At 45.6% G+C, this 72,089-nt stretch overlaps 1 protein-coding gene across 1 annotated transcript; it reads left to right on the top strand.

The window, feature by feature from the left end:
* Positions 1-17,850: 17,850 nt before the first annotated feature.
* Positions 17,851-67,483, top strand: LOC146177488 (uncharacterized). The gene is made up of 2 exons (XM_084581576.1): positions 17,851-18,029; positions 66,070-67,483. Exons 1-2 carry the CDS (start codon positions 17,851-17,853, stop codon positions 67,259-67,261), a joined length of 1,371 nt encoding a protein of 456 aa, XP_084437702.1. The 3' UTR covers positions 67,262-67,483.
* Positions 67,484-72,089: the final 4,606 nt, after the last annotated feature.

The raw sequence follows: 72,089 nt of genomic DNA, 5'->3' as shown, positions 1-72,089 counted from the left end.
GTCTGAAGTGTGACATTCTTCTCTGAACCCTGGCATTGCAGTGATGAGTTAAATTACGTGTTCCCAACAAATGTTGCATTGACAGGATTGCCCAAACTTTGACTTATCTGAATAATAATCACATTGTATGTTATTACAGTCGCAGCCATCTGCAAGGAGAAAAGAAGAAGAAAAGGTAGGATTACATTCCAGCCTGCTAGGAGTCATTTCATATGTGATACTAAGAATAATCCCCAAACATATCGGTATGTAATAAATCAGAATGCTTATATTTTTATATTTTCTGTGATTCTTTATAGCGACAGTGTTAAAGGGGGAGGAGGAGAGAACATTTATTTACAATGAAATGATTTGGGAAGGGAGGTGCGTATGATTGTGGAGCTGAGAAACACAACCGTAAGCTTAGAAGTAGAATTACCCTGACAACCAAGCAGGCGGAAACAAAGGCGTGGTCTCTAGTAAAAACCAACTGGATATCCAGATGCGATTCTCTCCCAGCCGTCCTCAGCACAGTCTTAAAGGTTCCAACAAACGATCCAGTGTTGGCCATGTTCGCTTTTGGGCCAAAGTTGTGAGTGAAAACAAAACATGGCATGGCACTTGGTGTTGGTATCTCGCAGCTAACATGGTCGGGGCTGTATGGCCATAGAGTTGTGTGAGGTCATACGACCACTATGCCTGGCCGATTTGGCGGGAGCTTCCGACGTGGGGATTCCCATTTCATATCCTATGGTGAGGGGACTCGAAACTTCCAGGACCGCTGCATTCTTAGTCAGGCATGCGAAACCTAGACCACGCAGGCATGATCGTGCGGTTTGGTTTAGACGGAGCTTTCTAATAATGCCGGATGGCCTTTGACAGCATTGCAAAGAGTATTTGCAGATAAGCAATCCAGTACGTAAGCGGTTATAAGTAAAGTGAGGTGAAAAGTGCATGTACGCGAGCAAGGATCCGCGAGGGAAGCCGAAAATAAAGAGCCGTTAAACCTAGCTCGTTATACCCTTAAAGTCGTTACTCAAGTGTACCTTTCCCCCTCCCCTCTAACTTTTGATGTACTATAACAATGAAAAAATTACCGTTGCATTTAAGACGGGAGAAAATGACATTTAAATCGCGATTCTTTCCTTGACGTTAGTTATTCTGTAAATTACTAAAATATGCCTGATGTACTAATGCCGTTCAATTGCTGTGCGATGTCAGTGCACTTTGAAGAAACCCAGGTGGTCGAAACTTCCGGCGTCCTCTACTACGGCGTCTTTCATAGCCTGAGTCGCTTTGGGGCGTTAAACGTGACGAAACAAAACCAAACTAAGTCCGATCACTGAATAAAGTGATCTGGGAAATAAAACGCAATTGCAGCAGTAGCTGCAATAGGAAAGGACCAATACGTAGACAAGTGTCAATGTAGAGCAAAAGAAATAAAGCAAAAAGAGCCACAAGACAGAAACACAATATTATTGTGGTTCGTACCGAAAGCAGAAGAGGCTTGCTGATGCTGAAGAAATTCCCTCCGTTGAGACTCATATCTTCTTGATCGAGGGAAGCATGAAGGAGCCGTACCTGTTTTCAGAAGAAAAAAAAAGTCAAACGGCTTTCAACCTGTATCAGATATTACTGTCTGTGAATATAAGCGCACAAGGAGAGTCAAAACACGCAACGCTTCTATTTCACGATTTCTCATACGTTTCGCACTAGAGATTTTACCAGTTTTGAGGGTCTCATGGTGGATGCTAGAATGGAGCTTCGCTGCCACATGCACCTTGAAATGCTTAGCCTGAAGTTTCAATGGTCGCTTGCCGTCAGTTTTTCCTAAGGCCCTCACCGAAGCCAAAAGCTATGGATGAACTGCGTAATGAATACTTAACATGGAAAAACCATTTCCAGATTCTTGAAAAAGCTGTAACACGTGTTCCCGACAATCTTCACCAATTTTTCCAATGAGTTCGGAGAGTGGGCTAACATTACTAGATGTTGATAGTCGATGCGGAAGTCTTAAGGGAAGCACACACTGCTTTTTTTCTCCGTTCTAGCGGATGTACAGGTTGCACGTCGGTTTGTGTGGTAGATACATTTACTATCGCAGGAATTGAAAGATGTCAGACTTTTCAGCGATCCCGGTCTTTGTAACTCCACAAATCTTGACACGAATCACATCTAGGCTTTACAGCCAGACATAACCCACAAAAAGCTATGGTAATGCGCAAAGGTGATCAATTATTTTTGATGTACGCAATAAATTGAAAGCGCAAGCTGTTTTTATTGTTAAAAATGCTGACACTTCAGACGAGACTCCTGGGCAACTACTGCTGCTGTGGCAGCTTTAAGACTTTTATAAAAATTTGGTACCTTCGGAAATTTCATAATTACACCCATAGGTGCATATAATGCTGTGCCTACTACTATCACCAGCTGTTCTCGTATAGTGAATGGAATGAAGCAAAAACACGGATGTTCCCCAGGATGTCAAGTACGAATGTCAGAAACACATTATGAGAATTCGGCGGCACGACATATTTTCTGCATCACTACGCTTTATGTTTCATACGACAAAATAAAGTCACTTTTCGGTTTCCGACTGGGGGAAAACTCCCACTTGTTTGAAGCTAATGAAGGCACTAAGTCAAGAAGCGGCATAACGATTGCACAGAAAAATTGCAACCTGAATGCACTCACGTGAGTCCACGAGGATATGTCATGTATGCCTTCAATTGTGGCGCATAACCGCTTCAGCTTCTTTGTCTGGAAAAATACGGTGAACTGTTTTGAGTGGCGTAAAAGGCGGTTGCTTTTCTCTCATGATGAGCCGTATGTGACGTTCGCTGAGTACAGGCAGTGACTATATTTCATTGTTCGTATGGTCCCGTAGTTGTGACGAGAGTACAGAGCTGAGGAAGGCGACGCATGGTCTCCTAACGAGACTAAGGGGTGTCTTTTAGCCGCGTAAAAAAAAGAACTGTTCACAGCGGTCGTAGTACAACAGAATGTGTTCTGCTCTCTGCAGGACAACAACTGGCAAACAAAAAAAAAACATCGAGATAAAGCCGCTGAAGGCAACAAGAACAATCTGTAAAAATCTGCAATCAGTCGTGCGTGTCTGCAAACATTCGAGGTAAGTCTCAGCGCACAGTGCACTGAAAGCTGTTGCCGATCGACAGGAGAAAACATAACTTGCTAAAGATTGCAGCATAACTTCAACCGAATATCATTCGGAAAGGATCAGACATCTGTCAGTACCGCCCTAGGCTGTCTCTTTGTCTTTGTCCTTCCTTTTCTGCATTTTTATTTTCACACAGTGGTCTACCGCCATGCTTTTTTAAGAAGTAGACTATCTGCTGATATGTAGCCGGCTCATGCCACGCACTGCCACATATTAAACATTTGTAGAGAAATTAGCATATTTACTCCGAGCGCGAAAATTCTCGAAGATTCGTACTATGCTCAGAAGCATAACATTCAGATCAGAATAGAATACCTGCTTCCACATGATCCTGCGGAAGTAAGACATCGAGAAAAAATCCTTCAAAGGTCATCAATAAAAATTTACGTTCGACACTTTTCTGTCAATTTCAATTTTAGGGGTCCGAGAATTTACAACAGTTAACATTTAGACGCTTCCTATTCGGCGCGGCGAACTAAGCTATGGAATACGACAGAAAACTATTTTTCGGCTTTCGAACATTGTCTGAATGACTGCTGTGAAGAAGCGTAGTAGTTATTCACAACTGGTTCGAAAACAACGCCCACTTTGATACTGCCCAGCTTGCTGGAAGAATGAATCCGCGCAGGAACAAATTCCGGCTTCTTAGCGATCTCATATCATGTCAACCGTTTAAGTGCTCATATCTGGCCTTGAATAAAACATATTTCGGCACAGCTGGGTTAAAAACGTTCACAGAACGACGACGAAATTACGCACCTCGCAGGCACTGCGGTAGGTTCGCGTCACTGTTGTTTACTGAGATGTGGGCCTAGTTTAATCAGTCGAGGAAAAAACCGATGTGTGTAAGCCCATAGGACAGCGTACGCGTGAAAATGCAGAGGTATTGCAATGACTATCAGTCATTACTATTTTTGTACGTATGCTACACTTTACAGTAGAATAATAATGTTCTGAATAGTATTAAAGTGCGACATAACTCAATTTAGAGGATTACAGGATGAGTGGCGTGCAAAATATATCTACGCGACAGTATAGTGCCTAGAATATACTGGCTAGTGTGCCGAGGGCGCGCGCTGGCGTGTCCGCCGCGGTGATGCCTTCCCGCCGCCACCGCGGGGCGGCGCTACCAATAGCTAAGGTGCTATCGCTCCGCGTTCGCGGCCTCGGCAGCATAGGCGGCATATAGGTCCGGATAGCGCGCTGCGCTTTTCACTGCGAAACCTGTCTCTTGACGGTTTAAGCGCACTTTGTGTCTAAAAACAGTCTTGGTGGAAGACATTCATACCGTCCTAGTACTGTGCGGAGAAAATCATACGCTCAAATAGCGCTCGAGGAAGCGTTTAACAAATACTGTCTGGTCCATGTCTGTTATATATCTGTTTTATTTATTCAGCTGAACCGGATAAGGTCTTAAGCAGAACACATATTGACTTCCTGATATCCAGCGAGAGATGAAATTTGAGAAAACCACCTAAAGTTGTCACGTTGGTTGCAATAGTTTGTTAATCTTTGATTAAACGATCGAGTCCGGGCCGGATTCAATATATTGCTATGAAATATTCCGATGACGATTTTATTTGATCTAGAGCCACTCGATTGCGATCCACGCATCGCGATTGCGGATGTAAGGTATCGTATGCATCTTCCTTCTGAGTGAGCGCTCAGTCAGCCCAGGTGGTTGTCCCGAATTATGGGAACTATATTCTCAATCGCGATCTAACCCGGAACGGATCGACGACGACTGTTATTGTCCGTGTGACACAGCTAGTATCAGAAAATACCCTTAATATTTTACACTGTTCATTAATCCAACTTTGAATTTTATTTACTCTTCGGTCTTTTCTTATGGTCCATGGTATATCGAGATGCCGCAGTCAAGTGCTACGAACGTCAATACGTGGCCTCATGCTTTCGGATAGGTTACGTCGACGTTTCTGCAATTCAGTCATGCTTATTGCTAAGGTGATATATATCAGGTTAGTGACGTTTTATAGCGTCACATTTATGCTACAGAAAAGAAGGGCGATCTTGCTTTTTCGTAACATATATTGCACGCGCGCATGTTTTCAAAGATCGCATATGCGACAATAAACACAAGCAGTCTGAATCTGACTTCAGTTTTTGTTCTTACTCTTTATTCATTTGTTTTATTAGGAAGTCACTTAATTGTAGCTTCATACATAAATAATTATTATGCGGTGTGCTTTCTTTTGTAACAGAAGGAAAGGCAAGAAACAAAAGTGGTGATTGTATCACTGATTCTTTTTTTTTACAAAGTCTACAATATAGTAAAATTTGAGCAAAAAGGCCCAGCAACAATAAACAAGTAAAAATATAGAAATGTACCGCTAAAGGGTTTGGAGAAAGGCCGCACATATGACACCGCAATAATTTTAAAGTAGTCTGATACCAATTTTTGGTGGTATTTTTTTTTCACTTGCTAATGATGCGCTAGATATTCCTGTATAATTCTCCACGTGGTTTCTCGCTTACCACCGCTAAGTAATTTATAATTAATTTTACTTTCTTCACCAGTTTCGGCTACGCGGTTCCAGCAGCCGAGCGGTTGTTGTACGGTCACAATTGTATAGGTCACGCGCGGGATTTAAAAAAAAAAAAGAGCTTCAACCGCAGACTCACTTATTAGCTCCTCATTTTGCGCATTCAATAGAGCCACTTGTTCTGCGCTCCATGCCAGTTTTCTCTTAGCTCTTCTCAGAGCGCGAGCGACACTTTTTCTGCAAAATATATTCCCATGAATGATATGTGCTTCCTGAATCAGCTGGTTGCAGGCCACATTCGGAACAAAGACCCTCCAGTGCACTCTACCTATATAGCTCAGTCTTCAGCTTTAGATATTGTTGTATTGTACGCGCTTGTTTTTTTCTTTTCCGAGAATATACACTATTGTGTCCACAGAACTGCGTTCAGGCTTCCAAAAGTTATCACTTTTTCTATGTACAAAGTGACAAAGTTTTTTTTCTTTTTTTTAGGCTCGATAACGCGCGTAGGCTACAGATCCAGCAGGTGCTTCGGTTAATTTGGTCCAAGTTGCAGGTATGTAAATTGAGTCAAACGGATCCCGAGGCTCAAAGCTGCACGTCTGCTGCTGCGGGCATGAGTTCTCGCTCGGCTCTTCTGCTGCCAGCTCCTTGGAAGCATTGTCAAACATCCTTGACGGTGCGTGCATGGCTGTCGTCTGCACCACTGGCATTACGGCACTGCGTTTTTGTCTTCTTCTTCTTCTTCTTCTCCCTCGTTGTAATGGCACATACCCACAGTGGGGGATTGGCCAGAATTCGTTGTAGGTGACATAATATTTTTGATAATGAAGATTTGACTATATGATATAAATAACCTAATAATTAGGAGCTAGTGTTGCTGAAATAACTTGAAATTTTGAGGCGATGTAATAGAAAGCAATGAAAAAAAGGAATAAAATTGTAAATTACTAAAAATAATAAGGATAAAAAATACAATTCAGACAGCTCAGCGCTAACACACAAATCTTCCAGTAGCAATATTATAATTATGAAGTACTTCACACACCGGTTTTAGGGCATACCCTTTGACGGTTGCACCAAAGGAGAGGAGGACAGGAACTGTAAATGGCAGTCCTAGGCGAGCAAGAGGTATTTCTAGATAATGTCTTCTCTGAGTAGCATACCTGTGGCAGGAGAGGATGTAATGTTCAATTGTTTCCACGTCATTACATGACGCACAAAGATTGGACGGCGTGAATCCAGAGCGACATAAATAAAGATTGAGGGAAGGAATTCTACAACGCATGAGCGTCATGGAAACCTCACATTGCCTCGAGGTACAACATCGGACATTCCAATGGAAATTTAAATGATTAAAATCCGTAGTCGCAAGGAGTGGCTCATGGCTCAAGGAGTTTAACGTTTGAAATTGTTCAAAACGGGATATATTTAGCAAGATAATATTGGGTACAACATCGGCAACAGGCCCACTGAGAGCTGAATTTGCTAAATAATCCGCCATTGTATTAGAAGCGATGCCGCACTGTCCCGGAACCCACTGAAAACGTACTTCCTGTAAGTGTATCGGAAGGAAAAACATCAGGGTTTGTTTCAAAAGACGCATTTTCGGACTTTCTAATGCTGCTAAGACTGACAGGCAGTCAGAGAGTATGATTACGTGAGTAACATTACCGGGAACTTTTTGAAGGGCCAAACCAATTGCAAGCAATTCAGCAGTAAATATTGGTGTGTAATCAGGGATCCGTACAGAAAAACTCCAATCAAGTGCTTTGGAGTAAATCCCTATTGCTGCTTTTTCATTTCGTTGTGAGGCATCTGTGAAAATAGGTACGTGTCGTGGATATTGTAATAGATAATCTTCAAGGTGTCCCTTTATTACCGTGGTAGTCAAGTGTTTTGCATTAGATGGCAACGACTGGTCAAAGCGCAGTGTGGAAGTAGCTTGAACATTGCCAACATGTCTTACTGACCTAAGCGAAACTGCAATTTTGGACAGCAAGGACTGAGTAAATACAAATTGTGGTTGCTTATATTGCGGCCAATGATAATCTAGAAACTGAGATTGGTGTGTAATAAAAATGGGAGAAGCCACTCCAGACAGAGATTCCAGTGCTCTTAAAAAGGTTCGCACAGTTAGCAGCTCAAATCGAGATTTCAAGTCACGTACACGGGCCTCTAAATAGAGGACTGCATTTGAAACTGTTCTTGGCAACCCCAAACATAGTCGTAAAGCACGCCTCTCCAGTAGCAACAAAGGTCGTAGTTTGTAATTAGGACTGCCCGAGAAAAGAACACAGCCGAACTCCAGAATTGGTCTCAAATAAGTTTTATAGAGAAACAAAAGAGTATCTCTACGCATACCGAATTTCTTATGGCTAATTCGAATCAGGCGACCAAGGGCTCGCTCACCTTTCAGGCAATTACTTTTGATATGAGGCCGCCAGTCTAATTGGGAGTGGTATAATACACCCAAGTATTTTAATGATTCAACCTGTGAGATTTGTGAACCGCAATACATAAGGGAGATATAAAGAGGGTGTGCCGGTGGGAAAACGAGTACTGAGGATTTCTTCACGTTGAGAGTTAATTTTACTTTACCGAGCCAAACTTCAAGGGCATTCAAGTAGGCTTGCAATAGCTGATATAAGGAATGAACATCTCGTGCAGAAGAGAAAAAGGCAATATCATCCGCATACACGTACAATTTTATATTTGGATGAACAGGAATATCTCTCATTAATATATTAAATAGCAATGGAGACAGCACCGATCCCTGAGGCACGCCTCTAGTTTGGTAATAAGTTTCAGAAGTTATAGAACCTCTCGTGCAGAAAAATTTTCTATTGCTTAAGAATTCTTTTAACCATGCAAACATGTAGGAAGGCAACCTAATTTCGTTTATCTTATTCAACAGAATTGAATGTTCTACACTGTCATATGCTTTGGCGATATCCAAAGTGACCAATGCCGACACTTCTTTCTTCTTCATTGCTAACCTAATTCTACTTTCCAAATCTGTATGAGCCGTCCAAATGGAGCACCCTTGACGAAAACCAATTTGTGCATCATTAAATACATTCAGGGTCATCACATGGTTTGTGAGGCGGCGGTGAACTATGCGTTCAATAAGTTTCACTAGATTTGAAGTCAGAGAAATTGGCCGAATATTATCCAAATCAAAGCCTTTTTTCGGATCTTTGAGGCTTAGTATAATTTTTGCAACTTTCCAGTCTTGAGGTAACCAAGCATTTTCCAGAGAAAAATTAACAATATTCAACACCTCCGAGCTGTGGTCTTGCACTAAAGCTTTCAGCATAGCCACTGTAATACCGTCACACCCCGGGGCTGCAGGTTTCAGAGCAGCCGCTATACAATGCAATTCCGGTAACTCAACTGCAACGAAATCAGCACGTGGTGTAGGTCGAAGTAAGGGAGCCACCGTTTGCGCTTGAAAGCGAATAGCAAGACCGTTCGCAATTTGTTCAAGTTTCGCTTTTGCTTCATTGGGTGCTAACACCTCTGACTCGGTTACATGTGGTGGAGAAGAATTTTGGTTGCGTTCCATGAACCTATACAATGCCTTCCGATTAATTGGATTAGAGAGATAGATATTCATATTAGCATTATACTCATCCTTTGCTATACGAATAGTTTGTTTAAATGAAGCCGCATAAAATTTATAATTTATCCAATTTTGGGGACACTGGTTATGGGAAAGGCTCTTCCACGCAGCTTTTCTACGACGGAATGCTTTCTCACATTCTTCGTTCCACCATCCGCATGACATTTTGTTAGGGACAGACGATTTCACAGTGAACACTGAACGCTCAGTGGCATCTAGCAGTGAAGAGAGTGCTTGTTGAGCACGTTCAGAATGCTGAGATGATGCTATTGAGGAAAAAGAGGAGTTCACAAACTTTTTAAATAGTTTATGGTTGACAAATTTTTGTTCACAAGTAGTTACTCTAAGGGGAGTAGATTCTATATTAAACGTAACTGGAAAGTGGTCGCTAGATGTACCACAATCCACCGTAGCCCATGATGAGACCCTTACTCCATTTGCTGCTAACGTTAAATCAATTACTGACCTAGCAGCTGCTCGCATGAAGGTTATGCCTGGACTATTACAGCAATGCACATCATTTATAGACATCCAGTTCCAAAGTCGCTGCCCACATATATCTGAACGGTAACCCCAAATAACATGGTGTGAATTAAAATCGCCAGCAATAATCAGTCCGTTGGTTGAACTCAAAAGATCACTCAAATCATCTGTTGTACGGACACCTGTTGGGAAGTAGACATTTGCAATAGTGAGAGGAGCAGACTGTGTAATTGCGATATCAACTGCAAGCAGTTCGCAGTCTTGTCGTAGAATTTTTTGTGACACCTTCGCCCGATGAATTGTTTTTGACGAAATTAATGTTAGCAAGCCGCCACCCCGGCCGCTAGTGCGATCTGATCTAAAAGTTCTAAAATACTTTAGAGAAAATGGCCGATTTGGCAAAAGCCAAGTTTCTTGTAATAAAACTATGTCTGGGTTGAAATTTGAGATAAGATTCTGTAAATCGTGAAACGAAGATGCAATTGAACGACAATTCCACTGTAGTACTTTTAACCCCGCAATGATTATTGTAGAATCCGGGAGGCTGTAACAGCCTCCTTTAAGACATCAATGTTATTCTGAGGATTAGGGGAACCTTTTTTACTTTTGGTGTTGGAATGGGCGGATTTTGAGGAAGAGGAAGAAGCGCGACGCTTCTGGGACGAACATGGCATCTCTACATTCAATGGGTAAACGGTGGACACGTGTGTATCCACAGGACCCTGTCCCTGTACTTTCATTGACAAAAAAGGAGCAGGCGTCGTCTGGGTAGAATCTCCCTCAACTGAGGCCCTAGCAACCATAGGAGCATGGCATTCAGCTATACCAGGGTTGCCAACTTGCAAAGCTGCAATTTCGGTCGAACCAATCTTTGTAGCTATGACCTGTGACACAGCCTCTGTAAATGTGCTTAACATACGCTCGAAGAAACCCTCAAGAGATTTCTCAACAGCTGAGATAACCGACTTTGTTATGCCTGTTTCCACATCTGAAGCTATTGTTTTTGCACAAGCTGCATACGAATTCCTCTTATGGTTTAGCTGGGCATAGGCATCTGCTCTAGAACACCTTTTATGCTGAATGATGTTAAGAACAGTTTGTTCATCTGTGCGTTTTGGGCATGTACCATCATCAGCAGGGTGATCTGCGTGACATAGTGCGCAAATTACCACAGCAGAAGTGCACATGTCAGATGAATGGTTGTCTCCGCACAGTCTGCAGCGTGATGCGGACTTGCACGCCTTGCTGCTGTGTCCGAATCGCCAGCAGTTTTTGCACTGCAAAGGGCGAGGCTGCAGGGGATCTACACGGTACACAATGGGCCATACTTTAATCTCTGTTGGACAGTTAGCCCCGGCAAACGTCGCTATCATTGATTCTGTCGGCACCCTAGAGCCACCAGCATCCCTGCTGCAACGGAATAGTGACAAGATGCCAATGCCAGCCTCATTAAATTCTTCAATCATTTCTTGCGGAGAAGCCGACGAATCCACGCCGCGTATAATACCTTTTGCACATGCCAGCTGTTCAGGTATAAAAGGTTTAACAGGCAATGATGCAAACGATGTGCATCGAAGCAAGTCCGACACACACTGTATATTCGAGGACTTACATGGGATACCTCTCCTGCCAAACGGACGCACCTCAGAGATTTCTAGGTAGTGGGGAGTGACAGCCTTTAGCTGCTCCTGGATTATTTTTGGATTTTTCAACTTCAGGAATCCATCCCCAATTGGTACAAATGCCACCGGTATTATACTTATTCCATTTCGTCCGAAAGATTCCAAGTCCAAGCTTTGGGCCGGCAAACTGGCAAACCAGGATGCCGAACCACCACCTGGGGAAGCTAGAGACATAGGCCTAATTGTACATGAATCGGTTCGGTTTAAAACAAATACTGGCCAATCCCCCGACGTGAAATGGCCTCACCAGAGAGAACGGTCAGGCAGAGAGAACGGTCAGGCTTGCAGACAAGACAGGATCAACAGTCAGGAGAAGAATGCAGAACAGCACACCAGCACAGCCAACTAAAGCAGCAGCTAAGTATGGACGTCTTGTTCAGCTTTCATTGACCGGTTGGTCACAGAGGTTCCTCAACTTTCTTTTCTATGTCTTCTTAGGCAGAAGATGGTTCGGATAATGGGCGAATAGCGTTGGCACGGTTTCGGGCCTAATTCGTGGTCTATCTATAGCGAGCTCGTTGACGATGCCGTTTACTGTCACTTTGAACGTTCTCTCGATGTAGCTCTCCTCAAAACATTTTTCGCAGACAACACACGTTGAAGTCAACTTGCGGTCCTGTCTTTTAATCAGCCGCTTCCACTACGCAAGCTGCGCAGGGTCCGATGGCACACCGAACATAGAAACCTAGTCCTGAGCGGTAGCCACTCCGACAGAGCGACACGAAACATGTCTTTTCCCTGCCCTGATGCTTTATTTTTAGCATCATTAGTCGTTGCAAATTTAATTATCTCATATGAATGCAAGAAACAGAACGACTAAAACAAAAGAACAGCGTAGACGCGTCCAAAGCGCTCGAACCCACTGATGGCTCGGCCAGCGCAGCTGCGGCAAATCAAGGGCGCGCCGGCGGCCGACGGCGTCGACGGCACCTTTACGATGAGCAGCGCCCCTGGCGGCCAAAGTTGGAAGGCATTGCCGGCGCGGACACCTCCTCCCATTGAGAGAGCCCTCCGCACGGCACACTAGCCAGTATATTCTAGGCACTATAGCGACAGCATACGGTGCCGCTGAGGCCCCCCGGTACGGTATAGCGTCATACCCTTAAAGGAGTAGTTTAAGGACCTCCTTCATTTTTTCTACCCATTGCTTCTACCCGTCTTACAGCATCCAATACATCGTACTGGAAGATCATGACATCATTAAATCTGCCGTGTGCGTTGTCCTGGCTCTTTATCTTCCGCGTTATATTTTTCAGGTATGAAACCCTCTTCAGACAATGATAGAAACCCCGTTGCTCAAAAAAACTTTATTTGTGCACCGGGAGAGCGCAGCAACATCCATTTGCGACACGACCACCAGAAGGAAAGATAGCTGGCGTTGGTAGGACATAAAACGCCTTCCATTAGCAAAACGTTTGCTAACGAGGATCCTCTATCGATTAGACCTTCCTTGAATTTGACAAAAAACACGGCAAAGTGCAATTTTGCACGGTTGGTAACATCTATAGCGCGTTGCGCAATCACAGGCGCGCTGTAGAATGCTTCTACCAGCTAAACCGCGGAATACCTGCAGCTCACATTTTACACAGAAATGGTATTTTGTAGTTAGTACTTTTTTAATAAATTTATTTGCGGCACTTGCCTGATTCGATCAGAAGTTGGATGTTCCCATCGCATTCGGCAGCGGCGATGCAAGACGAACCGCTGCTCCAGCGATGGCATGGGCATCGTCTCCATCGGATACGATGGGAACATCCGACTTCTTCTGATCGAATTAGGTAGGTACCCCAACAAATTTGGCAAAAAAAATTGACAAAATGTCATTTCTGTGCTAAATTTCAGTTGCGAGTATTTTGCGGTTTAGTTGTGACAAGCGTGCTAGAGCGAGCCTGTAATTGTGCAACGCGCTGTATATTGGAGACAGCCTGTCCCTTGTCACATTGCAATCTTCCTGCGAGCATGCCCCCTCGCAAACCCAGGTCCTAAACTAAATTCTAAATCTTTGGAGGTCTTCACATTGTGTTTCCGGCTTTATAATTTGCAGGACGGGTCTATCAACGCCATATTTTCATATGCCATATCAGTTCTTTCCAGGCGTAGTATTTTTTCTACTTTGTGGGCTTTAATACATATCTGGTATAGATAGAAGATTACTTCATTGTTGGTCAGTTTTAGAGCGAAGCTCCTATGCGCCCGTTATGTGCTTGAACCGCCTAGCCGTTGTTCTCAGTGCAACAGAGGGAACGTCACGAGCCAAACAGAGCTCAAATATGTACGAACATCTGAAGTTATTTCCTTCAATATGATTTCTGTTTCGAGAATGTAAACTGTACAGAGAAGTCTGAAAGTCTAAGAGACTAATAAATCGGGTTCGAAAGGCTGGGACACTCCTACATTGTCAGGAAACTGTGCACTATAGTAAGATACTGCAATACGCATCCCGATCAAAATTGCCAAATCTTAGGGAAAATTCAAAACCCTTCTTTTTTTATTTTTTGGCTGTGCTTCCACCAAATAGCCAAATTGGCACGGAAAACCAGTGCGCTCAGGTCTGGGAAAATTGCGAGGCACCTCAATAATGTTGTACGAACTATTATGAACTTATTAATAGGAATGATCGAAGAAATCAATGGGTCGCATTATTTATCGCCTATAGTCGGCTCACATAAGCATGCCAGGAAGGATCTGCAGGTATATGTACTGTTTTCTTGACTTTGAAATCTGTTAAAAATTAGGTTAAACATCTTTCATATGTCTTAAATATATTGATATGTATAAACGTCAGGCATATTGTTATACACTACGAAATCAATATATAACATTGGATAGGTGCTCCCACAGCGCTGTGTTGAGTAAAATAAAATATAGTTGCACTACTACTCTATTATTTCCACTTTAAATACCAATAACATCTAGATATTTGCATGCTTCTAACTCCTGCTAGCATTTGTTTCCCAATCCTGTATAAAAAGGGAAGCCTTTAAATTTCGTCTGAGTATTTTTATTGCACTACACAGTGTGGAGAACAACAGGTATGCAGGCATCGCTTCCTTCGCACGAAGTAACGTAATCATCAGTGAAAATACCATGGCACAGGCTGTAACCCATTGAACCAAAAGATAGGCCATGTGTTCATACTCGTGTGACATACTAAATGTTACTTGCGGTAATGGTTCGTTGACTTCGGCTGTCCCCTGCGCACCAATATGACCTTACACGTAATAAAATTCATTACACATTACATCGTCATTTTGGCAATGTTGCTAAAACCCATCTCATACTGCATTAACACTGAATTTTATTTTGCTTATTTAACTCTAGACCTTACCGTGAAGATGAAAGATTGACTCGAAGTGGCGAGCGTATAATATTCCTCTGCCAGGTACATTGCATTGAAGACAACACGCAGTCTTCCCACCAATTCAACGTTCTCAAAAAATGAGTACAGGAACCAGCAGGTTACAAGCAGAACTGTAGCCGTAGATATTAGAAGCGGCCAACGCCACACTTGGTTTACTTCTTCTTTCAGCTCGCGTATAGGGAGCCCAAGCTCAAGTTTCGCCGCGCGACGGCAGCGCCGCATTCCTGGCATGGTGGCGAAATGTGAAACGATGGGGCTTCGCCGGAGCAGACGCTCCGCTAGATTCCTGTGCACGCGCGGCGATCGCGTTGCATCTGGCGGTTATTTGGCGATACAAAAACGCTTCCGCTGATGCGGAACGGATGTACTAACTAGCATTGTGTCATGGGAAGCCACAATAGTAGGCGAAGCACCAAAATTCGGGGCTCACGTGTGAAACTTTGCAGATTCCTGTGGAAGCGTGTCCGCAAGACCTGTTTTCCAACACCATGACAGCGTTCTGAGAAGTCTCGCGTTCTTTGTGGAAACGAAAAGAGCCAATTTCCTCTTTCTTCGTAAACTCAAAAATGTTGACAGTTGACAAAGACGGCTTGGAGAGCCAAAAAAGTACAGTGGTTAAACACCATGCATAAAAAGTGAAGAGGATGGAAGATTATCCTGCTCGTCGCTCCCCGCGTGTCTGGTTTTGCCGATTTTTTGTGCTCTCTCCCTGCTTTGTGAGTGCTCTGAGAGCAACCAAATCAACAGATGTGACGTCCACAACCGAGACTGATGTGTGAATGTGCCCTAAGTGTCCACAGCTGCCTTTTCATTTTTAGATTGACCAAGAAAATATCCAGGAACGAGGCCTTTTTTTTTTTCGGGGGTGGGAGCGGCGTTGGAAAACATGCCTTGCTGAGACGCTTTTACAGATTTTCGCAAATTGGCCAATAAGTGAACCAGTTATTATTGTTATTATTATTATTATTAACGAAGATATGTCGGAAGTGCAGTACAAAAGTGATCCTATAGCTATGGCTCGACTAACACTACTCGCACGGAGCACCCCATTCGCGTCACAAAGTTCGTGAGTGCAAACCAAATAATATCATAAATGAACCGCAACCATTTAATAAGAACCGAAATAAAACACTGTGTAGTACAAGCTTGGATTTCACCTGCCTTCCGAGCCAGCAAGCCGGTTATATTGCGTGTAGCGCACGGAGCACGCATGTGCTTATGAGATTGCTAGCGTTCTTGTCTTTGATGAAACACCTCCTTCGAACTATATAGTTATTCTTCTACTGCGAAATTTCCTTTGCTAACGTCGTAATAATAAAAAAACAAATCCGTATATAGATCGCATGCTACAGGCCAAAACGATGGTCAACGAGCGGGCCATTTTATTCCACAGTACTGATGATACTTTAGCAGTTTTTAAAGATACTATGTACGACAATATATTTACATAGCGGACCTACCTCGAGGTGCATTCCTACCCTTTTGCTAACGTGGGACGCATTCACAATCAATACTTACTCATCCCCGTCTGTCGTCTGCTCTACAGTGCAGACGTGAATAAAAAGTTTCCCGCTTATATTAAAGTATCCTGCATGGAAGTACGCGTCAGGTTGCCCAATCAAGACGGAATGCGGTTTGCATGTCGCGGTGCGCCTGCGGGGGCGCGTCAATGCGCGTGCTCGTGCGAGAGAAAGCGCACGGCGCACGCCGTGAAGGCAGCGAGCGAGCCGGCGGCGTCCAGTAGCATATTCTAGTACACTGTACCAGTAGTGTTGGTCCAGTGAGTGCCCGCCCGACAAAGCAGCGCAAGACGTCGGCACGTGCGCAGAAGCGACCGAGCGAAAGGAGAAAACTTGCACGGGATGCCTAGGTGGTGCCGCCGCGTTTATCCCCAGTTTCTATTTTTCTGTCAGAGATGGCGCTCCCTGTCAGGAGCAGCAGCGCCGCTCAACGGTGCTTTGGAAGCCTGGCTCTTTGCACGCATCCAGTGACATCATGGCTGCCCACAGCGGTCATTTCGAGAGAGCGGATGCATTGTTCCAGGACTCGAAGTTCACTTTCCAGGTATACATTGAGAACTTGGGACGATGCATGTAGGGATGCGAGACACACACTCCCGTAAGCGTAATTGAATAGTAATATGAAGATTTCCACGAATGATGAGATCACCGTCGCAAGGATTCCTTTCGTGGGTGCAGCGGACATATCGTGCGGTTGCCGGTTGGGAGAGACATATAGGAATGCGCCGCAGTATAAAACGCAGACACACGCTGTTCGGACATCTGACCAGAAGAATCGCCTCGTGATGCTAACGTCAGAGCACTTCACACCGGTGAACTTCTCGTAGGCAAATGCATGCTTGTAGAAATCGACAACTTTTGAAGCGTGCAATGTGATCCAGAGAGCAATTGACAGAACCCTGGAAAAGGCGATAGAAGAAATAAAAGACTTATAATGAAAAACTCTGACTTTTAAAGCAAAGCGCTGTTTGTATGAACTGTCAAATGGCATGGTATTTTTTTAGAGTTACAGCCACAGCTTGCAAATTTTGGTAAGGTGCTGCAACAGCAGTGAGGCATAACATTCTGGGGCGATGAAATGTACAGATATATATAAAGAAGAATTCTTTTCTGGGAAAAAAGCAAATGGTTGATTATTACTAAACAAGGGTTAGGGGTGGCCTCTGGATAATGTACCTCACGAGAAAACCTAATTAGAAAACGGGAAGTGTTCCGCTAGATAATTTTAAAAATGACATTAATTGACCAGTCGTATTTTTCTCCTTTCATAATGGAAACACTTGTACTATGAGGAGCTTGTATGCACAAAGAATAAATCAGTCATCTCTCTCTCTCTTCAACTTTTGAAGAGTGCAGTCTTTAAGAACATATATTGAAAAACTTCATTACCTCACGATGGTGAGTGTTGTTGTGAGAATCCGAAGAATAATGGAGAGAAACCGGACATCTTTGTTCGTCTCCAGGCTGCTTTCGATCATCCACGGGGCTTTCCGCAAGGTGCTTATGTACATCCATAACATGATCGCCAAGCAGCCGCAGCTCTACACTGTGTACCAGCTCTTCCACACGACCCTCGGCACTCTTTGGCCTTCGCCACCGCTGAAAAAATCAATGAAGAAACACCCGCACATGCGGCACAGACGAGCATGCATCCTGAAGCTCCGTTCCATCAGAGAACTGCAACTCGAAGGGACATGGTGAGTACCATGGTTTTTATCCTCCTTGATCCGCCGCATATGGGACTCAGGACCTGCTCCAAGGGTTACCTAATTTTCTTCAGTTCCTCTTCATTGCTGGTTGCGAACCTTGTGGGGCTGTTGTGATAAAGCAATAAAGGAAAACTATAATTTCATCAAGTGATGCATGGAAACAACGCGCTCTGCATGCTTACAAGGGACGGTAATGTAAAGTCATGCAATATCGGGTGCTTAAAGAGTGATTACAATAGCTAGAGGAAACTTTGAGCACAGAAGCGCTACACTTTGCCGGGGGGTATAATGGCGATGGACGAGCCCCCACTTTCAGAGGTGGTTTTAAGGGCAAGATAGGACGTCTTTCGCAAGTTTTTACAAGTCTGACGACTAATATTTCTGCCTGAAATCATGCTGCAAATAACGCTGCCAAGCGGTCATGACACTGCTGTAAAGTTATCCTATCCTATCTGTATCCTATAGTAAAGAGGATAACTTTGGTGCCATATAGACGGCCGTTAGTGATTCATTAAGAGCGAATAACACACTACATGCGATAGGTGAAAACGCTCTGGCACAGGTGTCTGTCGTGCACCTTCGACGCAATGGGGCCACCAGTAGCATTCGTCATCTTCCGGCTGCTTCCTACGACAAGGTCCGCGGCATCCAGCACGTGACCTTAAGATCCAACCCACAAAGATTCACTGGTACGAGGATGGTGTGGTTCAAAATGCGGAACCCGGTACCCAACTTCATTTCCATTCAAAGCCACAAGGTCATGATAGAGTACCGGCAGCTGCAGCGAGTTGCACTCGATGCAACCAGACGCGAAGTGCATGCTTACGGCATAAAAAAACACCGCATGCCAGCGATGTGCGGTCTTCGACCATGCAACCCAGGCCTGCAATGCGGTCTGTCAAAGGTGCGGCGGAAGGCGTGCCACTGTGGACTGCACGCAGTAGCGGCCCAGGTGCACCACGTTGCAACAAAGAACCCAAATACGATGCGACGTCGCAAAGGAGGAAGCACGAGGCGAGACTCTCAGTGGGGATAAATAGAAGTCTCTGCACAACCACCGCCTTAGACACCAAGGTTCCCGAAGGCCCTGAGGAATGCGACTGTGAAACGCAGATCCTGTCCCCACAGCGCCAACCTTCGAATCACTGACCGCGACCCTGAAACATTGCCCATCGATGTCTTCTGATATATCTTGTTCTGCCTCTGTTGCTGAGCCGGGACAGGTGGTTTGCATGAAAGCATCGACTAGAGTCGCTGAAACTGTATGTATGTCACCCGTTAACAATTATGAGGGGTATTATTAACGATGCGCCCTCAACGGTGCGCACACTCCCAGACACCCTTAGAGTGAGTGGGGGTAGCTGTTCCGGTCGCAAAGGAGATGCCCTCGACCTGCGTGGCAAACTCAGCCGGAATCCAACTACCTTGTAGTGACAGAAGGGGGTGGTCGTTTGGTGCCCAGCGGTCGCCGGTTCAAACCAGAGAAAGGATCGGAGTCAGAAGTAACAAACAAAACACAATTTATGCACAGCAAGAGACGATACAAAGGAATACACAAGATCACTTGAAATACATAGACAAGAGGTTCACAGAATACAAACGCTAAGCAAGCAATTACACAGGTATCCAATAACGTAGAGGCTTTACAACAGATGAAACACGAGAGAGTACATAAACAAACACCAAATTGTTCACCGGGCACTGTTGCAGTCCGACGCCTCAAGAGTCACGATGTGGCCGCCATACGAGACGAGCGCCGCTCCCTTGAAAGTCCGTGGGCTTGCCAGCAGCGGGTGATCCCCGGGAGTCCAGACGAAGCACAGGCGAATACGTCGCAAAACACGGACGAACTGACTGACTGACTGACTCAACAAGCGGCGCGGTCGCTTTAAATAGGGCGCGCCGCGTCTGTTTGTTAACACGCGCCAAAGCTAGCGCGCACACACACATAGCTTCGCTGGTTATAGCTCCCTCTTCTCCTCCCGTCGAGCCGCGCGTCGTCATTGGCTAGGTCCCATAGAAGATGCTCGATTTTTCTGGCGCATTCCAGGCCGATGAACCACCGTCTTCCCCGGGCAAGGGGAAAGAGGGTGACAACAACGCGTACAATGCTACGCGCTCTCCCGCGCGGGGAAGGGGGCTTTCTCTACATGCTTTCCACGCGACGCCGCGCGGGCCTCGCGCCGTGTCGGCTTGATGAAAATGGGCGCCGATTTCGTGACACTGCCCCTCCCTTAAAGAATATTGTCCCACAATATTCACAACAACCACGAACATCGCGCGCACATGCATGCGCTCACAAATATATGGGGCAAATGTCCACATCATACACATTGCACAAATTTCACAAACTGCAATAACACATTACAAAATTCCTACATCAATGCCATGATGTTCACAAACATAGCACCACACGGTCGTCAGATCCACATAGGAATCAAGAACACAGAAACGCACAAACCTAAATTTCCGAGCGTAATTCTAACCCGCGATCAGTGCGTGACACGCTTCTGTCCGCCAGGGATTCTGCCTTCGCTTTCGTCTGTCGCATTTGAGACGCTTCTATGTTCTCCGATCGGGCTACTGAAAATTCCCTGAGGCAGGACTTATCCTCTTGCAAATCACACAACCAATGTGTGCCGATAATTGCCCCTACAACCAGTAGCGCCGACGGGTACACGGGAACCTGTGCCAACGCGCACAGACCAACAAAAAGAATCACTGTAATAGTGTTCCTTCCTAGGCACCGGTATTCCTTCCGCTGAAGGTGAAATATCCCAAGTAACGCCCCCATATGTAGGACAAACACTTGGGCTACCTGCATCAACGAAGGCCTAGGCATTGCTGACTTTATTTCCCGTGTTGTCTCTTTCTTTTCGGTTTCCTCCTGAGGGGCTTCCTTTTGTTTATTCTTGTCTCGGGGCTTTTCTTCCGGCTTCTCATGGCCTTGCTTTCCTCGCCTTGCCCTTCTCTTTTTAGATTCCTTGCAGCGCACAGGCGCGGGACCTTGATCAGGATCCTCGGGAAATGTTGCGCCCTTGATATTTCCCAACACCAAATCATAAATGGGGCGTTCCATGCACAGGGCTGTCAGTTTTCCAGAATAGTATGGCGTGTGCACTTCCAATTTTGCCTCAGGGAGTAATTGAATTGAGCCGTCAATTAGTCTCACAGGACATTTCTCGCCCGTCAGATCATTCTCCTGAATCAAACTGCGTCTAACGATTACGGCACTGCTACCGGTATCTCGTAGCACAGAAACTGATTTTCCTTTTATCTTTCCCCTCGAAACCGGCATCCGATTCACAGCAGAACCAGGTTGCGCGTGTACTACGGCGTTCACCACCCGGAGTTTCTTGTCCTTCTTCCGATTAACAACCTTCTCTGCTTCCTCCTCCTCTAGGTCGTGCACCACGCGGACTTTCCTGCCGTTCTTAAGCTCAACAAAGCCATCGGCATCTTCTTCCTCTAGGCGATATTCCGACTCTGACGGAGTCCTCGCGCATGCCGCCTGCGGAGCTGCCTTGTCAACGTCGGGACACGACATTGCTTTGTGGCCCTTCTGTCCGCATTTCCAACACGAGGATGGATTGTTGGTTACGAGTTTACGGCAGTTAGGTGCGATGTGGCCTAGTTGTCCGCAGAGATAGCACCTCGGGGGTGACTTTACAATAGGTTGTGTCTGTCGGAATTCGGTCTTTCGAGGGGTTTCCAAATTTACAATTTTGCTCAAATTCTCGCCTCCCTGGGCTTCCAAATACTGGTCTGCGAGCTCCATCATTTCATCCAATGTATGTGCCTTTCTTTCTTTTAAATAAAGCGACAAACCAGGGTGACAGCTACCCAGAAATTGTTCCTTAATTAGGAGTTCGCGAAGTGCGCCATACTCAAGTTTAATTTTTGAGAGTTCAGTCCAGCGGTCGAAATAATGACTCAGTCGCGCAACATACTGTGTTGCCGTTTCACCGTCCATAGGTTTTCCAGTCCTGAACTTCTCACGAAACCCATCCGTCGTAAATCTAAACCTTTTAAGTAATGCAGCTTTCACTTTGTTATAGCTGCCTGCATCCTCAGGACGAAGTCTTCCAAACACACTTAATGCTTCGCCGCTAAGGCAAGTGCTCAAGATGGTAGCACATTCACTGTCTGTCCAATTTGCATTTATGGCGACCCTTTCAAAACGCAAGAGGAACGCGTCGAGATCGTCTCTTCTCTCGTCGTATTTCGGGATCAATTTGCTTGCGTCTATCCGCAAGCTGCTGTCCTTCACTGGAGCTATGCACTTCAGCTAAACCGTTGCTGTTCCCTGAGTTTTGGAGCTGAAGTTTCATAGTAAGTAATTCCTTTTCTCGCTGAAATTCCTCTTCACGCTCCTTTCGAGCCTTCTCTCTTTCTTCCTCGGCTTCCCTCCGAGCCCTCTCTCGTTCTTTTTCTGCTCTCTCTTCCTCGGCTTCCTTTCGAGCCCTCTCTCGTTCCTTTTCTTCTCTCTCTCTTTCTTCTTTTTCTCTCTGGCTAACCCATTTGCGCAGTTCGGCACCGGACAATCCCAGCTGGGTGCCAGCCTCAATCAACTCTTTCAGATTCATATCTGAAGCGCGAACCGTCTGGGTGTAACCTAAAGACTGCTTAGCGAACCTCGCCTAAACGCTTCCGCGCGGCACAACCTCTCGTTATCGCTCTGCTGCTACACAGTTTACGACCTCTTCGTAAACTCTTCTAACTCGTTCTCCGTCCTCTAAGCTTGAGTGCACCAAACGTCCTGTCGCGGACGCCAGAATAATTGTCACCCGTTAACAATTCTGAGGGGTATTATTAACGATGCGCCCTCAACGGTGCGCACACTCCCAGACACCCTTAGAGTGAGTGGGGGTAGCTGTTCCGGTCGCAAAGGAGATGCCCTCGACCTGCGTGGCAAACTCAGCCGGAATCCAACTACCTTGTAGTGACAGAAGGGGGTGGTCGTTTGGTGCCCAGCGGTCGCCGGTTCAAACCAGAGAAAGGATCGGAGTCAGAAGTAACAAACAAAACACAATTTATGCACAGCAAGAGACGATACAAAGGAATACACAAGATCACTTGAAATACATAGACGAGAGGTTCACAGAATACAAACGCTAAGCATGCAATTACACAGGTATCCAATAACGTAGAGGCTTTACAACAGATGAAACACGCGAGAGTACATAAACAAACACCAAATTGTTCACCGGGCACTGTTGCAGTCCGACGCCTCAAGAGTCACGATGTGGCCGCCATACGAGACGAGCGCCGCTCCCTTGAAAGTCCGTGGGCTTGCCAGCAGCGGGTGATCCCCGGGAGTCCAGACGAAGCACAGGCGAATACGTCGCAAAACACGGACGAACTGACTGACTGACTGACTCAACAAGCGGCGCGGTCGCTTTAAATAGGGCGCGCCGCGTCTGTTTGTTAACACGCGCCAAAGCTAGCGCGCACACACACATAGCTTCGCTGGTTATAGCTCCCTCTTCTCCTCCCGTCGAGCCGCGCGTCGTCATTGGCTAGGTCCCATAGAAGATGCTCGATTTTTCTGGCGCATTCCAGGCCGATGAACCACCGTCTTCCCCGGGCAAGGGCAAAGAGGGTGACAACAACGCGTACAAAGCTACGCGCTCTCCCGCGCGGGGAAGGGGGCTTTCTCTACATGCTTTCCACGCGACGCCGCGCGGGCCTCGCGCCGTGCCGGCTTGATGAAAATGGGCGCCGATTTCGTGACAATGTACTATGAACTATGAACTCTATGAACTATGTATATATGTAAAGCTCGTGGCGCATCCAAAGGCAAGCCCAAGCTTCACTCATCCGGAAGTCATGTGCCCGAGAGGGATAATGGTGAAGCGTGCGGCATTGCCGTCATTTTGGCAGACATTCAGTCCAAGCTTTCTGAACTCCTTGGACTGAAAAACACAGTAGAAAACATTGAATCGGCTGTGCAGCTTATGTCTGAAAAATATGACAAGGTCTTATCCGAAATGACACGGCATGAAACCGAAATTAAACGACTGAAAAGAAGGATGCAGGCCCTTGAACGTCGGGAGGAGTCTGAGCTGAACACTGTTAAGGAGCAACTAAACGACCTGGAATGGAGGAGGCGTAAACAAAATTAGAGCTCCATGGCATTCGTCAAGCAGATGATAAAGACTTAGCTGAAAAGGTAAATGAAGTGGCTAAAATACTCAAAGTCCTTGTTTTATGCCATGATGACATCCTCGCCATTCATCGCCTTCCGGCTAAAACTAGAAAGACACCAGGTATTATTGTTCGATTTTCAAAGCAACAAACAAGAGAACAGTGGTTTCAGAAGAGACACGACCTAAGGAATTCCACATCTTCAATCTATATTCAAGAAAACCTCACCAAGATGTCAAAGGATCTGCTTTTTGAGGCGAAGAAATGGGCTAAAGCCAATGATTTCAAATACGTCTGGCATAGGAACGGTCGCATCCTGGTTCGGCGAGCGGATTGCGAAACAGCTTGGCGTATTCAGTCTTTGAGCGATCTTGACAGTGTCGACGTCGGTGAACCTTAATTTGCCATCTTTTATGGATCAAGAGGAATCCATAAAACCTAACAGTATTAATGACTTCATTGGATCTTGTTTTGCAAACTCTATTAAAGTGTTCCATGCTAATATGCAGTCCGCTAGAAATAAAACCACCAGCCCAGAGACTTTATTGAGCGAGCTCAATGTTGATTTTAGCGTAATAATGTTAACTGAAACTTGGTACGAAAATGAAAATGATTTTTGCAACATACCTGATTACACGGTCTGTAACCTTAATCGTAAATATGGGAGAGGAGGAGGAATTTTCATGCTAGTAAAATCTGATGTAGATTCTGAACTGATTCCATCATTTGCACAATCAACGCGGGACTTCGAAGTACTGTCGATACTTTCTAACAAAATTGTTTTCGCTGCAGTTTACCGGCCACCAGATGGTAACCTGCGGACGTTCTTTGAACTCTTTGAAGCCTTGCTTAGATTCACTAATGACAACAACTTTGGTTTTATCTGTGGCGGAGATTTCAATATCAATATGCTTATACCTACCACAACAGAATGAGTTTAAGCTAATGCTAGATACATACTCTATGCACAATACTATTAGTTCACCAACTCCGGTTACTACAACATCTTCTACTGTAATTGATCTTATTTTTACCAACTATAATCTTAGTCAAGTTAAGGCTCGAGTCTTGTCGTATGGTCTCAGTGACCATCTACCCATATTTCTCTGCGCCAAGCTTCAAGGAGTACATAAGCTGCCGCCCAGTGAAATCACACATCAACCAATTCTGCCATCCCAGCTAAGATGATTCTACAATGATATGGCAGTCGTCGACTGGCCCGACGTGTTCGCAACTTCGGACGCCAACGCTGCGTATCAGTTATTTCTGCAGAAGTTCACCCAGTTGTACACGAAGCACTTCACTTTCAAAACATTTTGGCGTTCTAAACATATTAGAAAGCCTTGGATAACCAAACAGCTGTTGGCGAAAATTAAAGTCAAGAACGACTTATTTAGTAGGTTTTTAAAGACTCGGGATCCTGCATTGCTTCAAGAGTTCAAGAAATATCGAAATTGTCTAAACAAAGAAATTAGGAAAAGTAAGGCGTATTATCTAGAAAACAAGTTCAGTGCAGTTAAAGACGGCAGCAAGCTTACACTTGGAGAAGGCTTAATGAAGTCCTTGGCCGGTCATCCACACCAGCTTCTATTGAAGAGCTTACCATAAACGGTGAAATAGTACACGGCACTGCTTTAGCTGATTCCTTTAACGACCATTTCACAAATCTTCCAGTGCCTTCTCTGAGACATAGCAGTGACTATTCAATTAGCACGATGTCACCTAGTAGTTTATTTCTTTCTCCTACTAACGCTAACGAAGTGTACGCGATATTTATGCACCTAAAAAATTCAAGTGCGTGTGACGCACAGGGAATTAAAATAAAACCGGTAAAGCTTGTTCTGTACATTATCTCTCCAGTTTTGGCTTACATATTTAACCTATGTATCAGCTCTGGTACCTTTCCTAAAGATATGCAATTAGCAAAAGTTAAACCCATATACAAAAAAGGTGATCGAAATAAGCTAAATAATTATCGCCCGGTTTCGATCTTACCGGTATTTTCTAAGGGACTTCAAAAGCTAATTCTTGTGCGTTTTCAATCCTACTTTGAAAAACACGCCTTCATTACTGATGCTCAGTATGGATTCCGGAAATTTCGCTCCACACAACTCGCCCTCTTGTACCAGAAGGAATACATACTAAGAAATATGGAAATCAAGAAGTTTATACTAGGTATCTTTATAGATTTCACCAAGGCCTTTGACTATTTGAACCGAAATATACTTTTTGGAAAATTCGCATCTTATGGTGTTCGTGGTAAATCACTTGATCTTATCAAATCATATCTTTCAGAACGTTTTCAAAACGGCTTTTTTTCGTATAAAGCACAGGTACACCTTGGGGTTCCCCAAGGTAGCATTATGGGAGCTTTCTTATTCAACATATATTTGAATAACATTGTTAGCATCGATGATAGTTTGTAATCTACGCCGACGATACAAGTATTTTTTGCACTGCTGATACTTGCGAAGAACTGTTTTCTTTAGGTAATTCGTTGTTATCTAAACTGGGTGCATGGGCTGATCACAACTATTTATTAGTTAACCACCAAAAACAAAAGCTATTATCTTTCGTTCCAAAGGAAAGCATGTTAAACCAGATCTGGCACTTACCCTGATCAACAACAACATAGAAATAGTTACCAAATTTAAAACTCTGGGAGTTGTATTTTGAGAAAATATGTCTTGGAACAAGCACGTGGATTGTGCATCGTCGAAACTTGCGTCAGTGATAGGCGTTCTTTACAAACACAGAGATTTTCTCCCAAACACATATTGCTCCTTCTGTACAATTCCCTTTTCTTATCCCACCTAAGCTACTGCGCTATGGTCTGGGGAACGACTACAAATAACAATATACAAACGCTTGCCAGGCTGCAACGTAAAATTATTAGAGTCATGACATACTCGCCGTATGATTCCAGCTCAGTTCAGTCGTTCAGTCGTGTCCGACTCTTCGTGACCCTATGGACCATGTCACGCTATGCTTTCCGGTCTCTCACTATCTTCCTAACATCCCATAACTTCATCTGCAGTGCCTCGAGGATGCCATCTAACCATCGCGTTCGCTGTCTACCCCTTCTCCGGCGACCCTCAACTTTTCCCAACATCAAATCTTTCTCCAGCGACTCCTCTCTTCTCATCAGATGACCAAACTAGCTGAGCTTTAACTTTAGAATTTGACCCTCCAATGAGCAGTCAGGGTTTATGGTCCACAATATCGACTGATTTGATCTTCTGGCAGTCCAAGGAACTCTCAAGAGTCTTCGCCAGCACCGCAATTCAAACGCGTCAATTCTTCGGCGGTCAGCCTTTTTCAGAGTCCAACTCTCGCATCCATACATCACGACTGGAAAGACCATAGCACGAGTTATACGGATCTTGGTTGGCAGACTAATGTCTCAGCTCTTTACTAGGCGGTCAAGGCTAACCATTGCTCTCTTTCCCAGAAGCAGGCGTCTCCTAATTTCATGGCTGCAGTCTCCTTCCGAGGTAATCTTGGAGCCCAAGAACAAAAAATCTGTCACAGCTTCCACTTCTTGTCCATTGATGATCCAGGACTTGACAGGGCAAGACGCCATGATCTTTGTCTTTTTAATGTTCAGTTTAAGCCCAAACTTCTCACTCTCTTCTTGTACGCGCATCAGAAGTCTCTTGAGTTCCACTTCACTTTCTGCCATTAAAATGGTGTCATCCGCATATCTAAGGTTGTTGATACGTTTTCCAGCAATCTTCACTCCAGCTGGAGACTCGTCCAGACCGGCCTTCCTCATGATGCACTCTGCATATAGGTTAAATAGGCAGGGCGACAGTATGCAGCCTTGCCTCACTCCTTTGTCGAACGGAAACCAATCAGTAAGACCATGCCCAGTTCTGACTGTGGCCTCTTGCCCTTTATACAGGTTCCTGAGGAGACAGATGAGATGAATTGGAACTCCCATCTCTTGGAGAGCTTGCCACAATCTGCTGTGATCTACGCAGTCAAATGCTTTCGCATAGTCAATAAAGCAGTAGATGGGTTTCTGGAACTCTTGCTTTTTGCATGATCCAGCGAAGGTTGGCAATTTGGTCTCTAGTTCCTCTGCCCTTGCGAAACCCAGCTTGCACGTCCGGAAGCTCCCGATCCACATACTGCTGCAGCCTACCTTGGAGGATTTTCAACATCACCTTGCTAGCATGCGAAATAAGCGCGATCGTGCGGTAGTTGGAACAATCTTTGGCACTGCCTTTCTTTGGAATGGGGATGTAAACTAATCTCCTCCAATCCTGTGGCCACTGCAGGGTTGTCCAAATCTTCTGACATATTGTATGAAGAATATTAACAGCGTCATGGTTGAGGTTTTGAAGCAACTCAGCTGGAATGCCATCAATTTCACTAGCTTTGTTCTTAGCAAGGCTGGCTAAGGCCCATTCAACTTCACTCTTCAGGATGCCCGGCTCAAGATCAGTAATCACAACCGTCTTATGATTCCACTACTGATGAATTTTTTCTAAAGCTGGTATTAATAGGAATAGAAGATATGTAGAACTTAAATTTATGTGCAACACTGATAAAAGAACGAAAAGACAACAGTAATATTCTAGCGAGCTTAGCAGAACTTTCCATCAAAGAAACCTCCCGTCATGACACGCGAAATCCGGAACACTGGAAGATCTATCCCTATCTCACAAATTTCGCTATGCAAACTGTACGTTATAACATCCCTCATTTATTAAACATGTACCTAAATTAAACATGTAGCCTGAAACGCCTTAAAGATACTTTTGTGAAGAGTGCTGCGTTTTAACTTAAAATGACCCTAGCTGCACAAATGACTGTTGTCGATCATTTCAATTCAATTTTAAGCATGCCTGACCACCTGTTAGTTAGTTAAGCTATTTTTGCGTTTTTCCGAAAAACTACAATGGTCATTAAATTTTCCTTTTATATCATGCTTCTTAGTGTCATTAGCTTATTTTCTGTACCATCACTTTGAGAGCTGTCATGTTATGTATAGATGAGTAGAATTTTTATTTTATTTGTTTTAAATTTCCTCTTTGTCTGTGCATCGTACTTCCTGCGTTATTTTTGGCATCATTAGAAAGTGTCTTTGATACGTTGTGCCCACACACTTTCGTGCTGTATGTTAGGTTGTGGCTGTGTATTTTGTACACGTAACACTCTGCTGTTTGTAGGGGACGAGGTCCAGTCAAGCTGCAAAAAGCGACATTTTACCTCGTCTCCACCATGTTCAATGAAAAATAAGTATTTTATCTTTATCTTTATCTAAACAGCAGCCGCGCGTGAGCCCGGACCTTCAGGCGTGCTAAACAGAACGCTCAGTTCCACGTGTGCGAGCAGCTTGAAGCCCTTTGCGACGCATCGCAAACAAACTCCAGCGTCTGGTCCCCAACGACCGAGACGTTCTACTGAGGCCCGGTGGTGTGATCTCAAGGCGTACGGAACGACCATTCGCTGCCAAGCGACAGAGACGCTTCATCTGCCGCTACAGCAGCCAGATGCTCGCAGTCGGAACCCCCGACAAGGACACGGATGTTAGCTTCTGTACTTCTGAAATCCCTGGAATGGCGGGCAAAATGGCTATCGTCTCGGTTTTCGGCGATAGCTTGCACAGCTCGTTCGCCTGAAAAGCAGTCAGCGTCATAATAGGAGCATTCGTTGTAGTTGTCGGCAGTGCGTGTGGCAAATAATCGGGGCTGCCTAAACATTTTGCATCATAGTAATTTGTGGTTCTCGTGATTGATGATTAGTATGTGATTGTTATGAGGATTTAAAGAAATCACCATAAATATTTGATTAAATAACGATTTAAAGAAAAGAAAATGAAATAATTAGAAAAACAACGGTTGAAAGGTGGGAAAATGCTCAGAACGAAAAGAGAGTGCTTGATGATGCTAATCATAGTTATAGTGTGTTACTGATCAATCATTTGAAAAAATTGAAAATAATGAAAATTGGACAAAGCGTGTTTCAAAGTATTCACTACGAATAGCCAATGCTTGATATGTACATGGACTGCAATATCTAAAAAAATTAAACAAAGAGGCTTCGAAGGTGTCAAAATGTTCATATGGAAACGCCAATGCATGATGATGCTAGTTCAGAAACCTTTTAGTGTGCAATTGGTCAATGAATAAATGAAATAATTAGGAAATTGAAATTGAGAAATGTTTTAAATGTGTCTAAGTACGAAGACTGATAAGCTAGTACTCGGCAATGCTAATCGAAACCTGGCAGCTTGTAAGTGTTAAATAAATTTAATTTATGAAAATGCATTCAGTGGCGTGAATATGCTTAAAACTAAGCGCCACGTTTTGCTAATGCAAAATATTGGTACAGACCAAAACCGATCTTTGACGTAAGCACGATGCGGTGGCGCTTCTATCGCCAGGTTGGGATGACTGGGGGTGAAAAGTAGGGTTAGCGCCCATAGGAATACATGCAACCGAAATATTTCAAAGCTGTTTTCTCATTTTACGGGACACCTATGATGTCATTAGCTGTCAAAGAGTGATCATGAACATCCTAGAACAGATCGTGAAAGTATGAAATATCATTATCGAGGCGAAATATTTCCAAAACACCGCAAAACGTATATGGGGGTGCGCGATGGGAGGGCGGCTCAGATATAAACCCATGTAAACACAACTTACCGCAACATTTTTTATCGTTTCGCAGAGCACCAGTAGTGGTGGCTGGTCGGTAAACATTGGCCAGCGCTTTGAAGAAGTGTGTGACTAAGTATGCTGCTTCATTGTGGAGGCGATCTACATTTAAAACCCCTTGTTGTCTAGAATCTAAGTTAGAAATGCATTGCGGTAGCGCGGACCATACAAACTATAAAGAATGGTTCGCAAAGAAGCTGACTTTGCGCCTACGAAAACAGTCGCTGGTTAAGAGCTGGTGTATTATATTTCAAGACCATGAATATATATTCATGTATTCCACAACATTTCGCGTCTGACATCTTTATAAATCATATTTATCAATAAATATGTGCGGCGCGTCGCTTACGAATCCCCACGTCTCGGAGGTAAATAGCCCAACCGGCTTTTTGTGTGTGTTAGAACGCCTTGTACCACGCCCCGACATCATCTCGTAGGGTGGAAGTAAAAATAAAAAAAAAATGACATTCCAAGTGCTGGCGACGTGCATGAGCCGAGTACGGCAGTCATGATGCCGTCGATACACGGTTCATTTTGTAAAAGCACCGAGGTTCCGAAGCATTGTCTCCGACACATCATCCTTTCCTGAACAGATTTTGACGTTGAACTTTTCGAGGTCTGCTGTGAGTTCGGCTATCGTCAATGTTGCCTAAAAGGCTATGACTTGTCCCCATGACCTGGGAAGCAGACGCTCTCCGCTATGGAGGTGAATGAGTGTGAGAAAATTTCGGTAATGCCTGTTTCTCACACTCCTTATCGCAGCGCCGGTGTGGAGTAAGACAGCCTGCACCGTAACCAGGAGCTTCTCCCGACCGTACAAAGACCAAAACCTGGACCAGAGGTTTTCAGCGCAAGTATGCAGAGATAACGACTCGCAATGCTTCTCCCAGCGTTGTGTGGTGTCGAATTTTACCCGTTTGTTTTCTTATTCTCAGCACGTAGTGGTAGGCGCGATCATTAGCTACATATTTCGCTCGCAGTTCTTTCCGGAACACGCACTAATTAACAAGATGACGATCAGTGTTAAGGAGTCCTTCGACTAAGAATGTATTTCGGGCTTCCTGTGTTGCAGCTAATATGCGGTCGATCAGCATAGCGGGTGATGCATCGGTGTCGCCCTGTTACTAGCCGAGATGTCTTGCGCTTGCACGAGATGCATGGGACACGGAAAAAGCGTCGATACACGTCGCAACCATACTGAAAGAGGACAGTGAGGAAACCTGAGGAACGGATTAATACAGAACGCGTGTTCTGTAATTACTCCTCTGAGCACTTTTTCTGAGAACAGTATGTGCGCAGGCATGGAATTTTCAGATTGGGTTGCACGTTGCGGTTGCGATCTGCCGCGCTTTAAAGATGGCGAAGTGCACTTTAGTATAGCCCGATTAAAAGCAGTGGGGTGTGGGAATTCATACTCGGGGGGTGAAGTCTGGCACGTCCTCGGAAACGGGCGATATAGCCCCGTAGACTTCTACAGGGCGCTTTGACCCAACATCCTGCGCTGCCTTGTACAGAATTTGAACACTGCACTCGGCAGAGAGTTCATCCTACGCTAGTTTTGTCGCGGACTTATAATACTCCTTCCTAAACCTGTCGCATACAAAGTCAGCCCATCAGTTTGGCGTCCTATTCCGCAGATCAGTGTCGATTACAAGGCCCTCTTTATCACTCATGTTAACGGCTTAGTTCCTGGAATAATTAGTACTCACATGTTCTGCTCCACTCCGTGCCGAAGCCGTTTTGCTCCGCTGAACCTTATTCGTGATATGATAGCCTATACACCAACGATCATGATAAAAGTATTATTATAGTCAGCATTTACAAAGAAAAGGCACTTAACCGCCGGGAAGATTAATAACTGTTCGAGGTCCCTGAGGGCTGTAATTTCCCCAGCTATACGCCAGACCAACGGCGGACATTTTGCTTTCCGATGCTGACACGTCGAGCTTTGCTCTCACTCGAGATACTAGGCAGTGCTGTCCTCTAAAAACCCGTTATATTCGTCCTTGTGACAGATACGTTGTTCCGTCGTGTACAGGCCTCAAAGGGAATACTTGGGCTGCTGCTACCAGGCATCGTAGCATATGCTGACGATGTCACCCTGCTGCTTCGTAATACAATCCCGCACGACTACGCTGAGTACGCCCTCCTCTCTGGTCGTAAGATAAACGCATATGTAACATCCCAATACTGTCTTCTGGTCATCCATTGGACTAACTGCCCGGAGATCTCGCCCTCTTTAAACATGTCACCGTCTTTGGAATGACTTTATCAGCGGGCGGCGTCTCTTTGCGCGTGTGGCAACAGGTTAGTATCGTATGCGCCACCCTTGCTTTTTTGTAAAGAAGGCGTTTTTTGTAAAGAATGTGCTCTGTTCAAAACTTTCGTATGTAGCACGTATAGCACTCCGCAACTCTGGCTGTGCGAGAGCTTAACACCATGCTCTACAGGTTGGGTTCGGGAAGGCAAAACAGAGCTCGTCATGCGCAATCGCCTACACCTCGCCCGCTATAATTGACCGAAGCATGTTGTGCGCTGTCACATTTTCCCGACATTTGTGGACTAAATGCATACAAAAATTAGTGTATCCTATAGATTATGCTTAAAGGTATTTACTTTTATACTGGCGTGAAAGTAGAAGGCGAACCTTTTTACTGCGTGGTCTGAGGAACAACTCACCAACAGCACACACTCCTTTTGCTTTTATGCCGCTTCGGGCCGCATATTCGTTCAGTTACATGAGATGTTTTCATGCGGAACATGGAGAGCAATGGCCGTGTCTTGGCGCTGCGAAGCGCTCTGTTATTCTGTTACCCCTACAAATGCGTCAGAGGTACGCACCCGGCCGGTAGTGGACGGACGGCCATTGCTCCAACCTCCCGATTGATGTGAGGGATTTCTTGTGGCGCACTGAGTGTGGCGTCCACGCCGCCAAAGACAGGCTTGCAGCCAGGATATAGTTCTTGATATGCGCTTTATCAACTCTGGTCAAGTAGAGTCTCACACTCATGTCCCCGAAGGCTGCCCAACAGCGGACATTTCGCCTCTAGCCTCACGAGCTTTTTAAGGCTAAAGCTATAATGGCTCTTGCTGTCGTGAACAAAATGTGTCCCGCTTTTGCAGCGGCTCTAATTGGTCGAAGCGGGATGACGCCATAGAGGTCTCAACCAATCACAAAGCACCACCACAGTATGCGCGAATGAGTGCCTTATAATGCCATATGTCAATCAATGATCAATTACGTATTAGCGTCTAATAAATAATTAATGACTCAATAAGGGATTCAATTAAAGAGCTGAGTAATATTTTAATAGTTAATAATTAGGATATTGATTGATAGAGTAACCAATGAATTACCTGCTTAAAAACTAATCAATTATTATTTACCTACTCAATAAATAATGAGATAAATAAACAAACAATCACTAATTTATGTCAGTTGCGCGGCAGAATGGGGCACTCAGTCTTTCGCCTTTTACTTCTTTAGTCGCTAAAGTCCCTCGTAATGTTTTCACTCCGGTCTCGCGCGGAGGAAGGCGGCGTGGAGCATTCGAAAAAATTAGCTGTGGTTTAGCTTGTTTTTAAACCTGCTGATACGCGAGAGCTATTTTCGTGGCTACGCTTAGGTTCGGCTGGAAATTAACGGAAACTATTATCTTGCAGATAGTAGTTTACGTAATGGTTTCAACTTTATTATTGCCATAGAGGGCACTTTTGGCAACTAAAGTGCGATTAGGCGAGAGCCTCTATCGCGCCATGGTCCGTAGCCCTCCACTGCGGCACCTCTTTCTCTATTTTCATTCCCACGTTCGCGATGACGCCGTAGCGTAAGCTACCAGCCAATATATAAGGCCCCGCTTTAGCTGAGCTGTATGAAGGTACTTGCGTGGCCTAGGAATAACGTGAATGCTAGGGTTGTGGCAGACTATGATACCACTCTCCCATATGAAAGGAGAAGCCCGAGTTGGCAGATCTTGCCAAGCGTGATTTCAGGAAGCCTTACGTCCAGTTAGTGGTCGGCCATGTAGGCTGCCAGCTACCGTCTGCCACGATTTTTTTCTTCTTTCTGCGCTCTTCGGAGAGGCACCGGACTGGCATGGAGAAATGGCAAGACAGTGGCCAATAGCTCCCGCTACAAAACTTTTGGTGAAGTCCGTGGGCTTGCTCCGTATGCGGCCGTATGCTTCCGATGAATAATGTTCCATATACGTGTGCGTCTCTCAGTACCAATACTGGGTTACCTAGATAGCCAGCTCTTTGCGCTTGCGGCGAAAATCGTCCCTCGGAGGGGGCAATAAATTTGCTAGATGGTCAGAGCTCCTGAGCGAGTCTGCTCCATCTGCCATATTAATATACCCACTGAGTTATATTTGTTTCCACCCCCTAATATGATTTCTAGTGTGTACTGTTTCACTGCCATATAGTTGTCTCGGTGTGTTTTGTTGCTTTCTTGTTTTTTAACAAGTTTTCTTCAACTTTCTTGCATGCTGTTCTTCCCCTCGCCGAATGCTCGACAATGCTTGACGTGACAGTTGTTATGGAAGTTGTTATGGCAACTGTGACTCGAGCAAAGAACACGAACGCACAACGTTCTCTGCGACGCGAAACCAAGACCTCATGCAAGGCATCACAGTTGCTACGACGCGAGCGAGAGAATCGAACTCGCAACGTTTTCGTCGATTCGAACTTCAGGCATTACTCAGAGTTCTATTCCCAGGCCTTATTTAGGACTAAAAGCCTTGACCGTAGTTCAGGACTCGAACCTTCTACCTTTCTAAAGTGTAGGAGAGAAACTTGTTCTTGCGCAAGCCCCATGCTTTTTCATGTATCGCCATGAAATTGCCTAGTCGTTTTAATGCGCCTTCGTCCAGTGAGCACGCGATTTCTCGCCTTATCTTTAATGCACAGCAGAGGAAGCCATGTGCGTAACGTTCGCTATGCCGAGAATAGGAAGAAAATTGGACGAACTGAATATTGAATCGAAGAAAAACGCAGGAACACCAATGCGTTGTCTTAAGCAACCGAGTGTTGAAACCTGTGGTCGTGCATAAATGTGGGCGACAACCTGTCAGACAAACATGGCGCAAGGAGGAAGAGAGGAGGTCATGCAGCGGCTTGTCGCAACCTTCAAACTATCAAGGAGCTCTAGCAAAAAATAACAGTGCTGCGCCCTGGATTTGCTAGCGTAGTGCGTTAACTCAACACCCTTCCCATTGTTCTAGCTATTCATCAGTGGCAAACAAACAGTGTAGCTTTGTGTTTTGTGTTACTCTATCACAATACTGGGTTTTGTATTTTACTTCTATTTGAGATTGTCGTACATATCCAAGTTGATTTATTCATCCGTTTTTTAGTTCATATTGTTGATATTCATATTCATACTTCTCCTGCTTCAACCGCAGCAGGAGAAATGGTTTCAAAATGCTGATACCTGCGATTGGTTGCATGCACAAATTAGTAATCGTACCCGCCAAAGACCTAAGTGCATTTGCTTGTAATCTGGTAGAGACTACCTGTTACCTTGAACTGCAAGGACACAGTTATCGAACTTTATTATCGCAAGAGGTGCTTACTTCAGAAACATTGTAATCACCTCTGCGAGAATGCGCAGGTAGCAGTAAAAAGGGCATGCTGATAAAAATGAAGGCTTTCAACTAAATGCGGAAGGAGCAATTTTAATGATGCAAAAACTACTTGTTCCGCAGTACTACCTTTTCCCGACCATCAAAATGGAACCGTGCACGCATTTTCAGTACCTCACAACAGCCCGTACTAGACTACTTTGCTCTAGTCCTAGCCACAAATCTTGGAAGATAGGCTAACATTGCCGTATTTTCCTCTTCTATAAACCGTGGTGCAAATATAGACGCCGACAACACAGAGGCAGACTGCGCTGTTTTCAAGAATTTTCTACCAACTAGCCCAAAAAAAAACATCTAATTACCGCATGCCTAAAACGTAATAGGAAGCTCACCCTTTCCAGCGACGTGATTTTAAAGATCGGCTTAGAGGCCTCTTTGCGATACCAAATATGCTACTAAGAAAGGAGCCTCAAAATCGTTAGGGCTTTCTTAGCAAGAAAGGATCCTTTACATTTAAAAGTGGAGCACTCGTTCGCGCTTGTACGAAATCAGGCAAAAAAAAAGACCATACTCTGGATTAGTATTGACAAGTATTCGACGATAAGTCCTTCATCCCTTCCTTGCGTAATACCTCCAACACTCCAACGCCGTCCTGCCTTCCGGTAGATATATTAGCAGCTGCAATATTGATTAACTACTCAGAGAAAGCCGTTATGCACTGGAATTAGTAAGCCGGGTTACAGACATAAAACACGCCTAAACCTAATCTTGTTCACTATCGATTGCCAAGCAGTTGCAAGGGGAATCATGCCTTTTTTCCTACCCGAGACGAAACCACGCTTTGTAGTTTTTCCGGAGCCGGATAACTGCCGGAGCAAAACAAAAGCACTTCCTTTTCGTGCAGCGTGCTGTCGATATGTAATGATCTTAATACCAGGAAGGGCAAAATGCCGGCAAACAGTTACGGAAGCTAGATAGATCGATGAAGGCTGACTGGTGAGAACAGTTGCGTACTCCCCGGTTCTCGTGCTCGGTGACGTCAAATCCTGTTCACGAATGAACTGCTTATAAAAGAAAATCAAATCAAGCCAAATCATATATATTTAACATTCTCAAGTTGTCAGGAGCGCAGAAAACGCTTATGAAAGGCAACAGATAGTCTAAACCTCGGTACAGAGCACGGATGCCAATACCATGCCGCTATTGACAACGGCGCAAATCTGCTCCTCCTAAACCAGCTGGATTTCTGCAGCCCATAGCACCACTGAAGACTCTTTCCAGAAAATTGGCACTGGCCTCCCCGGTTCTTTTCCGAAGTCATCGTCATCATCAGCCTTATTATACCCACTGCAGGGCGAAGGCCTCTCCCATATTCCTCCAATTAACCCGGTCCTGTGCGAGCTGCATCCACCTGACCCCTGCCAACTTCTTAACCTAATCCGCCCACCTAATTTTCTGCCGTCCCCTGGTACGCTTTCCTACCCTTGAAATCCAGTTTGTTGTCCTAAGCGACCAACGGTTAGCCTTTCTTCGCGCTACATGTCCTGCCCATGCCCATTTCTTCTTTTTGATTTCCATTAGAATGTCAGTGACTTGAGTTACTTCTCTGACCCATGGGCTCTGTACGTTTCCTATCTCTTAACTTTATCTCTACCAATTTTATTGCGAAAGCAATACTGCTAGCACTTTTCTTCCGTCAGTGGAGGCCGTTCCTTCGCTCCGGCGCACCACGTGACAGCGTGACGTCACGACCAGAGGAGAGCAAGGGCCCCAACTCGTCTCTTCGGCCGTAGTCGCTCCTTCGCTCGGCGCGGCGGCGACCACGCGACGGCCTCCTCATCCAGCCGCGTGAGGGTGCTCGCTAGGAGAGGATAAACGGGGCGCCGCAGGCGCGCTCCGCTTAGTCATGTCTGAGGAGTTGTACAAGGCGTCGCTGGAGCGACGTGCTGCGCGCGAACGCCGGCGCCGTGCCGAGAAGGCAGATGAAAAAAGGCAAGGCGGTTGCTAAGCAACGCGCCTATGCCGCAGAATGGCGAGTCCGGCTGCGTTCTACAAGTTCAGTGAGCGAGAGTAGTTTCATAGACTCTCTGAATGCCGAAGAATCGTCTATGAGTAGTGCAGAGCGAGAGTACTACCAATGGGGTAGCAGTCTAGACTTGGTGATGTATAGACATTTGGACGACTATGTAATTACCAGTGTTCAGACCAACAGTCATTACTTTACGGACCACCAAAGCGTGTTCACTGGAATAAACAAACAGTACAAATATGGTATTTCCAGTTGTGATGTATGGATGCGAGAGTTGGACTGTGAAAAAGGCTGACCGCCGAAGAATTGACGCGTTTGAATTCTGGCGCTGGCGAAGACTCTTGAGAGTTCATTGGACTGCCAGAAGATAAAATCAGTCAATATTGTCGACCATAAACCCTGACTGCTCATTGGAGGGTCAAATTCTAAAGTTAAAGCTCAGCTACTTTGGTCATCTGATGAGAAGAGAGGAGTCGCTGGAGAAAGATTTGATGTTGGGAAAGGTTGAGGGTTGCCGGAGAAGGGGTTGGCAGTGAACGCGATGGTTAGATGGCATCCTCGAGGCACTGCAGATGAAGTTATGTGATGTTAGGAAGATAGTGAGAGACCGGAAAGCGTGGCGTGACATGGTCAATAGGGTCACGAAGAGTCGGACACGACTGAACGACTGAACTGAACTGAACTGAACTGACAAACCATGTTGTGTCCAGAGTAAATCTTTTAGTTGCACAGAAGGCTAAGCCATGCCAAACCACCAGCAAAGCCAAGCGCAGCCAGGAAGGTATTGCTTTCGCAATCACTCAGGCTTAACCAGAGCTAAGCCACGTCTAATTTTTTTTCCATAGCCCTCTGCGTAGTCCTCAACTTAAGTGGAATCCTCTTTGTTTGCTTCCACGTTTCAGCCCAATAGTCCTCCACTGGAAAATGGTGGATTGTGGCCGCGACCGATTACTTGACATAGTACGCTGCGACCGGATCACTTTCAAGCGGTACTGCTGCTGAAGTCGCCCAGTTCTTTGTGCACGACATCGTCTTGCGTCATGGCACTCCTGCAGATATCTCTTACAACAGCGGAGCTGCGTTTACGACCCGCTTGACTCAGGCGGTGTTGAAGCTCACGCACTCCAGCCATAGATGTACAACAGCCTACCATCCACAGACAAATAACTTGGTGGAACACCTCAACCGGACCTTCACCGACATGCGTTCCATCTATGTTGATGTCGAGCCCAAAACATGGCATCAAATTCTTCCACACGCAACATTCGCGTATAATACTGCACAGCAACTAACGACGTGGCTCAATTCGTTGGAATTAGCCTTCGGTCGCCAAGCTACCACTCCACTAGACGTTATGCTACCCGTGGACCATGGCAGGAGACTGAACTTGACCTAGACGTCGCCACTTATGTTCAGCGCGCGGAAGAGGCGCGGCAACTGTCCAGAAAACAAATTCGCCATCTGCAACAGATCGATGCTGACCGCTATAACTTTGGAGGCCACTTCGTTACCTACACCCCAGGCAACTATGTGTTGGTATGGACGCCCGTTCGTCGCCGCGGGCTGTCCGAAAGATCACAGCGACACTACTTCGGCCCTTACCCTGCCCGCCGCCTCCTTGACGTAACGTACTAAGTTGCACCACCCTCACCAGCCTACTCATCGCACAACAGCAGGCTCAGCAATGTTGGGTACGTTGTGAGAATGAAGCCGTACTACAAGTGACCCCTTGACTGACGTTCAGGCGTCCTACAGTCTATTACGCGATGTCAGACCCGCGGTGTAAACCCGCTTTTTCTCTCTGGTCTTCTGCTTGACGGTAACACCACATCGGACGATGCTTCATGCGAGGAGGTAGTGACGCGTGTGTTAGAAGCAGAAGAAGAAAGACCGCCATTGGTAGAGGTAAAGGACGTAGAAGTTAATTCCAACTCATTAAAAATCTGAAGAGGAGAAACCGCTAAATCGGCACACCTAGAAGGGAATCCTACCAGAGGCGTTAACAAATTTATGTACCGTGGAGCGAACTGTCCCACTGTTGAAGCCCAGCTGAGTAATGCCAAATGAAATTAAATTTGAAACAGTCATGGATATAGATACCTTTTTGCTGAGAAATTCATAGAAGAGTTTTCGGATGGAGGCGAAACGGCGACAGGACAGAAAAGAAATGATCCAACGTCTCAGGTTCACTGCAGTATGAAAGCATGGCTGAAGAACAGCCAGATCAATGAGGATAAAAGTGAAGAGAAGGAATCCTACACCTGAAATTTGTCAGACATACCTCGCACTGACTGAAAAGGCACTGACCAAGATTTAATTTATACTTCAAATGCCAGAAGTCGCCGAAAGATATAAAGGCGAAATTTGAGACTTCATCAAAAGGAATTGTTTGAACCGCATCGCCACCCATAAATAGAAGTAGGGAATTAATGAAAGGATAGGGCTACTCAAGGAGGCTGACGTAAGAAACGGATTCGTTTATTGAAATTCCGCAATGGCTGGGAATCCGCACAAGTCTAATTTCACGGATATGATGCAGTATGACGTCAGAAAACTGCCGGCGTAAAGAGCATGCAGTCGAAGAAGTCAAGGCAGTACGAACTGAGAATCCATCCCCATAATAACGTTGCAATGATATAAATAAACTCTCCGGGTAGCTATAACAGTAGCTAAATATCCCGCAATAAATATTGGGGTATAATGTGAAGAGTTATATATTTAATAAACGCGTGAACGAAAGCGCCAACGTCCTCATCGTTTTCTGCAAGTTACAGAATGTACAGTGTGCCTCGCCTTTCTTATCCACAGTTCGAGTTCGTTTTGAAACTGGAATATATAAATGATTTCGTTTCCCTCTACTCTGCGCTTTGCACGTGCGAGAGGGTTTTGTGTTAACTTTTCAAGTCGCTATATAAAGAATGCAACCCAAATATGATAAGCTGTCAGGTGTAGTAGTGAGGTGTAACGTAATAAACAGACGCGAGATGGGAAACGCTGGTCAACGCCGGTGACAGTTCGCCGTTATATACAATAGGGAGGTATCAAAGGAGACCATGTGGCCTCGACATCGTCTATACAACTTGCAATGACAGTTCGCCGTTATATACAATAGGGAGGTATCAAAGGAGGCCATGTGGCCTCGACATCGTCTATAGAACTTGCAATGACAGTTCGCCTTTATATCCAATAGGGAGGTATCAAAGGAGACCATGTGGCCTCGACATCGTCTATACAACTTGCAATGACATTTCGCCGTTATATACAATAGGGAGGTATCAAAGGAGGCCATGTGGCCTCGACATCATCTATAGAACTTGCAATGACAGTTCGCCGTTATATCCAATAGGGAGGTATCAAAGGAGACCATGTGGCCTCGACATCGTCTATACAACTTGCAATAACAGTTCGCCGTTATATCCAATAGGGAGGTATCAAAGGAGACCATGTGGCCTCGACATCGTCTATACAACTTGCAATGACAGTTCGCCGTTATATACAATAGGGAGGTATCAAAGGAGGCCATGTGGCCTCGACATCGTCTATAGAACTTGCAATGACAGTTTGCCTTTATATCCAATAGGGAGGTATCAAAGGAGACCATGTGGCCTCGACATCGTCTATACAACTTGCAATGACATTTCGCCGTTATATACAATAGGGAGGTATCAAATGAGGCCATGTGGCCTCGACATCATCTATAGAACTTGCAATGACAGTTCGCCGTTATATCCAATAGGGAGGTATCAAAGGAGACCATGTGGCCTCGACATCGTCTATACAACTTGCAATGACAGTTCGCCGTTATATACAATAGGGAGGTATCAAAGGAGGCATGTGGCCTCGACATCATCTATAGAACTTGCAATAACAGTTCGCCGTTATATCCAATAGGGAGGTATCAAAGGAGGCCATGTGGCCTCGACATCGTCTATAGAACTTGCAATGACAGTTCGCCGTTATATACAATAGGAAGGTATCAAAGCAGGCCATGTGGCCTCGACATCGTCTATAAAACTTGCAAATAGCAAATGCAACCTATTTTTGAAGTTTGGACGTTCCGCATCGTTCTGGCAGTCGGGGAACCGTGAGCAGAATCAGTTTCACACTTTTATTTAATTCTTCAGGGCTGTTCCTAAGGATGTGGAATCAAATCCCGACCGATTTTCCATGAAGGTGAAAAGCAAGGCGCCCGTGTGCTGTGCGATGTCAGTGTACGTTAAGAACACCAATTGGTCAAAATTTTCAAACCTTTACTACGGCGCCACTCATAGCCTGAGTCGCTTTGATACCTTAAACCTCATAAACCAAACCTTTGAAGAAACTGGCACACCCCCTGACCAGTGCATGGCTGTACGCTTCCTGGAGGACTTTTCTCAGTGTCACGCTCACGAAAGTGAATAACCTAGCGAAAACTGTTGCCACATATTCTTCGAGCCCCTGCCTTCATTTAAACGAAGCCTTCGGTTGTCGGAGAAATTGCGTTCATAAACAATTTCCCATTGAAAATTCACAATTTTCCGCACTTTCCACCATTTCTGGGTGTTCGAACGACATGCAAGCATGACAACAGAAAAATATCTTCCTTTTCTGAGCCGTCGTTGCAAAATTGAATAAGTGCAAGCTAACTACTTCCCTTACAAGTCTTCCCGAAGCAGTAAGACGCTTTTCTTAAGCGCTAGGATATTACTTCCAACCATTAGATGATATATCCGTATATCACTCCTAGCAAGCATATGCTTTTCTGCTACTCATTGTCAAATTACCCACTGGCTTTCATGAATGCACTTAAATGCTTGGTGCGGGAGCAGGAAAAAGTTTTGAAGAAAGGTTTTGTTCCGATCGGAAAAAAAAATGTGACCATATGTGACCATATATTCTATTCCAAATCTGCACCACAGTGTCAAAACTCCAGAGGGGTTCAAGGCTGCTGAGCCGAATGTCGAGCAATAGCTCTGTTGATATCAGACACAATGCTGGTTTAAACGTGCATTTTATTGATATCTTTCACGCTATAAAACTACGAACACAGCTTGAGGTCACTGTGTAAAATGCGTGTTTTCTGTGTTTATTAGCAAAATCGTAAAATAGTCTAGAAGAAAAGAAAGGCATATCATCTGCCACACTTCTGGGTGGACACATCTACAATGCCTTAAAGAAAGGGAGGAAGCCGAGCTTCAAGAGAGAGAGCTGCCAAAGTAAAGTGTGCTAGAAGGGGGCAGTGGCCTTATTCCCCAGCCGAGCCCACGCTACCAGTGGCGCCGCAAATGTCAACGAATTTTGTTTCTGTGAGTAGCCGCGTCGCGGCGCTAATGTCAAATTCACTGTAGCGCTTGGCAATGCCTACCGTTTGAAACCTGTGCGCGCGTGCTCTTATTGCGTTTTCCTAAACGCCCTGCTGCTCGCGTTTTGCCTATGGAATTTTTTTTTTCAGTAAAATGAAGAAAGGTGTGTATAGCAAATATGAAGACCACGTAAATTTGTTTAGCATGTCTCAGTGTCGACAAAAACATTGCTACGCGCCAGGGAAGAGGACTGGTTACGTTCACGTTCAGGGTGCCCCAAATATATTTGCAGTCCTGAGAAACGGAGAGTTGGGAAACAAAGAGGAAAAGAATATGCACCGGTGTACTAGTCGCTAGAAATCAGCTCAGATAATAATATACAAGCTGGCGTTACCCGGACCACCCGTTATGCAACCAGCTCGGCAGGAAAGATATCTTTCCAGCGCAAGCATATGAGTTTGTTCATAGCATGTCGTTAGCCCAGATTATCAGTTAATATTTCAATATCCAGTGAATACTAGACGTCGATGTGTGAAGAAAATAGGAAGCAAAGATTGCGTGGAACTCCTTAATACCATCTGCAGGTGATGACTTCCAACTGGCTTGGCTAACACATTTCCTTCAGAGAGGCTGGGAGTGGAACTACGCACCCGTCGAGTCTGCTCTTCATCTTCCTCAGCAGGCTTGAAGACCTGTTTACTAAATGCTTAAGTTGCCAATAGCTGCTGACAGACAGCATCCAGTACATGCTGGCAGCTGTGAAAGTAAGATTTGGTCGAAACGTTGGCGGCTCAGGTCACTGGCGTGTACCTATTCTTTCCGCCAGGATCATCACCTTTTCTGTAATCCCTCAGCTGCGCTTTTGTGTAAAAGATGGGGAAGGTAGAAAAAGCAAAGCGCCATAACCTGACTCAAGGATTTGATGTGAATTCGTAAGTGCAAGTGCAAAGCTGAAATTAGTGACCAATAACTTTTTCGAGGCCTGGCAATAATGAGTCAATTTTCTTAGGCCCGGCTTTTTACAGTGCGTACATTATTCACCTAGAAGAACGCTAGAAGGACCTGAAACAAGGTAAAAGAGAAGCATGCACATTCAGATTTCACTGTACATGCACTATATTAGTCGACGCGTATTAATATTTTATTATCCAAGACAAATTTGAAGGCATGCTACGCGTCTCAAAATTTCTGATGACAAGAAGGGCTAGCGCAGATTTTGTCATCCAGTTAGAGCTACAATCTGTATTTAAAATTTGTAAATTGTTCAAAGTGCCATAACTGTCTCGTGTTGTATTTGTAGCTGACATTCATGAAGTTAAAAATAAAAGCCATGTGAAGTTCTGGCTGATTGTAGGATCTGCGTCGCTACACTCATAATCATGAAGTACAGCAGCATGCAAAAAATGACGCAAAAAACCTGCAAAAGTTGACATTTACTTTGATACTACGTGCTCCATCAAGGCAATACGTATCGCGGACTGCGCGCCGCTCTACATCTTGCCCTGCCAGTGGCATTAAGCAGCGCTAAATAAAGAATGTCATTGCAGATTATGTACGGACGGTCAATCAGTCGTTCTTCAAAGCAGGTACAAGGATAAAGACAACGCGTACATAACTGCGCGCTGCCGCGCAGCATCGTAGGCTGGACCAGCAAGAAGCTACAGTGAAGTCACTTGTGGCGCCACCTCTCGTACTTGACATGAACGTCGTCAGGTAAAGGGTGCCAGTGAGTCCACTGTCCTCTCCTAGTACACTACTCCTAGTAAACTTTAGCCAAAGTAAAGACCTCCGGATAATGGCGGCGGCCAGCTAAATTTTGCGGCCGCTGTCCGCACAGTGTTATTGGCCCACCAAATCTAGCACCCGCTCGCGCCAGACCTGTTTGGATTTGCACGTGCACCCTAAGAACTTCGTTCGTATGGAGGCTCGCTATACAGCTCGAATACGGGTTCTCATGATGGTATGTCAGTGAAGATTAAAAAATCTCAGCCACTGCCGATAGGCGTTGATATAGAAGAACGTAAGATGTTATCCATCACAATCTCATTTCGCATAGATCTCGCCGAGGCGAATCGTTTGATACCACCCGCATGTGCCTACGACCAGTGGTTCGCCAAATACGAATCCCCCTAAAAAAAAAAGAAAAAACGAGTTTTGACCATTTTGGACCTCCGAAGGTCGATGACGCGACTTCCGGATCAAAATGAGAGCAGATTTAAATTTTACAGTTTTAGGCGCACAAACCCACCTAATCGTTGGACATGGTTCCGGCCTCCCTACCACCATCCATTTATTTATTTATTTATTTATACAAGTACCTGCAGCGCCCAGGGGCATTATAGCAGGGGGGGGCAATAACGGAAAAAAATACCTAAAATGAGCATGTTACAATACTGAAAGTATACAGTAAAGCACATTTGTTTAACAATAAAAAGAACAACACTGAAAATGTGAGTGCGAGAAACAGGTTTAAAAGGGTGGAAAGCTACTACGACAAATTGGACGCCAGGAAAGACTGAAAATGTTTACCTGTTTTACATTGTGCTATGCTCTTAGGAAGACTATTCCAAAGTGAAGAAGTGTGAGGAAAAAAGGAATTACGGAACACATCAGTTCGACATCGCGTTACAAGAACTTTCAGCTTATGGTCGCGGCGTTCAGAGATAAAATGTGGAGGTAGAATGTACAAGCTCTTGTTTATTCCCGTAAGATCAGAGTATATTTGGTAAAAAAGTTCTAATTTTGCGGTTAGTCTTCGGTGAGCCAATGTTTTCCATCTAAGGTTTTCTTTAATTAATGTGATGCTACTACGGAAGTTATAGTTGCCGGAAACAAACCTGGCAGCGCGGTTTTGGATGCGTTCAAGTTTTTCCACAAGGTAAGAGCTTTGAGGGTCCCATGCCGCACAAGCATACTCGAGTATAGGACGGACGTTAGTTACGTATAGCTGTTCTTTTACTTTTGTGGGGGCTTTATAAAAATTTCGTCTAATGAGATTTAGCGTTCTAGATGACTTTAAGGTTAAATATTCTATCTGTCGGTTCCATGTCAAATTTCCTGAAAAATAGACCCCTAGATACTTGTTATGTTGGACCTTTTCAAGTGGTAGCCCGTCCAAATTATAGACTGATCTCACGGGAAGACGTTTACGGGAAAATGACACATACTGGCATTTAGCAGTGTTCAAAGACATGCCCCATTTAGTGCACCAACAATGAATTTTGTTCAGATCACTCTGTATACTACTTACATCAAGATCATTTCGTATATTCCTGTAAATGGCACAATCGTCAGCATATAATCTCACTTTACATTCAAGCCCTTCAACAATGTCTTTTATAAAGACTAGAAATAGCAAAGGCCCCAAGACAGACCCTTGGGGCACGCCAGAGGTTACGGTGACATTCGTTGAATTAGTACCATTGATTACAACATTTTGAGTTCGCCCAGATAAGTAACCTCTAATCCAGTCTACTACTTCAGGGTGTATACAGAGAGAAGATAATTTATATAACAATAAAGCATGAGGAACGGTATCAAAGGCTTTGCGGAAATCCAAAAAGATGCAGTCTACCTGAAAACCAAGATCAAAATAATAAAAGAGATCATGAGAAAATTCTACCAGGTTTAGTCGTGCACGACAAGCCAGGCCTGAAGCCGTGTTGAGCATTTGAGAAGAAATTATTGTTTTGGAGATGTTTCATCACAGAACTGTAAATAATGTGTTCTATAGTTTTGCAGCATATGCATGTAAGAGAGATTGGTCTGTAGTTTTGCAATGCCTTTTTGGGACCACTTTTGTCGACTGGGATGACATTTGCTGCCTTCCAGTCTGCAGGTAAAGAAATGCTGTATAGTGATTTATTAAACAAGGCTACTAAGAAATGCGCAATTTCTTGTGAGCAAGCTTTCAATACATGCGACGGGATGGCATCAGGCCCACTGGCTGATTTGTTTTTTAGGCTAGAAAGTAACTTGAGGACACCGTTATATGTGACAGTAACCGCGGGCATGTCCTCGTAGGCTTTTTCTTGTGCTTCAGGCAATTCACCAGAGAATGCGGCAGTAAAGACGGATTGAAAATAAAAATTGAAACAGCAGGCCTTCTCATAATCGTCGGACACTGTCTTCTCGTCAACTAACAAAGTAGGGACAGAGGTCACCTCTTTACTATTGATTTTAATAAATTTCCAAAATTCTTTTGGATTTTCTCTTAACCTTGTATCAAGCGATGAAATATAAATATGTTTATTTACCTTTATTTCTTGCTTAATTTTGTAGCTTAACTGGCGCATTTCCTGGAAAACAGACTGCTTGTAATTTCTTATATATGTGGCATACAGACGGCGTTTCTTATTAATAAATGCCCGAATTTTCGTATCCACCCATGGCTTATCATTCCGGCGTCTACGTGTAATAATTTTTGAAGGGATGTGTTGCTCAATTAAAGCCATTAGTTTATCTCTGAAAAGAATCCAAGCTCCATCTATATCCAGTGACTGGATGACTGGATCCATAGGCTCACAATTTTAGCGCAATGACACGATTATATTACTATATAAATTTGAGCGTACCACCGATAGGGGTTTGAGCTCTTGAGGCCCAAGGGGCCCTCGTGACACGCGCGCGGATGGCAGCAGCAGCCGTTGGAGTCCCGGTCTAGGGACCCCACCTACACACCCCCCTTCCTTATCTCTTCTAAATAAAGTTCTTCAGTCAGTCAGTTCAGAGCGGACATTGTCTGCTAGGCTGTTTCAGGAGACGCGCAGTCGCCGACCCTTTTTTTTTTTTATCATAATACTGCTGGCACATGTGCCGCCGATATCCAGGAGAAGCTACGTGCCGCCCAACAGCAACTATAGCCTACTTATCGTTTCTCAAATGAACTTTGCGACGAATCCTTCGTTTGCTCTTGCCTTGTTTGCAGTCTTTTGTGCATATGGCTGTGGCCCACGATTTTGGTAAGTCTGAAGCTCAGTTATATAGCGAGGTTCGTTTGGAGAATGCTTACACTGCTACTAATCAGCAATCTCCCTTACCCTCTTCGCTATGTTAGGTTTTGGAATTCCAGGTAGTTCAGTAAAGGAAAGAAAGGGTCTAGGGCTTCGCGCCGCTCCAGGAATGGCCTAGCAGATGATTATCACAGTGCCCTTGTCTCCGTGCGCATGCGCCAACTCTCAGCGAGTTTGCCGATTCGTTTCGTCATAGGGCGCTGATCAAACGAACTGTCGACACTAGCGCGATACCGCTAAAAAATTGTGAGATTCTACCTATTATCACCCTGTACCAATAAACAAATGGCAAGGAATTTCGTGCTCATTTGAAAACGTGGCATGTATATATAACATAATTATGTAGCCCTAAGCGGGAAGTTAATGGAAATCAATCAATTCTTTTTAATAAGTGCTTTAATATGAATGATACATATTACTTCGAAGGCTTTCGTGTACGAGGCGTTCATAGATATCATTCTCGTCGCTAATATATATATTTTTTTATCTTTAAGTGGTGTGCAAAATATTTCGTCCTGCTTTGAAATACCTTGCAATCTCTTCTAGGGTGATTGGCCTCAAATAGGTACTGCTGGCACAAAGTCGGTGACCATGAATGTGTAGCGTGCAGCTTCTTGTACGTGGTGGACTTACTGCTCCTCCTGAGCAGAAAAGAAAATGACATGAATACTTGGAGCTTCTGGCAGAATGGAGTTCTGTAAGAAATCGCTTAGCTTCAATTTTGTGATCATGGTGCTTGTAATTAGGTCATAGTTGCTGATGGTTTAAACTAATTGAAATGGCAGTAATAGTTTCAGACAAATATTGGCTATTTTGAATGAGCAAAATATATTTTGGGTTATTTACTGAAGCAGCCAAAGGTTGTGCAGTGGGGAAGGGTATATTAAGGATATTTACAGGTGAAAAAACGTAATACCGTATTTGCCAAAATAATTATTTCATGAAGAAAGACAATATATTTGCACTGTAGCAGAAAGCCACAATCTAGTCTTTACATTATCTGGGTGTTAAGCCTAAAATGGAGATATTGAAGCGATCCACTTTGCATAAATTTACATTGAGTTATTTATAAGAGTCATGCTCTCTTATTATTTTCTTGCATTAGTCCACTATCCTCTATAGTTCTTCGGCCCGAGGGTGTCTGTAAATAAAATAAAATAAAATATTTATGCCTGCCCATGTAAGTACTGGTAGCGCCCGAAATGTAGTGCACCAGCAGGCACAGTATCGTTAATCACTGGCTGATAAAAGAATTCCTAACTGTTCATAGAACGTGTAGTCCTGCTACCATTAAAATAAAGTCGAGGACTAACTTCAGTGTATACCATGCTCAGTGTATACCAGTATATACCAGAGAACTAGTGGAGCAACCAGTTGGTTTTATTGATGGATTGTATTAACACACAGTGACAAGTGTGTTAAAACAGATATCGCTAAGCTCAACGAAAATAGGTAGACTCTAACCCATTTACGTAACGTAGTTGCCAAGAAAACAACGGAGTGGCTGCTCCAGTCGCATCCATTCACAAACAGTACCACTTTTACACCACTCATTGCCCTTTTGTTTCATCACTGGTGCTGTAAGTGCGTGTGCCCTCTCTTGAGGCAGAGATGATCGCTTGAGCTCCCATTTGTTTCCAAGCCCTGACAACCATTCTACGCGCTGTTTTCCGATTTCTACCGTTTGCAGAAGCCGTGACGTGGCGCCCAATATGGACGGTGCTGTTTCCTTGAGGTCTGTTCATTCTGTCTTTACTCATCCTCGCATCGTACGGATACCTCTGGTGCGCCAATGATTTTAGCTCAGCTTCGTCATTAGCGGTCATGAACTGCTGATTTCCAAGACAACCTATAATCATAGCTTTAGTGTGGTACTTGCGCAAAACCGCGCCAGCGTCCTGCTTTGGCCAGTTTTTACAATTCATGGCAGATGAGGTCTTTGGCATGAATTCAAACATTGGCGCTCGTAGTGGAAATTTGCTTTGGTGGCGTACGCGTATGATCACATCTATGAGAATTGCAGCCGTTCTCACTGTTTTGACAAAATAGGAAGGATGACATAACGCGAGAGTGATTTGAACCATGTACCTAGTGCTAATAAGAGGTCATAGCAAGGCTTCCGCCTGTTCAAAGTGTAAAATTGCGCACCATCTTTAAATTTGGTTGATAGTCAAGTTGTCAGTGGAGCAAAGCTGGAGACCGCTGGTTCAGCTAGGCAACAACAAAGCGCTATGAAAAGCGGTAGAAGGAGCACATGTGCCATCCGAGTATCGCACCGCGCAAGAAAGGCTAATTAGAAGGGTGACAAATTAGTAGAGCTAAGTTCACCTGCTCAACGGATTAATCAGCAAAAGCTTATTGACATAAGAGGCCAAGGAGAGAGTGGGTACTGCAAGCCGGTTTTAGCGTTTCAGAAGGAATCTGAATAGTTCAGCGTCTGACAGGCCCATTTTGACACCTCATGATCACGTGGGTACTAGACCTATAAGTATAAGTGCAGCGCAAGAAACAAGGACACAAGAACCCGATGAAAAACAGGACTACCTCAGACTACCAATTGAATATTTTTTTGAAGAACAGGCCGTGTTTTATACTCCTAATCACGCAAGCTCAGTAATTTAGAAACACGAAGCAGAGGCACAATCATTGCCAGCACGACCGTCATCAACAGGCTTAAAAGAGCAAATCAACAGGCTTAAATGTTCACGGGATATTAAAAAGGTTAGATAACCAGCAGTTCTGAGTTACCATCATAGCAAAGGCAGAGTCGGAACATCGTAGAAAAAGTTGAATCAAAGCTAAAAAACAAAAACAACAATAAACAGAAAACAAAAACAAATGTGAACGTAGAAAAAAAAAGCACCTCATAGCAAAAACAGAGTCCGAGCATCGTAGGAAAAGCACAGTCAGAACAATAATAAACAACAGAAACACGAACGAATGAAAACTTTGAGCAAACCTTGACATATTAGCGCAAAGGCAAAGTCAGGAGTAAAAGGCGTTTAAAAGCACCACCGTAGGCACACCTCAGTCTTAACTAATCATTTATTTCCCCATCCAAAAAGGCAATTGCTTTCTGCGACAAGCCAATTGACGCAGTGCTGATGCACCAGTCACCACCTCTAGACATGAGCCAACTACATCCCTTTCACGCTGGTCTTTTGCACGTGATCTTATCTCAGATTCACCGTACATGTAGACGCCGCTAGAAACAAGTGTAACACATACGGCGCCTTTCATCCCCTGTGAACAAATTATTATTATTATTATTATTATTATTATTATTATTATTATTATTATTATTATTATTATTATTATTATTATTATTATTATTATTATTATTATTTGGCTCGAGCTCACTTTAAATTGACATGAAAAGCTTTTACTTGCAGCTTTCTACATTCCTCCGAATCTTCCTCCTCCAGCCTATGATGATGTTCTGCTCTCAATCGAACATGTTATAACCCGTCATAGCAAACACAAAATTCTTATTTTAGGCGATTTTAATACTCCTGGTATCAACTGGAACTCATTTATTTCTTCTCACAACAATCATTACATATTAAGTAAGTGTAACGCTCTAGTTGATTTTATAGCCTTTAACTCTTTGCAGCAACACAATTTCATTGAAAACTGCCGTGGTAATATTCTTGACATCTGTCTATCGAATTTTAAAAGTGTTCGAGTCTCGAGTTCAGACATACCGCTGACTCGCTGTGACAAATTTCACCCTCCGCTTCTAGTTACTACTGCTGTCTCTGCCTCATCTTCTACTAATTCAGGTCGGGTGAGGAATTCGCCCCGTTTCGCGTATTCACGGGGTGATTATGCCGGTCTTTTCAATTTCTTCTCTTCCGTCGACTGGTCCCTTTTAAATGACATTAATGATTCAGATGGACAAGTCAGTCGCTTTACAGAAATAGTTCTTGATGGTATGCGTCGGTACATACCTTTGCTTACTCCTACGCGTAGGAAGTTCCCTTCCTGGTTTTCAAGGGAACTAATAACGGCGTTAAAACTCAAGGAACGGGCCCATCGTAAAGCGAAACGCCCTGGGTTTCACAATTGGGCAGATGAGTTTCGCCGTATGCGTTCTCTTTGCAAACGCCTATACAAGCGGGATTACGACTCCTATCTTGAGTCTTTAGAGGGGAGTGCCTCAAATCGTCCTAGTTAGTTCTGGCGTCACGTTCGCAAGCGTTCCATTAAATCAAATTTAAGTACCAGCTTAGTTGACTCTCAGGGTTCGGAAATTCGGGATGTTGCCGACAGTTCTGCACAACATTTTTCCTCCGTTAACAAACATCCACATTGTGATTCCGTTTGCCTCCCATCTGGTGCACTATCTAATTCCATTCTCTTTGACGAGGAGTTGATAACTGAGAGTCTTAAGCGTCTGAGACCACCTTTGTCTCCTGGACCTGATGGAATTCCAGCTGCCATAATAAAAGCCTTCGGTTATATCTTTGTACCAGTACTGACTGCCATTTTTAAGAACTGTTTCAAAAATGCAGCCTTTCCTCGCGTGTGGAAAATGGCACGCGTGTTTCCTGTCTTCAAGTCTGGAAACAAATCTGATGTTTCCAATTATCGTCCGATTTCTCTTCTATGTGCAACCTCTAAGCTTTTCGAATTAGCTTTGCACAGCGTACTTTCCTTCCATCTCAAACATATCATAGTACCCAATAACATGGCTTCATGTCGGGTCGCTCTACTTCTACCAACCTAGTCACGTTTATGACGTATGCATCTGCAGCAGTCCTTCAGAGGGGTCAGGTTGACACTGTTTACTGTGATATGAGCAAAGCTTTCGACGTTGTTACTCACTCATTACTACTTGAAAAGCTGCTACTCTCTGGCGTTGAAGTCTCACTCGTAGCCCTCCTACGCAACTATCTCCTTGATCGCTTCTACTTTGTCAGTGTCAATGGACAGACATCTTTCGTTTACCCTGCAACGAGTGGAGTTCCTCAAGGTTCAGTACTAGGCCCGCTTCTCTTCTCCGTTTTTATTAATGATGTTTCCTCGGCGATAAAGAACTCCTCGTTTCTTCTTTATGCTGATGATATAAAAATATTCAAGGTAATACATTCTTTTCAAGATTGCTTGTTGTTGCAATCGGACATATCTGCTTTTTCTGATTGGTGTGCGAAGAATCGACTGGCCCTCAATTCTTCCAAAACTAGGGTTGTGTCCTTTACTCGTAAAACACATATAGCTTTCTCTACCATTATTCTGTGAATTCTGCGCTGTTGGACAGGGTTGATGAAATTAATGACCTTGGTGTACTTTTTGACCGCATCCTCAGCTTCTCCTCTCACACTAAACGCATTGCTCAGCGGGCTATGCGCACACTCGGATTCGTTTGCAGACTTTCGAGAGAGTTCCATACTCCACTTCCGTTCCTAAAATTGTACCTGTCCATATGCTTGCCGGTCTTGGAGTATGCGTCGGTTGTTTGGAATGGCACTTGCAAATGGAACTTGGACAAGGTTGACAGAGTACAAAAAAATTTTTTTACGGATATTTCATTATCGCTTTCCTTGCGCAACTTCCCCCTCTCGTTCCACCAGGAGCGCCCAATTGAATCTTCCTTCTCTTCACTGCCGTCGTATCAGACTTGATATCATATTTCTGTACAAACTCCTTCATGGCCACATTATGTGCCCTCAGCTCTTAGAGTACATCCTACTGCGCGTTCCGCGAAAGAGCATGAGGGAATTTAGACCATTTCAGGTTTCTCCTCTTCATTCCCACTCCCCTCTGGACAGGATGCAGTGGTTATTTATTTATTTATTTATTTATTTATTTATTTATTTATTTATTTATTTATTTATTTATTTATTTATTTATTTATTTATTTGTTTATTTATTTATTTATCTATTAGAGATACTATCAGTCCGGTCAGGACCAAGATAGGAGCGATACAGGGCACAGATTACAAAGGCGGAACACGACAAAAAAACACCAGCACCATCCAGTCGGTGCCAAGTTTTAACATATCAAAAATGGAGCTGACCTCTAAGCAACAAATAAAAATGCGCAAAAATATCACTGCAACGAAACAGAAAACAATGTGAAAACACCATGCCCAACACAAATGCAAGGCGCATTGTATAAGGCACTATACCAACAATCATGAACTCCGGCAGAGAACACATCCACACCCGATGCGAGCACCACATTCTCTGGCAGTCTGTTCCATTCTCTCGCTGTGGACAGGAAGAAGGAACCCTTTTTTGTCCTTTTGGTCCTCACCTTGACATCTTCCATAACTCGCTCTGTTCATTTACATTGGATGTTCGTAGCGTTGTATTCTAAATCGTACTTTATCACATATAACTCCCACTTTCTAGCCTTAATATTTTATTTACTTCACTTTTTGCTTTTTCTCCTGTTCAATGCTGTCTGTATCTTGAACTACTTTTTATCCGTTTCTTACTTATATTTCAACTTTAAACTTTATATTCGAATCTTACTGTCCCTTGTTCAATTTTACTTCTTTATTGTATTATTCTGTATTTCTAGCCTGTGTTTTAAGTACCATGCACTTGTTGCGCCAGGAATAGTTGTTTATTTTATGTATATTTCTATATTGCTATAATCAATGTCAGTTATTTGTTGTTTTTTTCTCTACAATTTTCGGTCGTTTTTTCTTCTTCTTCTTTCCTGGTGAGCTCAAAAATTCTCTCACTGTGTATATAAGTGATGCTACTCATTGATTGCTTACTTTCCGTGATACTTTTCGTTTCATTTCATGTATTATTTATTTCTTTTTTTGTGTTCTCTCTGTGTGTGTAAACATGTTTGTGCTTTTTCATTTTTGTTTTTTGTTTTTTTTATTTGTGCTGCAGCACAAATACCACATGGTTGTTCCTGCGCACATTAAATAAAGATTGATTGATTATTATTATTATTTTTATCTTTAACCCGCACTGATTCTGCTCAGCCCAGGGATGCCTCTCCGTTTCGCCATGAAAAATGGAGTTTCATGCCAAGTTGGTGTTTCCGATAAGTACGCAGGGTTAACCAAGTCACCAAGTCTGGTTTAACTCGCTTAATGAGATGACTTCGCTGAATAACCCTACGCGAATGAAAACCAAAGAGAAACTGACCACTGCCCAAGCGCGATAGCTGCGCCAGAGTAGCTTTTGTCGTCACATGGCGGGCGAAAGCTCTCTATTGGTTACGCTGCATGCACGATGTGATAACAACTTCATTATTACACCAGATAAGGAGGCCCCCTAGTCCAGGCCTCCCACCTACGGGATGGGAGCCGGGACCTAAGTGATTAGAAGCAGGCAAAGAGGTCTTGGTTCTTCGCGGCTTCTTCCACCAGGCGGATGGCTTATTCCTGTGAAGCAGGAAATTCCCAGGATTCTTTACAATTTATATTTGTTTTAGACCCTGGGGAGCTAGCACATTCCCAGATTATGTGGTCGAGGGTCCCTCTCTCCTCACAGTGCTTGCACTTATCGCTTTTTCTATCGTCCATTTCAACATAATATGCCCCGACCGGGTTTGCAAAGTTCCCAGCTTGCAGCCGCCGCCATGCGACTGCCTCCACATTGTTCAGGCTTTTATTCGGTGGTGGCACAAGTCTACAGCTTAACCTGTATTTTTCTAGAATCTCCGTATAATTTTGCAAACGTTCGTCCATGTTCCGGCAATCGGGCGGCTCCACAGTTGCCCGGAAGCAGAGAGCTCGGGCTAACTCATGGGCCGCTTCGTTGCCAGGAAAGGACGTGTGTGCAGGGGTCCAAATTAGGCTAACTGTCCTGTTTAGTCGTCTACTGGCCAGAATCCTTGCCGCTTCCGGCGAGACACTTCCCTTTCCTAAATTCCAGATGGCCGTTTTCCTTTCTCTAATTATGAATTTGGCTTCCGTTCCGACGCAAGCGATTGCTATTGCGACTTCCTCAGCCGTTTCCGTGTTGCGGCTTCTAATGGTAGCGGCGGCCGATACCGGGGAACCTCGGCCGTGGACCACCGAGGCGACCGCCGCCCCCGATTTGCCAGTTGCCGCGTCCACGTATGCAACCAATTTGCTGTCCATCGATTTAAAGCGTCTGATTAGTGTTTCTGCTCCCTCCTCTCTATGTTGAATATGGGATGCATGTTATGAGGGAATGATATGGCGACCTCACGTAAGACGCACATTCGCTCCTCCGTGCGTCTTCTTTCTCGTCCTTGTTTACCCTACTGGCGCTTTCAAATGTGAAATAATTATGATTATATATTGTAAGGCGCCATACTTTTCAAACGAAGGGAGCGAAGTGCAACGGGTACCCAACGTTGACCCGTAAGGTGATAAACGTCGCGGTAAAGTGTGAAATCGGAACCGACGAAGCTGACGGCGCAAACGACTGTTCAGGACAACCAATTCTCCACGGAGGCGAGCGATGATTGTGCGGCAGTAAGGGTCAGTCAGCGATGTCATCCTCATGATTCAGGAGCCAGGTTTTGGCGACGTCGGCCAAGTAAAAGACGACGTTGAGCAGTTTGTGAGCGTAACCCCAGCTGTTAAATGTACTGACCCTGTTGTAGTTGTCGAGCCAGTCATCCACATCTTCACCGCGAAGGCCGGCAAAGATCTGGGGATCGCGCTGGCGGCTGGTGACTGTCCAGGCAGGGGCAGCCGCAGTAGGAGCAGGAGACGCAAGGGGTGAGCGAGCACCGTTGCCCTCATCCATAGCACAGGGCCGTTGACGCAAGCGAATGCCTGAACGGAGCTATAGGGAGAACGGTAGGTGGGTCTAAAGCGAGAGGTGGGGAATACTAATCGCACCTCCGCCACTTGTAAGGCAGCACTTGCACGAACGTCTGTTCTTTTCTAGAACCAGCTGGCACACACCGCGCGACGCTCCGAGGAGCAGTAAGCGATGATGATGATGATGGATCTATGCAGATGAAAGAGGTGAAAGTCACGCACTGCGCTCACAAAATGTGTGTGTGTGTGTGTGTGTGTGTGTGTGTGTGTGTGTGTGTGTGTGTGTGTGTGTGTGTGTGTGCGTGTGTGTGTGTTTGTGTGTGTGCGCGTGTGTGTGAGAATTCAACTTTAAACATCTGGTCTTGGCGAGAATGCGAGTAGTAAAGCAGAGATTGAAAAAATAGTGTCCGAAAATAAGACACTAAAAGAGCAATAATCATCGCAGCCAATCCACATAACACATTACCTCCATTGACGCAACAGGCATGTCCGATGGAGGTGGACAAGGTAGAAGTACACCCACAGCAGCTAAAAATAGCGCCCCTGAGAGGCTAGAGATACAACAGCAGGCGCCGACGCCGCTGGTACCACCACAGCAGAGAGCAGCACCGAAGACACCCATGCCGCAATACACCGAGAACACCCAAACACAGGACTGCATTACCCGCCTGAAAAACACAGTCCCAGATCTCATGGAAAATATATTACAAATTATGATCGAGACGACAATAAAAAGCATCCTAGAATCAGTTATCAAGCCTATGATGGAAAAACTTTAACCCGTTCTAATCAGAATGAAGCGCCGGAAGTTCGAATTGACCGCAAAATTCAGTAATTTTTGGATGTTTCTCACAATAACTGCACAAAACTACAGAGCAAAATGGGAAATCGTCGCCCAGTCAGCCCTCAACTTAATCAAGAACCTGAAGATGCACCACAGGATCAGACAAACATTTCTAATCCTCAACATGGCGCCACAACTAAGACCTAAACTCGCTATCCTACAATGAAACTGCAGGGGACTAAAACGTAAGAGGGAAACATTACAACAATACATAGACTCTTATGCTCATACGCCGCAAATTATAGACATGCAAGAAGTGAATAAGGAGGCTAAGATCAGAGGATACTCAACACATTTAACAAACCCTTCGACATATATCTTGGTCCACAAATCACACACAACTACCACTGTAGACCTTGATCAACAAAGCGACATTGAATATAACTTCGCTAAGCTGCTACAACATCAAAACAGCAAGGGCACCTATATACTCATTATATATAGTCGCTCCAAACAGCGCCCCTTAGCCTTTGACGTTGTATTTATCAAAGCATTAAGAGAAGCTCAAACAGCTTCTCTTAGCTATAGTCGGTGACTTTAACCCTTCTAGCCCCTTGTGGGGATATCCAAGAAAAGACACGAAAGGCAGAAAAGTACCATCCGCCATCGCTGACTTACCTTACTCGCGGACCCGCAGCACCGGACGCAAGTCGGTACCAGCATATCGCGGGATAACTTCCCCGACATCACACTCGTCCGTGACGCCAGCAACTATGAGTGGCTTAATACAGAAGACACCACTAGGCAGCCATCACTACGTACTGCAGACCATCTTTAAAAGCAAAAACACAGCAAACCACGAGGGCAAACCAGAGTGACAGACTGAAATAAATTCAGACCACACCAAACTAGTTACTACATCGTAACAAATAACTAGTTGCAATGAGTGGGCGGCATCTGTTCTCGACCCTAATGAAAACCTCCCAAAAACCCTTGCCACCACGAAGGACCACCCAGCTGTTGACAACCATATTCTATACCTTTGGGAAGTTAGACATAGTCTCAATACACGGTAGGAGAAACAAAGGCACACTCGACACTCAGCATTCGAATAGCAAAGCTAACTACTCAAGCAGACCAAAACGCATGGGAACTCGCTCGCACCAATTGGCTAAAAAGGTGTGAATACCTCAAAGGTTGCCTAGACATCAAGACTACGTGGAACCTTCTCTGATGCCCAATTGATCCACCGAAATCGAAGAGTGAACAACATAGAAATTTGCATCGCGCCTTACACATCTTTCAAGGAGGGATAACGAGCTCGTGGATTAACTCACGCATCGCTATATCTGCACTCCGAGAGACGCAGAACCCTCAAATCCAGAATAACGGGAGGAACCGAACGAAGACCTAGATAAAGACTTCACTTTAGAAGAAATCATAGCAGCACTAGCAGATATGCGCTGATGTATAGCCCCGGGACAAGACTAAATTACGGTCGGACTTCTAACCAACCTCGGCACGGAGGCACAGTAACAACTCAGATTATGTTAACGAATGCTGGCGCATCGGCACCATTCTACAGGCATGAAGAACCGCCAATGCACACTTTATCCCCAAACCCGGCTAGAAAATCAGCATTGAAAACCTATGCCCGATATCTCTCACGTCGTGCGCAGGCAAACTCATGGAAAAGGCAGTCCACGCGCCTCTCTCCAACTATGTAGAGAGGTACTGCCACACACGATGTTTGGATTCAGAGCACATCTGTCCACCCATTATGTACTTCTGCAACTCAAACGCGGAATCACTGATCCAGCACGCAGAAACAGAGACCGAGCACTTCTATCCTTCGACCTCAAAGGAGTATTTGACAAAGTCAAACACTCCACAATCCTCCAGAACCTCCAGAGCATGAACTGTGGCCAGCAAGTCTACTCATACATCTACGATTTCCTTAAAGACAGAACCGTCAGCATCAGCATCGGCACAAAGCACGCCATGAAAACAAAGAAACTCACGAGAGGCACTCTTCAAGGGGCAGTATTATCCCCATTTCTGTTCAACATTGCACACCAAAATCTCCCACCCCTTCTAAATCAGATACAGGGCATACGACACGCCCTGTACGCTGACGATATAACGATCTGGAAAACCACAGATAGTATGGGAATGATTGAATAAAAACTACAAAGAGCGGCAACAAAAGTTCAGAATTATGCACGAGCTTGTGGACTAACTTCCTCTCCCGAAAAATGTGAACTCCTGGTCTTCTGCCATCGAACTATTAGGCAACTATCGACCTCCTCGTTGACACCTCACCCATCAAGGAAGTTCAGACTGTCAAGATACTGGGTCTGTACGTAACAAGGGCAACAACCACCTCGCCATCAAAAACTCCACCTCGTGAGCGAGCAAGTCGCCAGGATTATTTCCAGAATAATGACACGGAAATCTGGGGTGCGAGAAGATACTCTCCGGCTGGCGCAGGCATTCGTCGTAAGCCGCATCGTCTATGTAGCACCCTACCTTCGTCTCAAGACATTTGACATCAAGAACCTCGACGTCATAATCAGAACAGCCTGCAAGAAGGCCCCGAGCCTCCCTCTTGCGACATTGCCGGACTAGATTTTACGACTGGGCGTCCACAACACGGTAGACAATCTGATATAGGCACACCTCACGGCGCAGGTGGTACGAATCTCGACTACTCTGACTGGCCGACAAGCCTTGAACGACTTGAACATCAATTGCCCCTGACAGCTGGATCCGAAAAGCGACCTCCCAGCCTCAAAGAGAGGACAATTTAAGGGAACACAAATTGCCGAGGAATATTCACCTCGATTTTCACCAGCCAAGACGAAAAGCGCAAGCGGAATTAGGATATAAAAAGACACTACGCCGGGCGCGAGGGCGTGTTCTATGTCTATGCCGCGGATCTTGAACGGGGAATGGCGACCGTAGCGGTAGTGTACCTAAGTGAAACAGTGGACTGACTAATATTTTCCAGCCAAGACACACTGGCTGCGGAAGAAGTGGCGATAGTCATAGCTGCAACACACTACCTCAAAATACATTCTTACAGATTCACAGACAGCATATCGCAATTACCTCAGGGGCAGGATTGCACCGCTAGCAACTGAAATCCTGCAAGATATTTACACCCGTGGCTACCAATCCACACATAAACACTTCGAATGGGTACAAAGTCACCAGCGCATCCCAGGGAATGAGAGCGCACACGCCTCAGCCTGATGATGATGGCGAAGAACTTTATTAACACCCGTCAAGGAAAAGCTTCCTCCCCTTTCAGCACGCTGTAATCACTGCATTTCTCCCCCGGGCACCAAATACGGATATCTTGGAACCCCTACCACATTACTAACTTACACTGAAATAGTTCAGCTCGTAAGATTTCTCGCCGGGTCTACCATCCACCGGCTAAGACATTAGATAACATCGAGGAGGTACAACTCCGCAAGCAACAGACCAACACTTTTAACAACCCACTAAGACTACACGCAATAGATCCAGAATCATTTGACTCACATTGCAAATTCTGCGGGGAGAAGGCGGACCTGTACAATATTTTGTGGGCCTGCCAACGAAATCAGACTATCACTATTAATAACCAGCCAACGCAGGAGGGGTGGGAGGCAGCTCTGACCAGCTCGGACGCAGGGAGAACTCATCGAAAGAGCGCGCGCGGACAGCAGCCTACTCCAATGGGGTTCCGGACTTAGGACTAACTGCCGCTACAGCCTCCTAAAAGTTTCCAATAAACTAATTTCACCCCCACCAGTGCTACGGCACTAAGAATCGGGAACGCTTCTTCATGTGCACGAAAAAGCAAAAATTGCTAGGGGCACTTTGGACCACTAAAGTTGTTGTGGCTGTAGGAAGAAGGAAAATAAAAAAAAACGGGCCTGCTACTGGCTCTGTAGCTGAGCCACCCCCGCTACCTCGTGCGGACAGAAGAGAAAATAGAGAAGAAAGGAAAAAAAAGAGGAAGAAAAAGACGCGCGCCGCAACAACATCCGTTGTCCGGCTGTTGTTGGTGGTGGTAGAAAACATTTATATAGGACAAATACAGGAGGTTATGCGTGAGCTGACCCTGAAGGGGCCAACCCTCACAAACACTAGGTGGAGGTCCCTAGTTCGGAACCCCAGTGGCGTCTGCCGCCGCTCGGGCTCGCCCGACTAAGGCCCGTTGGGCCTTCAGGTCGGAGTAGCCGAGCAGGGTCGCCTCCCAGTCCTCCCGGGTTGGGTAGGGGTGAGGGGGGATAGCCGGATTTGAGGGGCAGGCCCACATCATGTGGTAGATGTCCGAGGACACCACCCCACAGTGCGGGCAGCTGCCAGAGAAAGCAGGGTCGAAGTGTTTTAGAGCTGCCGGGCACAGCAGTGTGTTGGTATAGAGGCGGAGTAAGAGCCGCTCATCCTCCTTTGAAAGGCATTTACATGGGCGGGGGTAAAGGCTGTGGCTAGATTGGTAGTAATTTACGATATCTTTGAATGTATAAGCCGGATTAGGATCAGCGTCCTGGTCGGAGGGGGAGGAGGAGGAAACTTCCCGGAGAGAGAGCGCGCGGGCGGCGGCGTCGGCAGCCTCGTTTCCAGCCAGCCCCTGATGAGCAGGAGCCCAAATAATATATCGGGTAGCGGGGTCCCCAATGTAGGAGCTATGTTGAAGTATTCGGTAGGCTAGATAAGGGGTCCAGCCCTGTTCGACATTCCGACAGGCCCCTCGCGAGTCGGAAATTATATATTTCGAGTCAGAGTGGGAAGCAGCCAATGCTATGGCGACCTCCTCCGCATGAGTTATGTTGCGGGCCTTGAAGCTAAGACCGTTGACTGTTTTCGCCTCGTGGACGACTGCGGCCGTGTACCACCCCCCATGGTGCGGGCCAGAGGCGTCCACATAAAAAACGCCGGGTTTAGAACCATAATGGCGTGCCAGGGCTTCCGCCCGCGCCAGGCGTCTGCCATCATGGTCTTCGCGTGCCATTTTGGCGGGAAGAGGGCGTACGCGGAGGGCGCATCTCCACGGCGCTGGAATGCGTGCCCGTTCTTCCATAAGTGTCGTATGTTTGATGTGGAGCCGGGCAAGAAGGCGGCGGCCCGACTGCGTCTGCGACAAACGCGTAATTGATTTGTGAGGTGCGCTTCCCTCAATTCCCTGAAGGTGTTCACCATTCCCAGCGCCATGAGGCGCTGGTTTGAGGTATTCACCGGAATATCGAGGGCCCGCTTAATGATTTTGCGGAGAATGACCTCGAGGGCATCCTCATCTTGCTTCCGCAGGTGGAGATATGGAGTCGAATAAAGGATTCGACTGGTTACGAAGGCGTTTGCCAGCCGCAAGGCATCCTTGCTTCGTAACCCCCCGCGTTTATTGGAAACCCGGCGGACCATGCGGCCCACCTGGTCCCCCACCTTGCGGAGTTTAGCCAACGTGGTGTCTGGCTTGCGGTGTTGGTGAATGAAGAGTCCGAGTACTCGGACTTCTTGTGTTTCTGGAATTGGACCTGACTGAAGAGTAAGCTGAATTTTAGTAATGCATTTTGGAGAGGGGCGGATGTGCACAAATTCTGATTTCTGTGGGGAGCATTGAAGACCGCAGCGGCTAGCATAGCGGTCTACTATAGTCGCCGCCTGCTGCAGGCTGGCCTCAATGTCTCCAAGTTAGCTCTGTGTAGCCCACAGGGTGATGTCGTCGGCGTACAGAGCATGCTGCACGCCCTGGACAGCACCCAGTTGGGCCGGCAGGCGCATCATGGCCAAATTGAATAGCAGGGGAGAAGGCACTGCGCCTTGCGGCGTTCCCCTGGTACCTAGGGGGAAGGGGCCGTGTTCGTTATCCTGAATGCGGATGTAAGATTGGCGGTCTGTGAGGAATTGGCGGATATATTGGAAGGCACGGTGGCCACAGTTGGTTTGACTTAAATGAGTGAGAATAATATCATGCGTTACATTGTCGAAAGCCCCCTTAAGATCCAGGGCGAGTACGACCCTGTCGTTATGAGGGCACTCGAGGGGGTCAAGGACTTCCCGATGTAGTTGAAGCAAGACATCCTGTGCGGATCTGTGTGGGCGAAATCCGTACATGGTGTCCGCGAAGACATGGTGTGTCTCAAGGTACTCAGACAACCGGTCCCGCACCATCGTCTCCATAAGTTTGCGCACACAAGAGGTAGGAGAGATGGGGCGAAGGTTGTCCGTGTTTACTGCTTTGCCGGCCTTTGGTATGAATGTGACCACAGCGGCTTTCCAATCAATGGGGAGTGGCGTATCTCCTCGCCATATTGCATTGATATAGTCCAATAAAGTGGTATAAGCTGAGTCGGGAAGGTTAGCTAGTAATTTAACAGTGATTTTGTCCCAGCCAGGTGCAGTACCACGTTTCATTTTGCCCAGGGCTGCCCGTAAGTCATGGAGCTTAAACGGCTGATCAAGCTCAGCGTTCTCAGAGCCTGCATAAGAGTACGCCTGCCCACTGGTGTCCTGTATGTTGCACAAATATCGGTCCCTGAGTATGTGCGCGAGTTGTGTAGTATTACCAGAGAAGGTGTGGATTACACGCTGAAGATGTTTTTGTGTTTCTCTACGGGTCTGAGTTGGATCAATGAGGGCGCGAAAGAGGCGCCATGTGTTTCGGCTGGACATTTGACGCGCTGCCGTGTTGCACCTATCCACCCAGTTAGAGTCGGCGAGCTGGGCCGCATACTCAGCCGCTCGCTGGGTGTGCTCGGCAATTCGAGCTTTAAGGTTTCTGTTATGTTTCTGCCGGCGCCATCGGCGGACGAGGGAGTGCCGAGCTTCTCAGAGGTGGAGTAGGTGGTTGTCCACATCCGATACCACCTCTGAAAGCTGAATGTGAGTTTCGGTGGAGCGAAGGTGTGAAACCAAATGCTGCGACCATGAGGTGTACCCTTGCTCTGTAATGGATGTTGTGTTGTCGAAATTTTGTCTGAATTTCGTCCAATCTGGGAGACGGGCTTGTGTTGTGGGTTTAGAGAGTGGACGAGTTCTGATTGTTGTATTGATAATGCAGTGGTCGCTGCCGAGGGTTTCCTCGGTGTTGACCCAGTCTGCATGTTGGATGTTGTAAGTAAAGGTGAGGTCCGGACAGGTGTCCCTTGTCACGGAGTTACCAAGTCGGGCTGGGTGGACGGGGTCAGTGTGAAGAGTGAGGCCCAGTGTGGACGCAAGCTCCGCCAACCTGCGCTCTCGCTTTTCTTCACGGTGGTAGCCCCAAAGCCGACTGGGGGCGCTAAAGTCGACTACAATCAGGAGGGGGTCTCGACCCGCGACTCTCAGCGCTCGGCTGAAGAGGTCTGCAAAAGAAATGTGTTGCAGTTTAGGAGGACAGTATACATTGAGAATGTGAAGTGGTGGGTCCTGCTTGCGGAGAGGGAGGAGAGACCATCACGTAGGAATATACAATTTGGAGGTCGAGGTCGACAAGATTAGCTGTATAATTTTAGTGGACACAAAGACAAGTCGAGGGGTCTTGTTGGAATGTCGTATAGCTTGTGAGTGCGGCGCCCATCCCTGGCTCTTGGAGGGCTACCACGGCTGGTAAGCATTCAAAAGTTGCGAGGTAAAGACGGAAGTTGGCCCGCTTACAGCGAGCACGGAAACCTCTGCAGTTCCACTGCGTTATTGCAAATGGGGAAGCCGAGTTTGCAGGTGGAAAGGCGTGCGCCTGAGAACCTCCTTGAACCACTAAAGTGCGATGAGGCGAAAGTACTTAGCCCCGCCGGGGTGGTGCAGGGATTCTGCGTCCGGCCACGCCAGTGAACGGACGCAGGATACAGGGCTCCGCAGGAGCGGCTTCAGCGGCCATGTACGGCCGCGGTAACAGGGCTATGGAACAGGATAATGGCTACCAGGTTGTTCTGCCAAGTCTTCCAACAGGGCGTTTTGTGTTAAACACAGTTTTTTTGCACGCGGATATCAGGGCCCGCCTGTACCGGGTGGAAGATTTCCGAGACGCGTTCGCTCAGCGTTCGCTGCTCCCTGACGTTATCGCCATGGGGGCGTATCGCATGAGCCACGTCTGGGCCATCACTATGAAAGACGCGGATGCTGTGAAGAAGATTGCTGGCGTGGGTGAGTTGTGTGTGAAGCAACGTCGCTGCCTCGTTATTGATCCCGCTAACCAGGATGTGAGGCTGAAGCTCCACTGGTTGCTTCACAACGTTCCGGATGAAGATGTGCGTGTGGCCTTCGCGCCGTATGGAAAGGTTTCCGAAGTGGCCAGGGAGCGCTGGCGCGTGCATGGCATATCGGATAAGGGTTCAACTAGCATGATTGTCACCTTGAAGATGAAAGTGGGGGTCAAACTGGACGACTTGCCGCACCAGCTGAACGTCGGCGGTGAGTTGGCGCTCGTCGTAGTACCTGGAAGGCCTCCGTTATGTCTCCGGTGTCGAAGTACCGGCCACATTCGCCGAGAGTGCAAGGTTCCGCGTTGTGGTGCATGCCGTCGTTTTGGCCGCGAAGAAGGGCAGTGTTCTCGCAGCTACGCGAGCATCGCTGGACCTGGGAACAGCGAAGATTTTTCCGAGCATCTGATGGATGAGGCGGACGCGGAAGAGGCAGCCAAAACAACCGGGCAACCGGCAAGGAATGATGGGCCGGTGTTGACCCCTTTGACAATGAGGAGGACGTCCACGGCCGTTGCGACAGCGGATTCTGCACCAGTGGAGAATGGTTCCCAACTGGACGCAAGTAACAGCGGGGCGGACGCCAGAGAACCTGTGCTCGAAAGCCAAGGCAGCGCGGAGTCTCCCAACTCCGAAGTTATGGACTTCAACGCAGGAGTAAGCGGCCTACCCGTTGGGAAGCGGCCCCATGATGAGAGCGCCGGTGAGGATCTGCAGCCTGGTGGTGGCAGTGACGAGCCGCCTTCGAAAGCACCGGGGGTTCGACGTTCGACGTTGAGGCCTCGGCTGAACGTTTCGTCCGAGACGCGGCAGGCGGGGAAACCGCCTCCGTAGTTTGGACGTGACCTAATGCATGTGAGTGCAGGGGGTGCGTCAGCCGTCATAGCCTGTTTTCGGCTGTGGCTCTTTGACTGTGTTTATGGAAGGTGGCAAGTGCGGTGGTCAGGCACGCCTCAGTACGCATTCAGACATCCCTTTGGGAGGCCGGATACGAGCACGTACGCTTTGGAACCTCGGACAAGCAGAGCAACATGGACGATTGAGGTAGGCATCACATGGATCGGGTGCCTTTTTCTCTAGATGCATGGCAATTAAGATAGATATCCCATTACGTGTAGCAACCTTGAATGTTAGAGGGCTTGGAGCCCGAAGGCGGCAATGCCAGTTGAATCGCCTACTGCTAGATAATGAAATCGACTTATTAGCCGTTCAAGAGTCGAAGATAGAATCTCAGGACCATGCAGACCGCATGGTGTCTGTTTTCCATGCAAACTTTGATGTGTGTGTTTGTCACTCTGTGGGGGCATCAGGCGGATGCCTTCTTTTCATTCGCAATACTTTGGGTATAAGCGTACACTGCGTATTTGCATGCGAAAGTGGCCGACTCTTGGTTGTTGACTTTTTGTTCTCAAATTTATTTTGGCGTGCTGTCTGTATGTATGCCCCCAATGTTGAAAGTGATCGTCAAAACTTCTTTTATTCAGTCGAGCCGTACTTGAAATGTGACAAAATTTTGCTTGTATTGGGCGTTTTTAACTGTGTGTGTGCTGCTACTGATCGAGTGAAGATTAGACCAGTGAAAGACAAGAGCGCTGAACTGTTGAATGTATTGGTGCATGACTATTGCTTGGAAGACATTGGAAATGTGTTTTCTGCTGGAACCCGTCCGGAATACACGCACTTTCAACGCGATAGTCATGCGAGACTAGACAGGCTGTATGTATCTATTGATCTCGTTCCAATCTGTACCGACTATAATGTAAAACCTATTTAGTTTAGTGATCATTGCCTTGTTAGTGCGACTTTTGGAATGAAGGTTAAGAAATCTGTTTTCAACTGGCATCTATGGAAACTGAACGAGAAAATTTTGGAGGACGAAGAGTTTGTTAAGGCAAACACGAACGATTTGGAATGTTTGCTTAAGGTGCATGAAGAAAGCTATGCAGATAAATGGGAAAGATTTAAAGAGCAGGTGAAGATAAAAGCAATAGAAAAGAGCAGTGTTATTCGGTACAAACAGAAAGAAACAGAAAAGAAACTTCATGGACAACTTGAGTGCCTGTTGTGCATGGAAAGCTGTGCGCCAGGAAAGTTCACGAAGCAAATAAGAGATGTGAAATCGCATTTAGAAAGAATCGACGCTGAGAAGTACAGATCCGCGGTTATATGCGCAAGAAGCGATAAACTGTGGACTGGCGAGGCGCCGACAAAGCAAGCGCTATCAGATGAAAAAAGGTATGCTTGCCAGAAGGAAGTTAGGCAAATAAGACATGAAGGGCAGATTACAAACGATGCTAAAGATATGAAGTGTGCGATTCTTAAACATTTTGCTGAGCTTCTGAGTAATACGCGCGAACATAGTGAAGGGTTTCCAAAAGAATATTTACGGCTAATGCCAACGCTCGAAGATCATGTGAAAGAGAGCCTTGAAATGCCTATTACATTGCAAGAGATAGAAAAGGCCATAGATGACCTCCCATATGGGAAAGCCCCTGGACCAGATGGGCTGAGCGCCTCCTTTTACAAAGCATTTAAAAACCATGTTTCCAGCCTTATGTTGGAAGTGATAAGAGAAGCCTACGAACGCAAACAAGTGCCATTATCATTTACTACGTCACACATCGTACTTATTCCAAAAACTGATGATCCGGGGAAACGCCTGTTGGTGAAGTCCTATAGGCCAATAAGCCTGACAAATGTTGATTACAAAACCTTCATGAAGGTTTTAGCGAAGCGATTGCAGAGTGTAATAGCCAAATTAGTCGGACCGCACCAAACGTGCGGCATAAGAGATCGCAGCATCGCCACAAATATACATGTGGCACGAACCGTACTGGAATGTGTAGACACGCTTGGAAGTCAGGTTGCCATGATTCAGCTGTATTTGGAAAAAGTGTTCGATTGCGTATCACACGACATCCTTTTCTCCATTCTAGAGCATTGTAACCTGGGCTCGGTAATCGTGGAGGGAGTGAGAATGGCGTACGCAAACTGCTCGACGCGTATTATAGTGAATGGCGATCTCACTGACAGTCTCGCAGTGCTTTCTTCGGTGAGGCAAGGATGCCCACTCTCTCCTCTGTTTTTTCAGCCTATCTCGAGCCATTATGCTTGGCGATTCTCAATAATGAATGCATCTCGGGTTTCAAGCTTCAATCGGCGCATGTGAAGCTACTTGCATACGCGGACGACATTGCAGTATTTTGTGAAAACAGAGAGAGCATTTGTGAATTGGTTAACGTTGTTGAAAAGTTTTGTGACCAGACTGGATGTCGGGTTAACTGGGAAAAAAGCTCCGGATTTTGGCACGGCTTATGGGATGCTGAACCGGCTTCTTTCTCCCGATTGCAATGGTCTTCCGTGCCAATGCAGTATCTGGGTGTGCCCCTACAATGTTATCGCGATCCTAGCTTACATTGGAAGGAAGAAACAAATAGAGTGCGAGAGAAAGCGGAAGCATGGCAGGGAAGGCAACTGTCAATCTTTTCACGCGCGTTCATCTGCAATGTTTTTTTTATTTCAAAGATATGGTATGTAATGAATGTTCTATGTGCGTCACGAACTGCCATTCAAAAAATTCATCGTGTGTTTGCGGTTTTTCTTTGGACTTCGACCTGGGAAAAGACGAGGCGAACGAATTTATTTTTTTCTTTAAAAAGCGGAGGAGTCGGTTTGATTAATTTGTTTCTGCGCCAAGTGGTATCGCGCTTTTTTTTTCTTCGCGACCAAAATGACACCTTTTTAAGAACAGTCATGCAAGTGCGGCTGCAAAGGCTGTTACCCGGATTTGTTGTCTCCTCAAGTGAAAACATGCGTGATGCTGTCACAGGATATTTGCGCGAGGTAGTTCTCCCTTACAAGTTGTTAGAAGTGCGTTTTTCCCGTGAATATTTGTACAGTGTTGGCAAGAAAAAGCTGTATAAGGACTTAGTGGAAATCATGCTGCCGGCACCTTTGTATCGAGAGCCCTACCGTGGAGGCCCAGGGCAGGATATTTTAAAACGAGTGAAGAGGATGCCAGTTCGACCGGCTGCCAAAACGTTCTTTTTTAAGTTGCACTCGAACACTCTACCCGTCAAAACCTGGCTTCGCGAAAAAGGAACCTATGTCCCTTGGACGACAAACTGCCTGCTTTGCAAGAAGCCAGAGACAATTGAACACATATTCTTAGACAGCTGGGATGCAGTATTTCATTGGGACGTGCTACAAAGAACAAATAAAAAAGAGCTACCACTAAACCCTTATGGCATCCGGTTTTTACCGGTGGAGAACGAAGACGTACTCTATGATTTAATAATGCTTCTGGGCCTCCACAGCTTGTGGAAAACACGGATGCAAGTAAGGCATGAAGATATTAACATTCGCAGTGTACGTGAAAATTTTGTTGAAAGTGCTGTTTATCTACGGGATATATATCTGCGCGTTCCCCGACCCACCACAGTGGGCAGAAGTTCTGGATGACCTGGTAAAATTGAAGAAATTTTAACCTCACACGCGTCAGCTCAAGGGCAGCTGAAGTGTTTTATTAAGTGTGACAATTTGTTGTTCATGTATACCTCGGAAATAAAGAAAAAAAAAAGCTAGGGTGATTCAGTGGTAAGACGCCCGACTACTGTCCGGAGTTCCCGGGTTCGAACCCGACCACAGCGGCTGCGTTTCGATGGAGGCGAAACGAAGTGGCGTCCGTGTGCTGTGCGATGTCAGCGCACGTTAAAGATCCCCAGGTGGCCGAAATTACTCCGTAGCCCTCCGCTACGGCTCCCCTTTCTCTCTTTCCACTTTCACTCCCACCTTCATCCCTTCCCTTACGGCGCGGTTCAGGCGTCCACAGAGAAAGTGTGACAGATACAGCGCCTTTCCCTTCCTATGAACCAATTATTATTATTATTATTATTATTATTATTATTATTATTATTATTATTATTATTATTATTATTGTTATTAGTAGTAGTAGTATTAAGTATTTATAGCGCGGTGTTAAAAAAAACTGATTTATTTATAGGAAGGGAAAGGCGCGGTAACTGTCTCACTTGTTTTTCCGTGGACGCCGCAACCACGCCGTAAAGGAAGGGAGGAAGGTGGCAATGAAAGTGGAAAGAGAGAAAGAGGAGCCGTAGTGGTTGGCTACGGAGTAATTTCGACCACCTGGGGATCTTTAACGTGCGCTGACATCGCACAGCACACGGACGCCTCGTCGTTTCACCTCCATCGAAACGCAGCTGCCGAGGTTGGGTTCGAACCCGGCTACTCAGTAGTCGGGCGTCTTACCACTGCACCACCCCGGCGGGGCTAGCGCGGTGTTGTTGTTGTTGCGACTGGAGGAAGAAGGAAAAGAAAAAGCACGGGCCTGCTACTGGCTCTGCCTCGTGCGGACAGAAGAGAAAATAGAGAAGAAACGGAAAGGGAAGATAAAGACGTGCGCCGCAAACCACCTAAACGGTAGCGGTCGCAATGGCGGCCTACAACAGTTAAATATTCGGTGGCAGGCCAGGCCGCGCCGCAAGCAGGAGTGACCTTCCAATCACAGCCCCGTAGTGCCAGGAGCAGCCACCCTCCACCCCCAGCGTGGTGGTTCGAAGCCCTCCGCTACGCAGCTATCTCTCTTTCTCTTTTTTGTTTCACTCCCGCCTTCCTCGTTTTTCTTACGGCTTGGTCAGGTGTC

The sequence above is a fragment of the Amblyomma maculatum genome, chromosome 10 (genome assembly GCF_055883805.1).
Source record: "Amblyomma maculatum isolate TAMU_Amacu chromosome 10, ASM5588380v1, whole genome shotgun sequence".
Classification (NCBI taxonomy): Eukaryota; Metazoa; Arthropoda; class Arachnida; order Ixodida; family Ixodidae; genus Amblyomma; species Amblyomma maculatum.
The sequence above is the reverse complement of the archived record's forward strand: the minus strand, read 5'-3'. Positions and strand labels throughout refer to the sequence as shown.

Excerpts from the sequence above, each read along its gene's own strand:
- LOC146177488 (XM_084581576.1), top strand. The coding sequence starts at position 17,851 with ATGATCGCCAAGCAGCCGCAGCTCTACACTGTGTACCAGCTCTTCCAC. Across the intron at positions 18,030-66,069 it reads CTGCAACTCGAAGGGACATG|GATACAGGGCTCCGCAGGAG; the intron begins GTGAGTACCATG and ends GAACGGACGCAG.